The sequence below is a fragment of the Sceloporus occidentalis genome, unplaced genomic scaffold (assembly GCF_023333645.1).
Source record: "Sceloporus occidentalis isolate IW3139 unplaced genomic scaffold, rSceOcc1.0.p SCAF_81, whole genome shotgun sequence".
NCBI classification, from domain to species: Eukaryota; Metazoa; Chordata; class Lepidosauria; order Squamata; family Phrynosomatidae; genus Sceloporus; species Sceloporus occidentalis.
The window spans coordinates 171,697-232,644 of NW_028317061.1; the positions used below are offsets into that span (position 1 = coordinate 171,697).

The 60,948-nt window shown below is 39.5% G+C and overlaps 2 protein-coding genes across 2 annotated transcripts; one reads left to right on the plus strand and one right to left on the minus strand.

Moving 5' to 3' along the window:
• The first annotated feature begins 25,285 nt into the window (after positions 1–25,285).
• On the plus strand, positions 25,286–28,737 carry LOC149285290 (uncharacterized). The gene is made up of 2 exons (XM_089495510.1): positions 25,286–25,300; positions 26,824–28,737. Exons 1-2 carry the CDS (start codon positions 25,286–25,288, stop codon positions 28,735–28,737), a joined length of 1,929 nt encoding a protein of 642 aa, XP_089351636.1.
• Positions 28,738–34,573: 5,836 nt separating this feature from the next.
• Positions 34,574–55,370, minus strand: LOC149285291 (type 2 lactosamine alpha-2,3-sialyltransferase-like). The gene is made up of 9 exons (XM_089495519.1): positions 55,282–55,370; positions 54,930–54,995; positions 50,306–50,406; positions 41,609–41,672; positions 41,141–41,236; positions 38,390–38,576; positions 37,558–37,695; positions 34,991–35,143; positions 34,574–34,654 (listed from the first exon to the last, which is right to left on the minus strand). Exons 1-9 carry the CDS (start codon positions 55,368–55,370, stop codon positions 34,574–34,576), a joined length of 975 nt encoding a protein of 324 aa, XP_089351645.1.
• Positions 55,371–60,948: the final 5,578 nt, after the last annotated feature.

Genomic DNA, 60,948 nt, shown 5'->3' on the forward strand with positions numbered 1-60,948 from the left:
ATAACACAATTTTTTTTGGTTGAGTTTTTGCCAAATTGAAAGTTGGATTACGGGAAAGGCAAACCATTTATTAAAAATATAGAGATGACACATTATAGATAACTGCAAGCATGATTAATCCACAAATTTGATTACAAGATTACACAGTGCAGTATCTGATGAAAGAACCCATTTCAAAAGTGTATATTGGTTGAAATCATTATTTATCCTCTAGAGTTATATTTTAGGAGATCACCATTGCTGTTTTTGGATTTTTGGACTGGCTGTTTTTTTATTTTATTTTCTAGACCGGTACATTACATTTCTAAAGCCACGAAGGGGCAAGTAAATTAGGTCATTTAAAGGACCCTGATTGTTGCAGGGCTTTTATCACATGAAGGGTTAATGACATTTTTAGTTGTGGCATACATATATGTTCTCGACTCTCCATGATGTTTACTGTATTAGTGTGTCTGAGAACAACCCATGTTGATGTACATTCAAGCGACCCCAAAATTTTGTTCTGGGTATTACTGTTGTCCTGGAAAGGGGACACGATGGACATGGGATATCTAGTAAAATTACCAGCTTTTTTGAACTTTTTTAAAAGTAGGGAGTATTTTTACCTTTTTTATAATTTTTTTAAATACATAATGTTAGTATTAAATGATTTTACAAACAACCTAATCATATATTGAATTTCAGATTCTTGCATTTGCAGAAACAATGTAATATTTCATATAAATGCTGTGTGTTTCCCATTTTAAATTAAGTGGGGTTTTTTTTTATTTCTGATGTTTTATTATCAATATTTTATGCCAGCTTATATATTTGTACACATGTATTGGCAGTCTGGGAAAATATGGTAAATTGAGGATTGTTTGAATTTCCCAGGCTCTTAGTTGCATTCGCACTTCAGCTTTTGGAACTGAGACTTCACTAAAATATGTTTTAATCTATTTTAAGATTTTTATTGCAAATATAACTCTACATTTCTCATGCATAGATATTGTCCCGCTGCACTTTCTTTTCTTCATCTGGCACACGCTTGGCAATCCAGAAAAGCTTCATTTGGTGAGTTGGAGGCAAATAGATTTAATATATTTTTGGTACACTATGGAAAAGTAAGGTTCATAATATTTGTATTATTATAACAAATTGACCAGAATATGGCTATTTGTTGAAAGTGATAGCTTTTATGCGGCCAGGGACAGAGGTACTCACTGAAGGCAGTGGTGGGGGATAAGAGGGGGACTTGATGATGTCACCAATGGGAGCTCAAATTTTATCAATGTTTTCCAATTTTGATGCAGCTGGGATACTAACTTGAGTCTATGCTAGGGTTACCTAAGTACACTACTGACTTCACTATCCCTGGCTTTAGGCAAACTGACCACTATGTCAAGGGGGTGGCTGGGGGGTATAAGTACACAACTGTATGATTGGGGCATCACATAAATCAATACACAAAGGGGGGTGGGTGGCTGGGGGCACAAATGCACATGGGGCAATACACAAGAGTATGGGGGGAATATATTAAAACCAAAGGGGGGGCCTGGCTGGGGCATCACACAAAAAACAAACGAGTGTGGAAGGCATTTTTTATGCTTTGTGTAGATTAACCCATACTGATGCGGGTGTCGGTGGGGCAGAGTCCGTCCTGGTGTGTGTTTGGGTGTCAGTGTGACAGAGCCTGTCCTGGTGTGTGTTTGGGTGTCGGAATGGCAGAGCCTGTCATGGTGTGTGTGTGTGTGTGTGTCGGCGTAGCAGAGCTTGTCCTGGTGTGTGTGTTTGGGTGTTGGTGTGACAGAGCCTGTTCTGGTGTGTGTTTGGTGTGTCGGTGTTGCAGAGCCTGTCCTGGTGTGTGTGTTTGTTGCGTCAGTGTTGCAGAGCCTGTCCTGGTGCGTGTGTTTGGTGTGTTGGTGTTGCAGAGCCTGTCCTGTTGTGTGTGTTTGGCTGTCGGTGTGGTAGAGCCTGTCCTGGTGTGTATTTGGCCATCTGTTTCCTGGCACTTTAATTTCTGTAGGAATAAATTGAACAAATTAATTTTTTAGTTATCCCGAGATAAAACCTCCTCCTAAATTTGTAGTCACTTCAGAGGACAAAACTTTCCAAGCCCAGAAATCAGTGAGAGGAAAAGTTAAGGTTTTGTGTTATTTACTCTATTTCAATCTGCATATTTTATTAAAAAGGATTAGTGGGACTAAATTGTGGCTTCAGGCGTCCCTTGTATGATTTTTTTTTTTTTTTGTGTACTGATGTACGCCCAATACCATCACATTACATCAATATGCGTTAGAAAATTGGGAAAAGATGGGCATGGATGGTGTGTTGATTCGGTGGCGCAACGGGCCACTTGACTAGACTTGCCCCCCAGGCCTTAGACTGGCAGCCCTCCCTTGCTAGTTCACGAATGTTCACCTTTAATCCCTGGTAGACCAACACTTTTGGTCCTTTTGCATGCAGCTGGTGGCACCTAGGTCATTTAGTGGCCAAGGCCTTTTTCCATCCCCAACTAGTCAACGTTTGCATCCCCGATCCTTGAGAAAATGTCACTAGACAAAGCCATCATGCCTATGCACTTGAAGTTTTAAATGACTGTAAGTGTAAGTAGATTTTGTTGAAATCCTAACAGGGAAAAGACTCAAACATTTAATAATAACGGAGGGAAAAATGTCAAAAATTCTTTATTTCCTCCTACATTTGTGTTTTCTGAAAGTTAGGTATTGTCAGTGGAATGCTAGCTGCTTGCAGGAACAATGTTTCTTTCTTATTTTGGCAGTTCATCAGGTCTAGATTTGTTTTCATGAGGAAAATAATACTAAGGGGATTTTGTAGAGTTTTTTCTGGCATGCATTCAGTGAGATGCCTCTGTCCCCATACAAGAGCAGACAAGTGCTACCATAGAGCTACGCAGCATATCTTCTCTAGCACAGGTCCCTACCAACCACAAGGACCCACATCTCCTTGTGTCTAATATATATTTTCTGCCACTAATGTGTACTAGAGGATCCAAAATATACTACCTCAGAACAAATATTATTGTTCAGTATCTTTGTGGGCCTGGTTGATGGTTTCCCAGACCCACATGTGGTCCCACTGGCATAAACTCCAAGTTACATTGGCTTTGCTGGAGAGATTTATAGTTGTTTTTTTGGTGGGTTGCAGGGGAGCCCTGGGTGAGTTATAGGGAGGCTGGAAAGAGAATGGTGTATTAGATTATAGGCATTCTCCAAGGGGGTAAGGAGATTGAGACTGAGCCAATTTGGGCTTGAGACCTACCAGCTCATTGAACTTGCATGGTTGGCTTAACCAGTGCATCACACATGTAGTATCTTAAACACTAGCAAGTATGCATATTGTACTAGTGAGGTAGCTTGTGTGAAAATCGTACATCTATGGTATTTCAAGGTAATTTATGACTTCACAAGCAGTAAGTAGTGTCACAAAGTTTGCCTTGTATGTGCTGTCCTCGAGTGCATATATGTCTGCTTCCTATCGGCTCATGTTGTTACTTTTACAAGTGAGTAGAATAAACATTGCACTGTTTGAAGGAAAAGTGACTCTAAAGAATACATATTTTTTTAGAAAAACAATCAAACTAATTTTACCTATAAGTTTTCTTTAAATATTCATTTTCTCATGATATGGAAAATATACCCTGTTTTTGAAATACTTTATAGATGTTGGAATACATTAAATGCTTATCTGAGTTAATGCTCCGTTCCCAATTAAAAAAAGTTGCCATAATAAAAGTTGTATTTTAACTATTGGCATATTGTCTTTTGAAATCTGTTTCCAGGTACGTTCGTTGGCCAATTCCTATAATTCATTTTTGCTTCACAGTATACCATAAAGATTTATTGCCACATTACTGTCAATATGTTTCACTGTTGGATGCCTATACACAATTTTTTTTTTCCAGAAATATTTTAGTAATCCCAATTACTCCATTTCATGGACCTTAATCTCATCTAATCCTCCAATTAAGTGTTCTGGGTTCCCTTACTTTCATAAAATTTGGAACAAGGAAAGGGACTGGGAATACAGCATCTATATTCCAACCTCATGTTGGACAGGAAAGTTGAAAACCCAATACCACCCAAATTTGAATATATATTTTAAAGAAAATCTAGACGTTGGAATATCCTATTTAAATAATTTATAATACAGACTGTAGTGTCTTTATATAAAACAGAATTTTCCTACTTACTGTCTGGCCTCAAGAACTCTCCTACATTTAAGGTTCTTTGATCTTCATACATAAGCACAAGAAGGACTCATCTGAGGTCATTGGAAAGCCTTCAGGATTACTCGGTACTGAGGCTATGAAACTTTGCTTAACAGATGCACCATAAATATTTCTTAGTTGGTTATCACATATTTTAAATGTGGAGGTTTTAATATTTAAACAGATTTTTAACATTGGTTTTACATTTTGACACTATTTGGCCATATATCTTCTATTGCCTTGGTATGAGCACCGGTCCTAAACTGCACTCTGCGACCTACATTAATAACTAGTATTAGAGCAAGGGCTCTGCCCAAAGTGTGCTCTAAGTAGAAAGTCATTAGCCATTCATCCTGCCCTGTTGAAAGATTAAATGTCTAGATGACACTCACTGGTTTTAAGTACACTTACTAACTGCCACTAGACAGTCTCACAATTCACCATAATGGTTTACTTAATATCAGGCTTGAAAACAGAACACCATTATGTGTGGCATAGAATTGTTTTGTAATTATATAAGTTTAATGGAGAATAAAAGATTTATTAAAAAAATGTAAACTGCAAATAAAATCTAAAAATAATTATTTCAGTAGTAGAAAACGCTTAAAAAAGTGTTGTTGTTTCGTCTCCAGGTATGTCTTTGATGTATACACGTCTTTTGGGACACCCTACAACTCTTATTGTTATACAAGTGGTCCAGAACCTAGTAGTTATATGTCATCGCTGCATCCCCAACAAGTGTTAGTTTAACACCACAGGGGAAGAAAATAGGGAAGCCACCCAGTATTAGGATATAAAAGATTCCAGAGAGGAAAAATCACATTTTCCTTCTTTGTAGTGGTGCTACTGTATTTCTCTGTATGTTTCTGCGTTTAAAAAATTTTTTTTTACTATTTAGCAGTTTGGAGAAAATATATGTCCAAACCAAAACTGAATGAACCAATTATCCTTATATTTAAAAGTATTACAAACACCTTTTGTACGTCAAGTATTAATGTAAAGGATTAAACATTCCTAATATACTTGTAACAGTTATGGTATTGTGCCTTAAATAGTTTTTACAAAGCTTTCATCGTCCTTTATTTTGTGATCTTCTGAGATGTTTGTTTTACTGTACATATTATAAAAAGTACAATATAAGTTATTGGTGTTATGTAAACAAATGATGGTAATGTTATATTAACATTTTTTGCAATAATCTCATATTATGTCCAGTAAGAGAGTAGAGAAAGTAAGGGGCATATCAGAGGCTGAGATTAGTTTTTATAGCTGGTGTACCTTTGAGTTCATGACGAGGTTTCTTTGTTTCGGTAATATAAAAAGTTATTAATTGCATGCAAGAGTTTGTTTGCTTCTGATAATCCTTCCTGAAGCTCAAATGTTCCATGTTGTTGAGTACCTGGACTGCAGGTGAATGGTCTTTATTTGTAATGTCAAACCTGATTCAGCACATTGAAGGTGCAATAATTGGGTTGAAGTTGGCCTGTTATGTTACAGGATCTGGTATAAAAAGGTAAAGCGCTGGTGAAATATAAAATGTTATTCTTACCAGATGATTTTTCCTATTCTTGCCATAAGGGCTGCATATGTACATAGTGCCGTGTCTCTTGTAACATATCTCCACGCTCATGCTTGTTTGAAAGTACAGGTAGCATTGGGGGAATCCACAGTACACCTGACAGCCATATTTGCTGTTTCTGTAACAGGGACAAGCTGGAAAGTAGCCAGAGCATTGGGCTCCTCTCTAGACATTATTGTGTAATGTGTATTGTCGCTCTATCTGTATACAACAGACATATTTGGAAAACTCTGTAGTGTTGATATACATGATTTAATGTGGCTTTATACATTTTCTTGATGCATTATCTTAAAATGTGAAATACTTTATTGTCAGTTGGTACAGTTCTGTACCAAATTCCATTTCTTTTACTTATTTCATTTTATTTATTAATGGTTTCCAAAATGCAATTTCATATAAAATTAAAATATTAATATTTTTATATATAATTAATAAAATATAAAAATATAAAGATGAAAAGATATGATTATGGTTGTGTTTTTTTCACGACTATTCAGTAAAAGAAAAAAAAAACAAGCATTATCATTATGAATTCAATTATTTGAAAATAATGGCAGAAGTAAAAACCCCTATTTTGCTTTCGTGGCCACTGTGTGGTACCTTTAACCTTGGGGTAGTTATGATGAAGCCAGGGTGGTAAATGAGTGCTTGATATCATAACAAAATAATATTTGTAAAGCGATTACTTATAGGAAAAAATACATAGTGGTATTCAGAAATGTGTTTATCTTAGGTACTGCCTTAGGCCTGACCCATGGCAGCGCACACAGCCGCCTCTTCCATGGCCACTGTCCTTATTGCAGAGCACAGGGGCATGACATCATATTCCGACGCCATGTGTCTTAAAGATGCAAGGTGGCTGGCACAGCCTCTATAATGTAAATGGACCATTTGGGGAGATCTCCTCTATAACTGGCCCATTACCTAGCAGGACAACAAAGGGGCAGATCGCCTAAGAGAGTGACCTCTCCCCCCATGGACCTGCTGCCCTAGACCTAGTCGGCCTAGGCCAAAACAGGTTGCTGGTGATACTTGAGAAAAAGGGTTGAGAAATGTTTTTCAAGAGGGACTTGGTTTGAAGCTATTTAATCAACTCCATATTATAAAAGCTTTCCGTCATAGAGAATGATTTCCTTGTCACAGTTCAGTAAATCTACATTTCTTTAATTAGGTTCTGTTTACACGTGATGTAACTTATTACATGTGTATTCCAAGGAGGCACAAAAATTTTTGGTTTCTGAATGAGTTAAACATAGAATTTGATGGCAGATAAGAACCATTTAGATACTCTGGTATGCCCATTTTTCCTGATATAAAGACTCAGACTCAGTCTTGATCTTAGATTTAGGTTAGCTTTATACTTATCCCATGAATGTTTAAATGTGCTCGCTTCTTACATTACATCTAAGCCTCTGACCCTCTAGTTTTAGATTATGTCCTTTTGTTCTAACATTTTCTCCTCCTTTGAAATAAACTTCATATTTAAATATTCCTATCACATATCTTCTCTCTCTTCTTTCCTCTCCCTTAGTTTTTCCTGATTCTTTTCATCCTGTAGGCCATTCACCGGCCATTTTGTAGCCCTCCATTGAACTTTTTCCAAAATATCAATATCCTTCTGGAGATGAGTTCTGAAGTAAACAATACTCTAGATGAGGTATGACCAGAGATTTGTAAAGCGGCAGAACCGCCATACAACCCAGCGCCCTGCTTGCTTTTTCTGATGTTTCATTGCATTACCCGCTTACAGTTATGTCCCCAGAAGTAATTACTCCCAAAGTCCCCCTTTTTTGCTGTTGCTGACAGAACGCTGCCCCCAAAGTTATATTGTGCATTGAGATTTTTACGTCTCAAGGCCTTCTGTTCCATATGCAGCATTAACTGAAAGCTTCTGTGTCCCGTCACTCATCCAATGCATTATCCATTCAACTATTTTAACATCCAAACACAACAGTTTATTTCTGATTATTCTATGAAGAGCTGTATAAAATGCCTTACTGAAATCTAGATATATATATATCTACTGCTCATTTCTGCCAGGGCCAGACTGGGAATAATAAGGTGGCCGTGGCTGACTAATAACATCCGCCCGGCCGACAGCTGGATATGACAGGCCGCACGTTATGTTTTTATGCTCTTATCCAGGCCTCTGTCCAGGTGAAGCAGCAGTTCAAGTGTGCTTTTGAGGCATGTTCCCGGTGTGCCAGATGGCCAGACCGGGCCTGCTCCCTGGTCTATTATTGTCGTTTCCCATTAACACAATATATAGATTATGTTAGTTTGGCAAGATCTCCCTACAATAAACCCATTCTGTATCTGATCACAAAACTATTTCTTGAAGCATAACACCTGGATTACCACGTAGGAAACACTTGTGAAATATATTGGCTTGTGAATTGCCCTGGGTAAGCGTCGATGAATTTGATGAAGGTTAAGTCTCATCATTAGCCTGGTGTTTTGCATCTTGAAGAAGGTCTTTACAAAATATGGTCTTGTTTTAAAGACATGTTTTTCCCATCTTTAACATGCTTCACAGGCAAAGAGACTACATCATTACTGTTAACATCTATGTTTATTTTACAAAGCCTAAAATTGTTAGTCTCTTATCCCAACACTTTAATCCCATTTTTGACATCCACTTCAAACTTTGTTTACGACCATGTACAAACTATACAGTCATAACAACTGAGATTTGGATTAATTATACAAGCAGACTCAAGAGAGAATCTAGCCAGGATAATTAAACTCAGAATGTACTTGGCCCCTGAAATTTGTCATTGATTAGCACAACTTCCATGTGGTTTTAAGACATCTGGGGATCTTTATGCACATCTGTAAACATGATGTCAGCTTTGTATTGATGAGCCAGTCGGGTATACTTGATTGATAAATGGTTAAATGACTCACTTGTTCATTTTCTTGCTTTCTAAAACATTCTTGCGATCTGGAGAAAATAAAAATGTTTGTTGCGTCTGGAAATCCACCATGTACACAAGTGTTCAGACAATTGAGAGAACAGTTTGCTCTTCCAAACATTCCTACCTTGAAATATTAATATATAAACATTACTTCAGATTTTTCTAGATCATCGATGTATCCTCTTGTGTTGTATGAGTTGGGGTAAAGTAATCCTGAAGCGCAGCCATCCGTCAGTGAATTTTAAGAAAGTACGAATATCCTCTAGTACCTAACGGAAAAGAGTCAAATTGTTTTTAGGGTGACAGGTTACTTGCCAGTGCAATGATCTCCCATGTGTTTAATACATTTAATAGAAAATAAAACAGTGTACTGGATCTACGGATGAGCGTCTGGACAGTTGTTCGTCCAAATTAAACTATATATAGGTATTATTATTATTATCTTTTATTTATATAGCGCAAATAATTTACACAGAGCTTCATAAAATATATATATTCAAGGGGTATGAGAAGACTAGAATTGACAGAATAAGACAAACCGATACATTAGATGAAGAGAGCCCTGCTCGCAAGCTTATATCGTTTTATTAAATATGATATTAATGCATATCACTCCCCCGCAAAATTAAAACCCCTTTAAATTAACCGATGAGTAAAGCTCCGTGAGCAATGAATTCCGCTGCTTTCTTTCCTAAAACATGTGGAATATTGAATAGATTAATTTTGTATGTACCTTTGAATGAAGATTGTAGACAGTAGTTACATTGTTCCCATTAAGCAAAGTTTAAATATTAATATTAAATGTACATTAAAACTGTCTTAGAAAGTTTTTTTAATCACCACTTGCACTGTTGGTGATGTTAGTGAGAGCAGACTATTACGAAACTATACAGGGATGATTTGGATTGTCACACTATTTACAAAGGTCAAGATACCCTACCCACTGTGGTTTTATTCATTTTAGTTCAGCCACGAGTTTGAGACAAATTTGTGTTTGAGAAATTGCATTATTAATATGGGACTGAGTTTTAACTTAAACTTAAATTATTATAAACAAGCTAGTTTGCATTGGCAGTATAAGATTGAAAGTATATTTTGTGAATATTTACTAAAATTGTATTTTAGATTTTTTTATAATCAAAGCGTATTAATACACCTCGCCAAAAACGTGAAGGTCACTGTGAGCTTCCAGTGTCTGGACATTTTAGGCTCATGCACAGGTAGAGCTGGGCAATATGTTCAACCACCTCTACATACGGATTCCCAGTAGAGCTGATGGACGGATATAAGGAGCCAGTTACTAGTAAACAAGGAGCGAAACATGGCTTCTGCTGCAGGAACACAGGACCGGTAGAGCAAGCTATGTTTGGTTCACTGATTCCTGAACAAATAAAAAAAATAAAAAATTTGTGTTATGTCACTTTTGATTTTTATGTTTTACAGTCAAAATGGTTATTACCTTTTTTCCAGACGCTAATTATTCTACACATTGGGGCTGGTGTTAATTTTGCTGTCATTGCCTCAGTTTGGGCACCATCACCATCACATTATCAATTTTTTTTGCTTGGTTTTCGTTTGACTTCACGAAAATAAGAAAGAAAATTAAACATGATTTTTTTTTATCTAAAAATCTCTGTATTCGGTGCTAGAAAGTCGGGTATTGACACTCAAGAAATTTCAGCTTTTGAGACCATTTTAAAAATAGAAAAAGATAAAAAAGATAATATCTGTGAGGAACTGTATTTACCAACACTAACATACTGCCAGAGTGTGCATTATTGCGCTACATTCCTGCATATATCTTATGAGCTTATCAGAAGGATCCTGACCCTAGATCTCCTTCTTAGATCACTGTGCATGGTAGAACAAGAATGTGTGCCTAATGTACTGTACATACCTTGGACGTCTCGGGGTTTTTACACCAGTTTTAAGGTATCTAGCTGGAAGAGCCAATGTGAGGATCGTTATTGGAATCTGGCTCCTTTGGTTCCTACAGTCATTTGATTAATTGGAGTTTACCAGCCTGTATTTTTTGTTACTTGTATACCAGAAATGAACACCCCTGCCTAAATACGGGTTAGAGCCCGACATCTTGATCCTGACAAATATTAAAAAGTTCTAAAGTATGCATAAGTATGTGTGCATATCTTGTTTGATTCATTTACATATACGTTTACATCTTAATTTAGGTTTCCAGTATACCAAACCAAACTCAACTTTTTAAATGAGCAGATCCTGTTCTAATATTAAATCTTTAATAATCCATCACAAAGATTAATGATTTTGATATCAATAAAACAGAGTAGTATGCAAGGAATCAGAGCTCCTGACCGTGTGACCCCGAAAATCTGCTGAACCCAGAGACCTGTGATTTGCATAAAAAAATCCCATGGTCAAACCCTGAAAGTTCTTAGATCACAAGTGATTTTAGATTAGATCACATAGATATCCAACACGAATCTTTACGAAATATGCAGATGTCAGCTGATGAAATCTACAAAAATGACTCAGTGGGAATGGAATATCCAGTGTTTAAGGTACCATTGGGATAAAAAAAAGTGTTACCCATAATTTGTTTTAGTAGCAAAACTCAATATAAATGCTACCTGTGAAATCCCAAATTAAGTTCTAATACCTAAAAGAATCATTTTTCTTTTGGGTTCTGCAGAACATTACATGACCCTCTTAGTTAGACAAATATACCATAACAGTTTAATTATTTTATTAACATTAGCTATGGATAATTATGTCCATGGTGCAGCCAATCCTGTTTATCCGCACCGTGACACTAACAGCAATGTCTTTTACGTTTAAACACAATAAGGAGATCATGACCATTTCAAGGGAGGTCCCAACAAAAAGGGAAGAAGGGGTGGAAAGCTAGCCAGGAAGGGTTGCCTGCCATCCCCTCGTCATGTGTCCCCTCTGTCCAAGTAGGGATACATTTGGGACTAATTACTTGAGCACCACAGCATTAACTTTCACAAGAAGGTATATTTTATACAAATATAGAATTTCATGCTAGATAAGAACCATTAGTTTAGTTCTGTTATCACTTCAGCTTGAGTGACACAATAGCAGTTCGGTCATCTCCGACCACGGCTTTACGTTTGTCTGCCCCTTATACACTTAGTGCCCCAAAAGTGTTTGATTAAAAGTTGTCTTTTCATCAAATCATGTAATCGACAAAAAAACGGTGTGGTAGGCGACTCTGCTTCTTCATTTCAGAAATCTCAGACATATTTACAGTGGATTTTGCACAACCTGTCAGATTTAACTGCTGTGCCAGACTGCTGAAATAAATTGTTACCTAATTCCTCCTCAAATAATAGGTTTTATTGTTTTATAAGCAGCTACTGTGGTAGATTTGCAGATATTTTAAGAGCATTAGTTGATCTGGAACTGGATTTTAGACAAGGGGGATAGATACAGAAATGCAAACAAAAAGGACGAAAGTCTACCCCATTTCACTTGGCGTAATCATGTGATAACTTCACATTACCGACAATAAATCTTTCTAATAAGGTACAAATTAGAAGCCGTTGTTTATGCATGAAAAAGTTAGACTTGGTATCGCCTTCAGTGGACAACAACCGCCCTGAGCAGGAGAACCGATGGAGTTCTGGTATCCCTGTTGTATTGCTTTCATGAATACATAAAAATACAAAGCAGTTGGAATCATGATTTGCACTATTACAGATATTCTAGATAAATATAAACACCGTGAGTTTGTATTAAATAGAAATTCATTAAAATATTTTAATTTTCCTCAAGATGGAATGATGGATAATATTTCATCTTCATAAACAATAGGCAGAGATTTTCGCTCTTCGAAAGATGCTTCTGTGTTTGTATTCCCTGCGTTATGCAGAGCAGATGGCCTGGCTGTCCTGGACTGATGGGGCTAAAAACATGTCAAGTTAGGCATAAAAAAAAACGTTTTGTGTGTCTTTTTGTCCTTATTTTGCTTGCTGTGTATAGTGGAGGGTTAACCGCTGTTCAAGATTCACTTCCATAAGCCAGAGTAGTTCTTATTCTTTAATAATGAGGTCTAACAAGAGCGAAATAGTTCTATGTAATGTAAGTGATACTTACCGGCTCATGACTTTTCGACACAAGCCATCCTGTAAAGCAGTACGTAAAGTGTAAATATTGTATTTATCGTATAACAGAAAATGATCTTATTTTCTACAGGGTTGTTGATGGCGCTCTTCTGAATGACTGTGCATTGCTGGCATGTATTGTAAGGACATCTTCACCTTCTAGATGAAGTTATCCTGTCCTTTCTAACCTGGATCGCTTTTGGAAATAACATACTGTCCGCCATATGATGGTTACTTCTGAATTGCATGGGAAGCAAAACAAGAGGTACATATTATTATTTAATATTAGTAGTAAATCAATGAATTAAATAGACGATCATTCTGGATCTCGCAGCTCCTGCACACCACATGCATATATTTGTGTTTTGTTACAGGTGGTGAACTCAGGCGGAAACATTTCTTCATAGCTTCAGACCCCTTTGAAATGTATGTATCAGGAGCGTGTACTTCTTCATCAGCAAGCTTTAATGTAAGCGACCTTACTGTAAGAATTGTGTAGCAATCTGTTATACTTTAAAGACATTGTAAAGATACTTTCTTTTTTTTAAAGTCCTCAAGTATTTCCCTGCGGCTTGTCGGAAACACCATGCAGAGTGTCTTTACTGTTATCATCAGCTTAACCTGTTTCTTGGGCTGCGGGGTTCAATGGTGGTGGAATATTTATGTGTGCTTCCAGCACGGCCAGCCTTACAATATTAAGCAAGCAAGACATAAAACTCATCTACATTACAAATGAAAGTGCTCCTAAATGAAGTGGGTCATTTCACACTTTTCCAGTGACTGACACTCATATGACAGATAGTTCCTGTCATCAGATAATTAACAAACTATAATATATATTTATTAAATTAAAATAATCCAGTTACTTAAATATATATATATATATAGGGGTATTAGAAGCATTATTAAACACTCATCTACAGACACCAGACGAGCCAGAAGGCTTGTTTTTCCCTCAGAAATCTCATGGTGCTGCCACAACCACAAGGGATTCTGGGTAGGTGCATGCAAATAAGGTCAACAATAATCACCTTTGCCTCTATATCCACTTTATACATGGATCCCTTGAAAGTAATTGCCCCCTGTACAAGACAGCCTTTAGACAAAACTCAGGGAAGAGGTGCAATAGCCAGATCACCACTCATGGACAGCTGTTTCGTCCTTAATGGGACTCGTCAGCATGAGGTCGTGATACAGGCTTAACAGTTGAGGCTTGGGGTAGCCAAGAACTATATATATATATATATATATATATATATATATATATATATATATGCTGCATTCCAAAATCTTGAACCCTATTCCATAGTTTATAGCTGTATATCTAGTGGGATATTTTCCAGTAAGAAAAAGCTGTGTGTCTTTAGTAGGGCTGCAACTAACGATTATTTTAATAATCGATTAGTTGGCCGATTATTTTTTCGATTAATCGATTAATCGGATAAAAAAAACAATATGCAAATTTTTTGTTTATTTAAAATAATTTAATGAACTGGATGTTAAAAAACAACTTAAAATTTACATTAACATTCTTATTTTGTTATGATGTAATAAAAAAAACAATATTTTCAAAGTACAAAAACCCAAACACAATATTTATGAAACAAAATAACCCCAAACATTCTGAAAAGAGGTGGACTATTACTGTTCAAGAAACTTTGCACCCGGCACTTTGCACCCGGCACTTTGCACCCAGCCCTGGCACTTTGCACCCAGCACTTTGCCCCACCCCTGGCACTTTGCACCCAGCACTTTGCACCCGGCACTTTGCACCCAGCCCTGGCACTTTGCACCCAGCACTTTGCCCCAGCCCTGGCACTTTGCACCCAGCACTTTGCACCCAGCCCTGGCACTTTGCACCCGGCACTTTGCACCCGGCACTTTGCACCCAGCCCTGGCACTTTGCACCCAGCCCTGGCACTTTGCACCCAGCACTCAGCACTTTGCCCCAGCCCTGGCACTTTGCACCCAGCACTTTGCACCCAGCCCTGGCACTTTGCACCCAGCCCTGGCACTGTGCCCCTGCACCCAGTCTCCAACTCTGCCCTGCACCCCCACCCCCACTCTGCCCTGCACCCAGTCTCCTGCCCTGCATCCCCACCCCCTGCCCTGCATCCCCACCCCCACTCTGCCCTGCACTCAGTCTCCTACCCTGGCCTGCCCCCCCACCCCCACTCTGCCCTGCATCCCCTGAAACCCCACCCCCACCCCCGCGAATCGCTCTGTGCCAGTGGCTCCGTTCGCACAGAGCAGTTCGCTCTGTGCGAGTGGCTCCGTTCGCACAGAGCGGTTCGCTCTGTGCGAATGGAGCCACTCGCACAGAGCGAACCGCTCTGTGCGAAAGGAGCCACTCGCACAGAGCGAACCGCTCTGTGCGAACGGAGCCACTCGCACAGAGCGAACTGCTCTGTGCGAACGGAGCCACTCGCACAGAGCGAACTGCTCTGTGCGAACGGAGCCACTCGCACAGAGCGAACCGCTCTGTGCGAACGAAGCCACTCGCAACTAGAAGAAGGCGGAGAGTGCAGCGCGTGTAGCGGAAGCGGGGAACGCTCGCGGAGGTAAGTAAAAGGAGCCGAGTGCTCCAACAACGAATCGATCACTCGATTAATCGATAACGGAAATCGTCGACAACGATTTCCGTTATCGATTATTATCGATTTTATCGATTCGTTGTTTCAGCCCTAGTCTTTAGTGCCACATGGGGCGAAGAGAGTACACCGTAGCTACATACATTGCTGTAACAAAACTACAGGCTCTGCACTATGAGACACGTCATAGCCAGCCACCTCCTCGATCTGCACATTTGTTCATCGACCGCCTGCCACAGGTGAATTGAAACATAAAATCATAGAATTTGACGGCGGATAAGAGCCATTCGTGTCATCTACTCTGCCCATTTCTCTGCTGTAAAAACCTCAACCCTTATTAAGACTATGATCTTGCCCTATGTTTATGCCTATTCCATGAACTGTGTAAGATATATCTTTTAACTGGGCAAGCATATAGAACATTTACAATGCAGGCTTCATTAAAATCAGTGCTTCCTTCTCAGTTTATATACATGTCCCATGTTCTGGATTAGATGAGAAATCTGCCCACCCTGTTATGGTTCTACCGAGGTATGACTTCACTGGTCCCTTCTGCTAGACCAATATCATGGGGCAGGGTGGTGGGGCTGTTCTACCAGCCTTAGAACCTTGAAGTCTGTTCTGTAACATGTTGACGGTACATGAGGAGAAAGCTAGACTGATTCCCAGATAAATAAAAAAGAAATCTCTCCAAGTCAGGGGCGTACCTAGAGTATTTGGCACCTGGGGCGGATCCTGAATGTGGCACCCTCCCACACACACTTTAAAACTGCATAGCTTCTATTGTTACATACTGGCACAGACACTGAAGGTGGTACAGCATTACTGTTATCATTATATACTGAGGCAGACATTGACGGGGGTACAGCATAACACCTATCACTATATACTGAGGCAGACATTGACTGGGGTACAGCATTACACCTATCACTATATACTGAGGCAGACATTGACGAGGGTACAGCATAACACCTACCACTATATACTGAGGCAGACAATGATGGTGGTACAGCATAACACCTATCACTATATACAGAGGCAGACATTGATAGTGGTACAGCATAATCCTTATCACTATACATTGAGCCAGACATTGACAATAGTGCAGCATAACTCCTATCACTATATACTAAGCCAAACATTGATGTGGTGTAGGCCTACCACTTCATTGTCTGGCTTAGTAGTAGGGATGCACCGAAATTAATTCTGGACTTAAACTGAAAATCTCACACTTTTTTTAAAGTAAGTAACATACCATATGATTGTTAACAGCAATCACACTCCTATCATGCCCAGGCATACCCAGATTCCAGCATGTACTAGCTGACTTGGCATGATAGGAGTATGATTGCTAACATTAATGCATTCTCACAAACTCTTTAATTATATCCCTCATTCAGACAATTCATCCATTCTCTCACTCATTCTCACAATGCATCCACACATTCATTTATTCTCTCACTCATTCTCACTGTTTATTTATTCCAATATACTTTCTACCCCTGTCACTGAATGCTTTCCTACCTTTGCTGTCACTTTTCTCCTTACAGCAGTCACCTCCTTTTCCAGAGGGCACGGACGGCGGTGGGCGCGGCTTCGGTGTTGTGCTCCGGCAGGGGAGGGCTTGCAGCCTAAGGCCTGGGGGGCAAGTCTAGTCAAGTGGCCCATTGCGCCACCAAAGCGGCTGCAAACGACATTGAAAGCGGCCGTCATGCGGCAGTCACTCCACGTGCACGCACCACGCCGCCCAATGGCTGTGCCTCAACTCTTCATCCCACCCCTTTTAAGACGTGGGACGAAGAGCTGAGGCATGGCCGCACAACGCAGGGGCATACCTAGAGCATTTGGCACCTGTGGCAGATCCTGTATGTGGCACCCCTCCCCACACACACACTTTAAAACTGCATAGTTTATATGGTTAGGCAAACATTGACAGGGGTACAGCATAATTGTTTTCATTATAGACTGAGGCACACATTGACGGTGGTACAGCATAACTGCTATCATTATTTACTTAGGGATTACGCTGTACCACCGTCAATGTGTGCCTATACATTGAGCCAGACAATACTGCAGTACAACCCCTATCACTATATACTAAGCCAAACACTGATGTGGTGTAGGCCTACCACAATATTAATATATATATATATGTATATATATATATATATATATATATATATATACATACACACACACACATATATATATATAATTAACAGCAATCACAATCCTATTATGCCCAGGTTCTAGCATGTGCTGGCTGACTTGGCACGATAGGAGTGTGATTGCTGTTATATATTATATATATATTAATAGTGTTATTGAATTTTTCTGTCCATTTTTGGTGTGTAATTTACTTTTAATAAAAGTGTTGTTAACACATCAAAGTTGGCCAAAAAAACATAACTGATAACAGCAATCACACTCCTATCATGCCTAGGCAGCCAGTACATGATGGAATATGGGCATGATAAGAATGTGATTACAGCCTCCTTATACCATGCTACCCCCCCACATTTACACATCCATGCTATCTGAAACCCTCATTCACAAACATTCAGCATAACACCCATCACTCTCACAGACTTAATAATCCTCTATTTTCCTACCTTTCCTCTGTCACTGTCACTTTTCCTCCTCCTCCTCTTCATTCTTCCTCATCTTCTTCTTCTTCTGTGTCCTGTCCTTCCGGTGCGCGGAAGACGGTGGGCGTGGCTTCAGTGTTTTGCGCCGGTATTTGACATCAAGTCCCGGCGCACAGACACAGTTGCCGCGGCATCTCCACGTGCCGGCACCCCTCAGTGAGCGGCACCCCGGCGGACCATCCCCCGCCAGGTACGCTACCCTGCCCAGCCCGCCCCTGTTGACAACAAACCCCGGCGCACAGCAGCAGTTGAGCGCGCATTGCAAGGGAGCGGCTCCCTTGAGTGATTTTAAGCCGGTTAAAGGGAGATCCGTGATCTCCCCAACCGAGCCTGCTCCTCCAGCGGCGGACATAACTGTCCGTCTATGGAGGGGTGCCCGGTGCCGGCAAGCTGGCACCCCCTGATGAGCGGCACCCGGTGCGGACCGCCCCCCTGCCCCCCGCTAGGTACGCTACTGCTCCAAGTTATTATGTTTCAATAGCTCTCTAAGGAGTTTTTGTGGTTTCTGACCACATTAGGCAAGATATCAAAAAGACCTTCTCAAATACTGCACCAAGCATTAAATGTATTACATTTTGTATTTTGTCACCATAAATTATATTCCTTTAGTATGGTTCAGTATATCAATCCCACTTCCTAGCATGTGTTAGCCATTCCTAGAAACACTCCTAATTTCACAGAACATAATTTTATTGGATTTCTACAACTTCAGAGTTTACTAAAATATTTTCTTACAAAAAGTCATTAAATTGTGATTACAGAATTACAAGTTCTATACTTTTCTATAATATTATTGTTATTTTTTTTACATTCCTATGCTGGCTTTATTCCGTGAAGGAAACCACATGTGTCACTTTTTTCTTGTATTTTACAAGGAATTTGATATGCTTAAAACAAGAGTGTAAGAATAAGGATTATATTACTGAACTTGGCGTATTCTGTGTTCCTCACTCTTTTAAGTAACAATTTTCTGGATCTAATTGTCCCGTTTCTCTCTGTGTTGGAATATCAGATACTGATGCAGTGAAATCACTGTTAAGAATTAATTTATTATCCACAAAGTGTCAACAAGTTCAGCAGCAGTGGCGTTACCTACAAATTTGTATTCTCATTACATTATAAAGGAACAATAAATATAAAAAATATATTTAAAACGTTATTAAAGTAAAAAAAGGGTTGTGTGATTGGGTAATAATCTATTAACTCTCTCGGAGAGGAATTCATTTTACATCATAAATATCTTTATATATAATGTCCTAAATGTCCAAGAGTTTGAAACTGATCTACAAAGTCAGTGTATACCAAGCTTCTATCATAGTTGGGATTTTGGCCGGGGATGGCTGCGGGTGTTTAGGTCCCTAAAACAAATGTATTCAGTTGGGTCCTGTCTTAAGTGATGTAAAAATTATTATTACTTAAGAAAACAAACATAAATCTCTCTCTCTCTCTCTTTCCATGTCCTCTTGGGGGCCTTAACCAATACTTAATCTGTTTTCATGGTGGTAATATATCTCCCCAGATATTTCCTAAAGAAGATATACGGATAATATCAGTGCATTTAGGAATTTGACCTTCTAATAGAGAAAATGGGGCTGATTTCCTAGACTCTCTTACCCTTAATGTCACAGACATGCGTCTTCTCTTCATTGTTAGAGGGACTCAAATCTATAGGTAACACATTATATGGTAGCACCACCAGTGCTGTCCTCTGAAAATAATGCAGTAAATAACTTTCTCCTCTCTTTGTCGAACAAACTGCACAGATGTGATAGAAACGGCAGGTGGGTGATACATCTCACAAACCATTTTCTCATTTGACTGTAAGCCCAGGAGTATTCACTGACCTGCCTGTCGTTTCACATATGCTAACCGTGTTCCTCACATGAGTGAAAAGTTTGATTTGTTGGCCAAAGGAAAGCACTACTGACTTCTGTAAGAAAACAGACGCATTGTTAGGAGTTTTTTTGGATCAGATGCTTAAAATAACATTCCAAATCCAATATTTGGTTTAGCGTCTCACTGACCCAGAGATACGGCTCACATTGTTCTGCAGGGTGAGGGACGTCTCTCTGGCCCACAGGACTATAATTCTGATGCTTATACACTATTTATAAATATCCACTGTTACCATTCTGAATTCTGCAGTTTGTTTTTTTTATGTTAGAGAATTAAGAATTCAACACAGAATGAATAAGCCAAATTCTAAAAAGGTCAGCAGTAGCATTATGTTGGTTGCTATGGAGATTGCATCCAATTTACCACCAGAAGGGTGGGTATTCAGAATAGAAAGGCTTAGTTGTTGTACTGATGGAAAATCTCTGGGTCCCCAAGGAACTGGGAATTCTGCATCAGAGAAAGTATATTGCGTGGGCTGATGTAAAGTAAAGTTTGTGTTGCACAGGGAATAGTAAGATAGGTCAAACTTTGTCAGACATATGGATAATGTGTCTATCATCTAGAAGAGAAAATGTAGTTGCCCCATGTACATTTGGCCATCTTGCCGTGGTGCCCCCAACTGGTATGCAAAGATTGGTGTTCTGGACTCTGAGATGATAAAATTGGTTTCCACCATGTCAATTTACATAGAATCCAAGGCTCAACACTGCCATCTAGAGGCTTGTTAGGTAGGTACAGCAAAAAATGCTTTGCCATGTCTTCATTTTCTCATGAACTACCGTATATAAAATTTCTTCCAGTAAGATAGTTTTATGCAGGATAGATTAAAAATTGATGCAGTAGGGTGGATAATGCCCATGTGGCTAAGGATGTATTACATTTGAGAAGAAAACTTTTCAGAAATGAAAACATTAAAATTTTGTTTTTAATTTTTAATAATTATTTAATTAATTTAAAATAGGCTCATACACTTAGACATTGATACTAGGGTATCAAAATTGTGTAGTGGTATTTAAATACTACCACTTCCTGGAAATTTAGAAACAGTAGTAAAGTTTATCTTACGACAGAAGACCATTTTATTTTTCAACGTTTACTGTAGTGGAATTCACAGGAATTTATCTTGTTTTTATAACTAATATGCGGATGGAATGTTTTTTAGCCTTAAATTACAAAATATAACTCGATTAAAAATGTAACAAAATTGGTGAGAAATACTGTATTAGAATATTATTAAGTGTCTCTTTATGCTGATGGAACCCCATTGCCTTCCCATCCAGGTATATGTTGTTGTCCTTTAAAGTTGGGTACATAGAATGTGGAAAAATCTTGTATTAACCCCTTAAGGACAATGGAAACAATGCATTTTGAGCCTGTACATGTACAGGCTTTGTTATTAAGGGGTTAATATGGGACATACTTCATACAACATCCTTCATACAACACTCTGTGGGTTTGTATCATGGGACATTGGTGTTTTTTCCCCCCAGAAGAATGTAGACTTGAAATGTAAACGCTCAGTAAAGTAGTCACCAACTGTTTAAGTTAAACAAATGTACCATTTCTGACTTTAAGCTTCACAATGTATTGTCTACGTGGTTCGGCAAATATGATCTGATGCATCTGCGTTTGAATTTCTATGTTGCGGGAAGCAATATAAACTTCTGAGCTAGTTTCAGCGTTTGGATTCTGCGTAGTAACAAAATATACCACTGTGTAGTGTAAAGCTAATTTAACCCTTTATGACTGGATGTTTTTCACACACTAGCGATTATAGCTTTTTTTTTGCCATTGTTCAGTCACAATTCCCTTTTTTTAGTTTTGTGTACCCACATTCTGCAATATGTTTGGGTTTTTGGAGAGCAAAAGTTTGTTTTTATTATTTTAAATGTTTGAGTTGGGGCAACAAAGGTTTTTAGTGTTATATTTTCAGAGGATGAGCTATGAAGTGTTTGGATGCCTTTCTTAATTTTTTTTTGTTACATATATATATATATATATATGTATTACTGGAGATCACTTTGGGGTCTTTATAGACCTCAGGGATCTCTTTTATGATGTCAAAATGACATCACTATATACTACAGTATATTTACTTTCTTTTTTTCCTTTTACTTTAATGTATTTTTTTTTATTCTGTTTCATGTTCTTCTCAGTTTGATTTCCACTGCAGCTGATCACAGAGTGATTAAGAAGCAAGGCTCTATAGTTACTGTGTTAGCCAGCAGGGAAGTGATTGGAGATGAGGGTTCAACACTTCCAATGGGACTGACTAATGGCTAATGGGAGATACTCCAGTCTATCTTAAGATCTCCTGATCTCCCATATATTATCAAGGAAGTGTGCCTTTCTGTACAAAATACTATTGTCTTCTTAAGTAATTTGGGCTGCTTCACGTATTATGTAAAAGTACGTCCTATGAGTATTAAGGGGTTAACGTTACTAGCATTTTATTATTCCTTAAATCTAGAATGAATTTTATAATTTGGGTTGTTGAGAATACATAATAGTTTACTCTGTGAAAATTGCTTTGTAATTCCTTTTTCTCATTATTTACATTACAATGAGGTTGTTGTTTATGATGTTTCTGCTGTTGAAGATAGATCTGTCTTGTTTAATTTACAATAAATGCATAAAATAGTGAGAGCTATCCTGTAAAGAGGACTAAGCGCATGCCAAGCTATACAGAATGTGATGTCACAGAAGGAGCATTGAAATCCAAGGGGTTTATTTACTAAAGAGGATATATTTTCTTAGAGTTGGAATTTCAACTTACCAACTGTCCTATATGTTGTGAAGGACAATTTATGGCAATTTTTTTCCAGCAAGAATGGCCAAGTATGAATAAGTGCAGGGCCTTCTCTTCCTAAGGGGTTGGTTCTTCATACTGTACAGTGAAACTGCAGCCCTCCTGCAAGCTCTTATTATAGTAAATAAACCCTATGGCCTGTTACCTCTGTTATCTCTAGTGCCAAGGGAGGAAATTGGGGATGGGTTAAATTTAGTCTTCCAAATTTTGACCATACTCAAAATTTTTGACCAGCTTCACCTGTGTCCTGGTGGCTTTTTTAGTACCTTTTTTTTTTTTTTTTAACCAAACATTGCGTACCGGAGGGCACACGTTTTGCACCTGGGATGTGGGTTATGAATTATGACCGGGAGGATTAGAAGTACATATCTCTGGTTGCAAGATGACAACATATAAATACACTATACCCTTCATTTTTGAGCATAGTGCAGTGATCCAACATTTTATCCAACGTATTGTAATGCTTCAGAACCATGAGATGTGTTCACAGCATGGTAGAAATATAATCTGTAGCCTGAGTGCACGTTTTCTTTATTTTTACCAAGGAAGAATCTAAAAGCAACCAAACATGATACAAAATACTATTCTTGCTTCTTAGCTTACTGTAGAGTTCTCTAAGGTTCTCTAAGATTCTGTGTTCTCTAACATTCTGGTTATGTCATGCCTTTCAAACTATTAATTGCTGTGTGAATATTTCTAATACCTTTTACTGCTTACCTTCCAGTTTCTTTTTCTTGGAAGAACTCACTTGGACCCAAGTTCTCATATTTTTTGTTTTAAATGGCCTGAGAAATAAAAACAATAAAATAGTTTTTTGATTTAGGGGTATGTTACAATAAGAGTGTTAGTTGAGTTTTGGATATAAATGTTCCTAAAAGAAAAAGTATTTTGTTGTTACTGGAGTCGAAGAAGGAATTCATCAAGAAAAAATAAACTTGACTCATTGGGGAATCAAGTTCCCCAACTTAAGCGCCAGCCAACTAAACCAAAAAAAAGTTCTAGTTCTCATTTTGTAGATCCACTAAGGAGCGCTTACTCTTCTCAAAATTCAAATCTTTACTTTCGCGGTCTAGGAATATATTGCACATAAGATGAAATGTGCAAAAAAATGCATTAGGAAGTAGACAGTGCTTGAAGCTGCAAATATATCCAGAGTTCCTTCTAAGGTTCTTCTGATAAAGTGCTTGGAATGATGCTTCAATAAAGTGCAGTAACCGTCAGATATGTGATCGCCAATTCCAGAATTCTCTCTCTTTGGATGGACCCCAATTCATTTTACTGCAGGCATTCTTTAGTTATCAATATGTATGCTAGGAAAACATAGAATGAGAACATTTACAACAAGCAAACTGCAGTGTGCTCCTTGCTCTCAGTAGAGGTGCTGGGGGGATTAAATATGAATTTAACATGAAAACAGATCTGGAGTTCTGATTTAACTGACCGACAGGCAGGGCCGGCCCGACAATGGAGCCGAGTGGGGCAACCGCTCCAGGCGGCACTTTTGAAGGGGCGGCACTTTGCCTTGGGCCGGCCCTGCCGACAGGCTAAAACACTGACATGCACTCAACTTGGCTGACGGACATGAAGACAAACCTTACTTCAGCTGAGCTCAATTGAGATTGAGACAACCTGAAGTCACCAGCAACTATACTTCACATTTCCAACATTATTCTTATTGATGAAAATTGATTTGTTTAGCAGCAAAACAGAGGACACTTTTTGTGAATAGAATCCTTATTTTTTTGCCAACTACCTTCATAGTTAGAAGTGAGTGCTTGCTAATAATGTACTTGCTGTCTTTCTGGCCTCTACTCACTAAACCAGAGTTTGCAGGTGAGCAGAACTTACAAATTCCCAGCTTCACAACGTATCAAGCTAGAAAACATTCTCCTGAAATAGGAGATCCGGTGTTCCTTACATGTATGAGACAAATTCCAAGAACTCTGATCACATATGAACTCTGCATTATAAGAACAAAAGAATGCATGCAGTAAAGTGTTTTGGAGACCAAGCAATGTTATTTCCTATGCTAAAGTATATATTGCAACAGTTTCCTGACACTTTATGCCCACTTGTCCATTCTATTTCAGGTGATGGATCTTAAAAGAAATATCCTAGCATTATCCGTGCTGCTCCTCGGTCTGGTCAAGTCATCTGAAGGTGGGGCGTACTATGGGATGAAACAGATGCCCCCACAGATGCCTCAGTATCAACCGATGGGGCAAGGTCCACCAATGGGACATCTTGGAAAAGAAAAAGCGCATATGCCTTACTATGGGAAGGAAATGCCACACATGCCGATGTTTGGAAAAGACCTAATTCCAAGAAAAGATGGCAAAGGTGAATGTACTACATACTGTTAATACACTGTTCCATTATCACAGTGTTATACTTAGACTAGACATATCTCCCCATTTTTCAAAAGACCAAAGAAGGGCATTGGCTTTGGCCGTGTGATTAGTGTCATGGTCAGGGTTAGGCCAGACCCGCCATCTGGCACACTGGGCAGATGTCCAGTGGGATTGTGCCCGATGCCACCTCCACATGCTTTTATTTTGTGGGCTACACAGCCACGTGTACCCAGCAGGTGGTCACATCAGATGCTGATCAGCAAGTGCTTGTTGTTTGCCTTACTTGGAATATGTTGGAAATGCTTTCCTACATGTCTGCAGTTAACAGCACTTAACAAACATAATGTATAGCTCTATTGATAAAACCATCTGGTTCTTATTCTATTGCATTATAAATGCCATTCCCTGCCTCCCAATCATTACTGATTTATTGATATATGGTGGATAAACTGCCCTTTCTATCTTCCATAGAGCTTCTTCCTGCTGTTGTAGTAAATTCCCAATATGCCTTTTTATTGAACGTTACTTTCCTGAATACACAGTTCTATTTTATGAGCCATGTAGAATAATACATTAAACCAGCCTGCACAGGGAGTGTTGAAATAAGGGCAGTTGAGCGTAACGTTCTGTAAAATACTGTGGTCCCTGGGATTTTTATCCCCTTTTTCTGTATATATTCCTGGTTCACTTGAGTTTCACACCTTACTACAAATCGTCTAGAAAATGGTAGTGTGAAGCATTAAATATTGAGTCTGGGTGTATACACAAGACCTGCAAAATGGGCAGAAAAAAACCCATAAATGTATAAATTAACACAAATAAGCTTCTGTACTCTATATATCACACCTGTAGCAGTATTGCAAAAACTTTAAATATCTTCTCGCTGACTCCACAACATTTTAAAGCATCAAGACACACGTCATCACCACATTGGATTTTCAACTATTTCTACATTAATGGCAAACATTTTTCCGAACTCGATATAGTAACTTAGTGTTAGTGGGAAATGAAAACTTCAAATCTTGCCATGGCTTTATTTTAAGATATAGAATTCAGATTTGTTAAAGGACATGTAAGATCAGTCATGTGGACTTCTTTCAGACTTTGCAGTTGATGTCCAGCATATAAGTACCCACTGAGTTGTCACCTTCATTCAGTTCATGTCGTGAGATATTCCCCAGCTGTGTTGTATAAAATGCTCCTTCAATAGAAAATATGACCCTCTGCCATTGTTCCATTTGTTCAAAGGCCACATTTTTGCAAAATTGTACTAAATTGCAGAGGAACCTGCATGCTCTTTTAAAGAATGCAATCACCATATCCAGTAAAAGACAATGTATTCTATTGGTGTTTATTCACTAAACCTTGAATTGACTTTGTATTATGCACAGTATACTCTCAGTTAATATCTTATAGTGCAGATAATACTTCATTGGCCACACATGCATGCACCCTCAATGTGGTCACTAATGCAACACATTAATAAATCTACCATACTGGTCATGTTTGCAGCATTTTGACTATAATTAGCACTGTGAGTCTCACTTCATCACTTCAAGACTCTAATTGATATTCCCGTGATGAAATGTTTTTTCAAGCACCTGTGTACTTTGTGTTAACAGTATAGTTTGAATTCTATTGATATCAGATATCAAGATCTCAACAATATATGTTTATATTCAAATAATTTGTGTCTGTGATTTGTTTTTTTAACAGAGCTTCCATTATCTGCTATGCGAGGCGATCAAGGGCCTCCCGGCGAACCTGGACCAAGAGGACCACCAGGCCCTCAAGGACCACCTGGACAAGGACTACTGGGGCCCAAAGGAAACCAGGGCCCACCAGGCCCACCTGGTTTTCCAGGACTTGGCAAACCAGGAATGCCAGGAATGCCAGGAAAGCCTGGTGGTGTTGGAATGCCAGGAACAAAGGGAGATCAAGGACCCAAGGGTGAGATGGGACACAAAGGATTGCCTGGACCACAAGGACCCCCTGGATCTCAAGGATTGCCTGGTGTCGGCAAGCCAGGTGATCAGGGTTTCCCAGGAAAGCAAGGCCCAAAAGGTGAACCAGGGTTAAAAGGGCCACCAGGATTTCCAGGAGTCATGGGCATAAAGGGAGAAAAGGGAGTAGGAGTGCCGGGTTTACCAGGTCTCAAAGGTCCACCTGGAATACAGGGACCTCCAGGCCCTATTGGTCTGCCAGGTATAGGTAAGCCTGGCATCAATGGTTTTCCAGGACCAAAAGGACATCCTGGTAATCCAGGGTTACAAGGGGAACCAGGGCCAGCTGGTCCTGTTGGACCACCAGGACTACAAGGCCCACCTGGAATCCCTGGTGTTGGAAAACCTGGCAAAGATGGACTTCCTGGTGGAATTGGGTTGCCAGGTGTCAAAGGTGATCAAGGACTGCCAGGTTTACCAGGAGCCCCTGGCCTTCCTGGAATAGGTAAACCTGGACTTCCGGGTCCTAAAGGTGACCACGGTCTTGGTGGTTTACCAGGTCCGATTGGCCCTAAAGGTGAAAAAGGCCATATTGGGGAGCCTGGAATAGGAGGCCAGCCAGGTGACCCCGGTCCTCCAGGTATACCTGGACCCATTGGACCTCCAGGTGTTTCAGGAATTCCTGGTCCTAAAGGGGAACAGGGTAATGTAGGACCTAATGGTCCTTTGGGACCTAAAGGTGAGCCAGGTTTACCAGGCCTACCAGGTAAACAAGGATTTCCGGGTGAATTGGGGCCACAAGGCCTCAGGGGTTTACCAGGACCTGTTGGGCCAAAGGGAGATGCTGGGCACAAAGGTTTAGAAGGTCCACCTGGTGCACCTGGATTGCCTGGACCTAAAGGAGAACCAGGAATTCCTGGAGAGCAAGGGATTCAAGGGCCAACTGGAATTCCTGGCCTTGCAGGACCAAGTGGTCCAATTGGTTCTCCTGGACTTCCAGGGGTAAAGGGTGACCAGGGTCCACCTGGTGTACCTGGACTTCCAGGCATTGGAAAAGATGGCTTGACAGGACCACAAGGTCCAATGGGACCACCTGGAGGACTGGGTCCACCTGGGCAGCGTGGTTTACCAGGACCTCCTGGCCCACCAGGTCCACCTGGTCTTCCTGCAGAAATTCCTCCTACACCACCAGGAATGGGACAGTATTTGCCTGAAATGGGACCTGCTATTGATGGAATAAAAACCTCTCAAGGTTACTATGGAAAGAAAGGACACAATTCAGCCATGATTCATGAGATGCCAGCGTTCACAGCTGAACTGACCACTCCCTTCCCACCTGTAGGAGAACCTATAAAGTTTGAAAAGTTGTTATATAATGGCAGACAAGGCTACAACCCACATAGTGGCATATTTACATGTGAAATCCCTGGAATTTACTATTTTTCATACCATGTCCATTGTAAAGGTGCAAATGTATGGGTGGCTTTATATAAGAACAGTGAACCATTAATGTACACTTATGATGAATATAAAAAGGGCTATCTAGACCAAGCCTCTGGGAGTGCAGTGGTCCCTCTGATGCATGGAGATAAAGTATATATTCAGATGCCTTCAGAGCAAGCAGCTGGACTCTATGCTGGGCAGTATGTCCACTCATCATTCTCTGGATATTTATTGTATCCGATGTGAAGAGCAGTAGTAACATGAACTCTAAATACAATTTTGCTTCCGTATTTTATATCAGATATAACTGCCTTAAAACCTTTACCAGCGGCATGCAAGGTGCTATTGGGCGATATCTTCCTTGCTTGGGTAGAAGCAAGAAGTTAGCTGCCAGTTGGATCATCCTTCTTACAGTTAAATCTTTTGTTGTATGTATGCACAGTAAATACAAACTTAGAGTGAAAATATAATTTGCATTACAATGCCCTGTCTTTATCATTATTGGAAAAAGTTTAGCAAAAATATATATTTTCTCCCTGAAAAAAATGCTTACAGTCTAAATATATTGGAAAATACTATTTTATCTGCAAGCTTAACTTTTTAGTGTCTTCTGCTTTGGTCAGAAAGTAAATGGTACAAAAGTATGTACTCCCCCCCCCACACACACACACACTGAAAACTAGTACATATAGAGTTTATAATGTTTTGTCATTACATGAAAAGGTTTATTACCTATATTTTGTACTGTTAAAGTATTTTGATATGGGAGAGATCTGTATTTTACATATAATAATCTTTAAAGGGCACATATGGTAAATATGAACTCTTTCTTTATCTGAGCTCAGAAACTAATTCCTTAAAGAGTTTTAATTATTTTTATAGTATGAATACCAGGCAATCTTTAATAACAATGACAAATTTTTTTACATTGTGAAGTTTAAATCATGTGGGTACTGCCTAAATTACACTTCTGCATTAAAGGTAAATTCATGCCATTTTTATTTTTAATGCTTCATTCAATTAATGAAGTCATGACCTACACATTGATATTTTGTGTTGAGATGTGAGCTAAGAGGGAAGAAAGCATTTGAAGCAAGCAAACATGTCTGTCTCTACCCAATGCCAGTTCACCTTAATGTATAGGAGGCAGGCAGCAGCAGCAGATCATAATACGGCTCACAAGGTGCGAAAACAGGGATCAGTGAAGCCAAGCATAGTTTGCTTCACTGATCTCAGAAAAATCCAGGCAATACTTCCAATTTATATGAAACATTTACAGTAATTAGGAATGAAATGCCCCATCTCTTGTTAAAAGGGAGGATGGGGAAGAGGTGCTTGGCCATACCCATTCCCAGCTACTCCATGCCCACTTCCGACCCCTTTGAAAGCCTAACAGTGGCAAGCACTGGGCAGCCAGCTAGCCAGACATAGGAACTTCTTTGATCTACATATGGCTACTTAAGTCAGTAACAAAAACTGTATAAGCTTAGAATCATCGTAACACCAAATGACATGAAATGACATGAGATCCATTTTTTAGACTTATTAGTTTTTTTTTTTCTTTTTTTGCTGTAGACCAGCAAAAACACCAGTCACCAATAATTGTCCAGTAGAACTTTTCACTGAACATCGTGGCTATGTGTAACCCAAGCCAATGCATTTTAATAATATCCGCTCACACCTATTTGCAGCCAGTGGCGTAATTTAGATTTTCTTTTTGATATGTTAACGTGCACTGCTCAGGAGTTCAGCCAAGTCATTACTTTCAAACTGAATTCAGGATTTTCGTTTTGTATTATTTACACTGTCTATGCTGCATATATTATTGCCAAGATGATTATAATATGAAATTTAGAGATTTGCAATAGAAATGCTGCTGTCCGTACCTGTCTATAAAGAAAAATGAACGTTTTACCAGGTTTATTCGCTACTGCATCCAACAATATACGCAATAAAAATTATTTAATACAGTTTCCATACTCACTTATATCTATAGCTTACGTGAATCTGCTCTGAAATATACTTGTAACATACTAGGTTTTTACATGAAGCAAAACTATTTGATGCAAATCTTTATACTTAACGCTTTAATATATACAAAAAAAAAATGGTGGGTATATTAAGATTTTGAATTTTTACAACAGTACCGTACTGACTGCAACAAAATAGGATAATTCATAGGTATTGCAGGGCAGTTTGTCTTCATAGTTCTCTATCAAATGAAGTATCAGTAATTTATTTTTGATTTAATGGAAGAAAAAAAAAAGCCTCCTCTTCTTTTTTTTTTTCCCCCTAAGAAATTGTGCAGATCTACAACTCAATATTGTATTTTTGCAATGGTGCTAAACATATAAAAAGAATGATGTTTAATATAAAAGAAATGTAAAATAAAAAGAAATGGCTAAATTTTGTTTGTTTTGTCCAAGTAAAATAAAATGTAACAATATGTTGTGTATCCCATAACAGAATGAGTACTCGCACACGGATATAACTGGCAAAGCTGTTATTTTTAATATATATTATCCCAGATACTGTTATGAATGTAGCAGAGACGTATTCTGTCAAAAGCTGGTGAACCGTGAATGTTTTTTTTTCCATACACTGGCCATTTGAGGTGATGATTTTCCAGAAGAAAAACAGCAAATACATTTGTATTTAATTTTTGTACGGATTTGGAAAATAACGAAATAAATGTTAAAAAAAATGCACTCTTCTTCATTTCATTTATTTGGTTGTGTTTGTTTTATGTAATAATAATTGAGAAAAGAAAAGTTAAATTCATAATCCCGCCATGCATTATAAGTGCTGCACCGGCTCTGTATACTGAATAGATAGAAACAGAAACATGGAATCTGGCGACAGATAAACGTTCTGCCCATATTTCCCTGCTGTAAAGGCTCAGACATTAATCAGACCTTGGTCTCTTCTTACATTCATTATAGCCATATGCCTATTTCATGTGTTAAAAAGTCTTTGCTGTGTTTGTTACAGGGGTAATTTGTCCCCTTGATTTGCAGGACACAGTTTTCATGAAAAAGGACATGAATGCTACAGATAGAAGCTTTCAAGGGGACAATTAGGCATCATTTAAAAAAAATGTCACATCTGAGCAGAGGTGCAGTAGCGGAGCTTGAATATGTCAATACGCTCCATGAAGTGTTCTGTTTGGAGAAGTGATAGCTCACAATGAAATCAGTGAAATATACTAATGGATCAACAATGCAGGGAAATGTTTCATGTGTGATGCCCCCAAATCTTCCTCTTAATACAGGTTCTAGGAGAGAGGAGCCATGTCAGTTACAGTTGTGGAGGGGAAAGGGGAGGGGCCTCGCAGAAAGTGGGTGGGACACACATGGAGTCATGGGAGCTAAAACTGATTTTCCCCCAAAAGACCAGAAATCGGTTGCAACATCTAGAGCGGATATTTCCCGTGCTTACTGATCTTTCTATCTTAAACAGTGAAATACACATGAAATCATTAGAAAAAGCTATTGATATAATACGGGCATGAATTAATGCTCCTATATTAAGTTTTGCAGCTTCCTTAGGAGGGCCGCTTCCATGTGTCTCTTAAATCTTTGTGACATCAGAGATTTCTTTGTTGTGATTCCTCTATCACCTTTGAGGTCTTAAAAGCTTATGCAACTCCACATCTTTTTTCTATGCGGGTCCAATGAAAGGTCAGAATCAACTTCAGATAAAGACCGCATCTTCTGGGCCAAACACATATATATCAATTTATATAATTAAGCTATTCTGTGCAAAGTTTAAAAAGTATCATCACAACATTAAACTAAACCATCCAATCAGTAGCAATAGTCCACTTGCTGCTTTCGCAATAAGTCTATTTGAAATATAAAAGAATCACTAACGCTCAGGATTGAATTACCCACGAAAAATCCACACGCCATGACACCAGATTTAAGTCAAACAATGGTTCTGGTTTTAGTCAATGACTTTTGTTTGTCCTTGAAGATTATGTCTAAGTGATTCAACATTATGAATAATACTCTTTAGAGCTTGTTTTGTATTAATGTTTTGTAAATTACCATGGCAAATATTAACATCCAAACTTTTTTCTCTTACTATTTGGTTTCTAAAACTTAAATATGCAACTGTGCCTATGAACTTTCCACTTAAGTATTAACATTACAGTTTTGAGAATTGTGAATGTCCTGAAAACATCCCAATTTAGAATACAGTCATAGCGCCACCATGCTATTAGAATTTTTTAATTTACATTTTTTGGCAACAAGACAAAAACACCTTTAAGATATAACAAATATATTTAAAAGATGTATGAATCTTGTATAGAGGACAAACCTTGGTCCTGTTTACAACAGAATCATTTTTAAAAAGATCAGAAATGAGATCACTGTATATTATAGAAGCAATGGAATCAACTCAAGAAAGCACACATCTATTTCCCAAAGACAACCTGTGGATATGACACTGAGCACGTGCACTCAACTTCTTTGGTTGACCATGGCGAAGCCTGCTCTGAGTGGAAGCTGTCTTGTGAAACCACTGTATGGTCTTGCCCACCGTGCTGCACCTTAGTTTCAGGATCTTGGCAATCTTCTTATAGCCTCGGCCATCTTTATGCAGAGCAACAATTCTTTTTTCCGATGTGTTCTTTGCCATGAGGTGCCATGTTGAACTTCCAGTGATCAGTATGAGAGAGTGTGAGAGCGATAACACCAAATTTAACACACCTGAGACCTTGTAACGCTAATGAGTCACATGACACCAGGGAGGGGAATTGGCTAATTGGGGTGTACTCACTTTTGTTGCCGAGGTTTAGCCATTAATAGCTGTGTGAAGTTATTTTTAAGGGAACAGCAAATTTACACTGTGATACAGGCTGTACACTCACTACTTTACATTGTAGCAGTGTCATTTCTTCAGTGTTGTCACATGAAAAAATATAAAAATATTTACAAAAATGTGAGAGGTGTACTCACTTTTGGGAGATACTGTATCTGTTCATCTCTGTTTGTTTAATAAATATATGGTAGTTATTTTACAGATTTACAGTTAATTGATTGCATGCCACTGAATTTTGTTGCAATATCTGACGTAAACATGGGATTCTTGTCTCTTCGTAGCAGGTAGCAGGATTTTCCCTAGAGAGAGATGCTATCAGAGAGTAAGGGAGTGAGCGTGCGCGTCCCAAATACACAACTGAGGGAGAAAAAGCAGAGATGCCCAAAAAACCCACAAAAGACACATTTACAGCATTTCATCAGAATTCGCGGGCAACAGCTTTTATGCCCTCCAAAAGAGCCATTGCCACTTCCAATACCCATGTATAAATTGACCCCCATGCAGCTGCTTGGTGTCCTATCTGCGGAGCAGCGTTCATACAAACAGATCCATCACTTGCAGCGGCTCTTCTTCCTCTGCTTTCAGTGCCGTTGAGCTGTGAGCTAGCAGGACACAAGCAATGCCTGCAAGGCTTCTTTTTCCCAGATTATTTATATGTTTTTTGTCGGTGGACGGTGGATTCACGTGGTGTCTAATAATTAAACTTCCCTGGAACGTCGCCTTGTGGCACTTGCGTTGCATTTGTTGTTGTGACCTCAACAATCAACTACCAAGGGGCAGTTACACAATGACACTACATACACTCACTGAAATGAACAGAATCCATACTTTTCTTTTAATATATTAACCCTAAGTAAATCAATAACAAAACTAATTACAAAATTAACAAAAAACAGGCCAAATATTCTACATTTCTTACAAAGAAAAAAATATTCATGTACAAAACCGCTTTCTAGTCTCTTTGCATCATACTGTGAAGTCCATACATAAAGAAGTCGTTTGCGTTTGCTAGAGACCAGCGGTCACGTTATGCAGTACAGGTCATCCCGTTGCGCTCCACCGATATCTCCGCAACAAAGATAAAAATGCGTAACGTAGCGCAGAATCAGTATAAAGACGTAAAAAAGGCAAAGGGGTTTGGATTTTTTTCTCTCTATTGCTGCCTCATGCAATAGTTCTTCAAAAAATACTTTTTTATGGTAAAATAAAATACATATTTACAAGAATCTTAAGAAATGGTCCTTTTTCCTATTGTTTACGTTAAATTGGTGATTTCTCTGCGTTGAACAAGGCCATTGAGGAATATCTGTTCTGCTGATATATTGTGATATTCATTCTGGAAGAGAAATAAAATGAAATGAGAATAATTGTCGCAATATCAGATGAGCACATTTCATGGCAGTAAAGCTGGTGGTTTCCATTCTGCTTTTAAGTGTCTTTCTGGTAAATATGGAGGTCCCCCCCAATGAGAAATTATCCTTACGACCGCTCGACTCCCACCCCTTCCATGATCTGGGAAGCTGGCCCTCAGCATGTAAGACATGGTGTTGATTACATCGGGCAGCTGTTATAATCTACGGCCAAGACTATCACAGGAGTGAGGTCCGCGAGTATCACTGTGGCACCGCTTTGCAAGATATACCCCACGTATTTTATGAAATTGGTGCTTTACCTGAGCCATCACTGACATGGTTTCGTTCCCATAGTAGTGAAGGGAGCTATTCAGGGACGTCAAGTTATATTTAAAGCCAGCGACGTGGACTTCATTGCATATATGAAATGCTAGGGTGATCGCAATAATTCCGGTTGTTGGATGCTTTGGTTTCTATAAAAAAAAAAAAAAAAAGGGAAAGAAGGGATTTCTTGAGATCATATTATTTTGATCATTTCTAATATACTATACGAAATTATAAAATATGGTGAATTTCTTTTTAAAAAAGCACTTTTTCTTACTTTTATTTGAAAAATATTTTATGCATTTACAAAAGCTAATGAAGAAACCTGCTAAATAGATTCTACTATTTGTCCTGAGTTTAGAAATACCCAATGCTTTCACGTTGTTTAGGGTTTGGGGTTTTTTTTGCAAGTTATGGGGCAATAAGTACAAGTAGCGTTTTGCTATTTCAAAACGGATTATTCTGCCCCATATGCCATTTGGGCCATTTTTTAAGCCGGTCAGTTAAAGTTAATTCAAACCATATATGTTTGAAAACGAGACACCCCAGGGTATTTCAAATGCTGATATTTTAACTCTTTCTATGCACACAGTTTATCACCAGCCTTTGTCAAAGTTTGCAGTAGTATTTTTGTGTGTATTTTTATTCACACATTTTAATGTAGGTATGAATTTACAGCTCCTGGTATATGTCGCTGTCACACAACACCCCACTATGTGTTCCGCAACATCTCCTGAGTACAGTGATACCCCCATGCATAGGTTTTTACGGGGTCCCTAAATTTTTTGGTGTTGCCATCTTGTTAGAGGCAGCATGTCTCTAACAGGAGGCCGTCTGAAACACTCCTAGGAGCGATCGAACAGGTCCCTAACTTTTTTTATTTGTGTTGCTGGATGCCTGGCACGTCAATTGTGATTAAGGGGATGCATTTTCGTGACATGCCTGGCACGTCAATTGTCGTCAAGGGGATAAAGACTCAGTTTCTCCACCTCCAGTACTCACAGGCTGCAATCCTGTCAGAGTTCTAGAAGTCTTCTAAATAACACTGAATACCGTAAATAACACCGCGATTCTCCCTCGTGCTGCATTAACCATCGTTGCATTACAGCTACTGACAGCAGATGGCGCCGTTAACAAACATTTAAGTATTCGAGAGCACAGAAGTTTAATCCTTGGCGGGACCATCATCTTCAAACATTTTTAAAGCATCGCTTTACACCTACACTTCTACTCAAAGGTTTAGGGTCACTTAGCTGTAATAAAATTATAAAAAGGGTTTTCTAATGATCAATTATTTTAAAGTTAAAATTGGATTCGCGAACACAGGAGTGATGGGAGTGATAAAGGACCTCTGTGCGCCTATGAAGATAAGATATATCAGCCGTTTCCAGCTACAATAGACATTTACAAGATTAACCCCGTCTGTGCTGTATTTCTCATCCATTTCATGTTATTTTAAAGATATTCTTTCTCAAACACAAGTGATCTTAATCTTTTGAACAGTGGTGTATATTTCAGATTAAAGGCTAATGCACTTCTAGAGAACACTGACAGAGCGCAGGGAAGATTCTACAGCCTGAGTCACAAGAGGAATAATGTTAAGGGTGCTCGGCCATTTAGACAAACATTGTTTATGACAATCAAGCAAATACACCTAAGCAGACTTGTCAGTTTATTCTTTCCTCTGAAAGATGGATTATCTTTTATACTAATATATTAAAGTGCAGGCTTTTAAATAATCTACATCCCTATCTAATGCATTTAACTAAACAAGTGCTCCTAAACAGAAAGGTACTTCACAAAGCGGGTGGATGCTATACTATTCTGAGAAGACCAGTTAGTTCTTTGTATCTAATCACACAAAGGATGTGCAATAAAATCCAAAAATCATCATCGGTAACTGTGGTAGCCGCTTGCGTACAAGAAAGCGATGAAGTGTGTTTGATAAGCGGAGACACTAACGCAGTGGCCATCATTTTCCGGATATCCCAGCTTCAGCGCAGGGCCCTTCAATGCCTCCTCTCCAAGTTCTCCTGCCCCTCAGGGTGATGGAGGTCTGCACAGCCGCTAGCACTGTCCCCTCCGCTAGCAGCTCCTCTTTGCTGTTTGTGTATTTATCATTTTCACAGGGCGCCATGGCAACAGGGGCGCCTGCCCGGGACTTAAACTAAAGCATCGTTTTTTTGTTTTGTTCTTTTTTTAACTTTATTTAACATCCTCCATATTAAATAGTTGTTTTAACTTTATTTATCATGGAGGCTCGTGAAGTTTTCAGCAACCGCTCGCCGCCCCTCACTCTCCGTGACTCCATTGCAGTGCCGGCGTTTCATGCTGACCGACGGAATTATTCCGGCGCTCAGCTGTGAAGCGCGCACCGCGGGAGATCGAGAAGACGGACGTCTCCTGCTCCCACCGCAGGACTCCGGCAACGAGGTAAGCAAGGATAGGGAGAAGGGGCGGGGGGGGGGCAGTGAGAAGGGGCAGGGGGGGGGCACCAGAGGAGTAGTCCGCACATGGCGCCAGAACACTTAAGGCCGGCTCTGTATATATCACACACACTTACTTCTGTCTTTGGAAAGTTTTTTGGAAAATTCAGTATATTTTGAGACACTTGTTGAAGAATGAATGGATTGAGTACTCTTAGCTGGTGAGTCTGGTAGATCAGATTCATGGCCGGCTTCCTCCAAAATCCATAAGTGCTCTGTAATTAACAGTTAAAAGGTTATTTAAATATAAATGCCTTGCAGCAGTCATCAGATTAGTGGTCTTTTAGGTTTCAAGAGGAACTAAACATAAAGGAGAATAAGTGGTGAAAATAAAGCCGATTTATTGAGAAGTTTTCAAGATTGTTTTTGGAATCACTAAACTAATAGTTGGGTAACCAGAATTTTCAGGAACTACTTTCTTCTTTTATTTGTGGCTTCGCTGTTTTTGTGTAAATGCCTAGACTGGGCTCTAATCAGCTTTAACTCTTTGGCGACATTGAGATAGTCCGAGAGGCCTGACCAAACACCCAATGCCACATTGCATATATAATTATTGCTATTTGAGCGGCAGATCCTGTCTCTTGGTGCGTGCCGTCAACGGCTGCATATAAAAGAGGGTAGTGTGAAGCCGCACAAACGTCACTTTTTTGGCAACATAGTCTACAGAGCTAGACTGTAACACCTCTTCTGGAACGCAGCAGATAACCGGTCTGTAACAATGAATTCAAGCACAAAATATAAGTTGCCATCGATGGAAGATAACACTACTTTATGTGCGTAAAACCTGAAGGAGCCATAGCTGCATCTTGGAGCTACCTAGCCCTGTTCAATGCACTATTTACTTGGATCTACAACAAAACGTGAAATATATTTGATAAAGCTGGCACAATAGTACAGCTCTACACTCACCACTCTCTTGCGCGTTATTAACTCCGACAACCACTTTACATCATGTGGCTTAAACATCATAAGGACCACTGTAGTATTGGGATCATAGTGCGATCTGTCTGAGAAGATAGACTCTGGATAGCACAACCTAAATGTGGTCTTTTGGCCAACGTCTTCTTCATAGCCAAGGACGGGGCCATCATTCATTCTGTAGAGGGATGCAAGAACAAATCATTACAAGGAAAAGATCTCTACTTCCTAATCTTCCATGAAATTGATCTCCTTTTGCTTTACTACAGGAGAAGATATATCAACCTTACTTAATACATATTTGTGTCTGTATTGGCTTTATAATGTTAGAGAGCTTTAATGATTGGGTTAAATGACACAAGATAAAGGTCATGCCACAACTGGCTATTACAGACATCTGTCTCCTCTGTTTTATTCTTTTTAGCAGTACATTGCATGGGTAAAAACGTCATGTATGCCTAAACACTACCGTAATCGGCCAGTGTTGGTTTCTGCCAAGTAGTAAGTTATCATGTGCCGTTAAATCTCATTCCATTTCTTGGAAAACTATCCACTCTCCGTTCCATTTCCAAAGAGAAAGATTTGGGGTCCAGGGCTTATTCCTTTTAAATGCCTAATATGTATTTTAGCCTACTGGTCCAAAAGTTTTGTTAGTTTCCCTTTGGATAGGTCACTGTCTTGTACGTTCCTAAAAGGAGCTTTTTGGGAGCGGTATGGGTACAGAGATTCTTATATGTTTAAAGACAGTTTTCCATGACCTCTGTAGTGATCATCAGCTCCAGAAGCAACTGCGTATGTCTGTATTTTCTAGTTGGCACTTTGGGTGTCAGCTTGACGTTATCCACATATTGTGTAATTTTTGGCACAATTTATGTCCCGTGTAAGAGCCTGTAGACTGTATTGTGAAGAAAGGTTGAAGATGGGGTTTTCAGGAATCTTGTGAAATATTTCAATAACTTTTAAAAGTCTAAAGTTAAGCAATATATGCGATTGCATGAGGATTTCTCATGCATGTCAGGAAACATGGTCATTTCTTGCATCCTGGGTTAAATAAGTCTAATATTCATGTCTATTTTCCTCCCAAATGTAAGATCTGGGGTCAGGATCTACATGCTGAAAGTCTGGATTTTCTGTGAATGGTAGAACACAGAGAAGCGATAGTTTGTATAAAAGGTATGGCATTTGGGGGGGGGGGGGGTCAACACAAAAAAACATACCGCTTCTGATTTACAGAGGTTTTTTTTTTTTTTGTTGTTGTTGTTTTTTTTTTAAAGACTAATATATTCCTTAAGGAGTCCAAGATGAGTGGGAGTGTATTTTCAGGATGACACATTATCATCTCCAAATATTATAATTCTTGGTTGCGGACTGAATTTATTTTTTTCTTTTGTTAAGAAAGGGGTCTAGGATGATACTGAAAACCACCGGAGATCGTGTTCAAGACATGGACCTAGTGCAACGTAGCGGGCTTCTTTATGTTATCTGCAAATAAAGTTTGCTTCTGAGCTTTCTCTTTACAGATTATGTCTGGTTAGTCTATGTTACCAGATATCTTCCTCTACCATAGAAAGTAATATTTTCATTTTAATATGTACTAATATTAACTTTTAGTTACATAGCGCCAACAATTTACGCAACACTTCTTGTAATATATATATTCAAAGAGTATAACAAAACTAAGGACAGACTAAGACAGACACATTAGATAAAGATGGCCCGGCTGACAAGCTTAAAATCTTATAACATAGCGAGTCGTAGTCACAAAATAGGTTTTATAGGAAAAGATATAAACTTCTGTTAATCGGGTGCACCGGTCTTAGATTTAGATAGCGGAGATGTTTTGAGTTCTACATTTGCTAGTAAGACCGGTGAACACACTGACCAATCTCGGCCACTCACTACATTACTATGTTAAGAAAGCGGGGGGAAGGTACGAGTGATTGTGAATAAATAATATTTATCAAATCAATACTCCCACAGCTGCAACCCTAAAACAACACTCTTCGGATGTTGAAAGCCAAAAATATATATCCACTTAGGGGCGCTCGCGGCAAGACCAGAAAGAGAGAAAAAAAGATAAAAACAAAACAACAATAGTGTAGTATAAAAAAACAAATGTATAGTTATGTGGTGGTTATCACACTAGGTTTCTTTCAATAAACTGGTGAACACGCTAAATTGCGTGTTAGTACGCCGTGATTTATACATTTATTATGGGACATGCCCTCAAATATTTATCAAAAAACGAAATCCATAAATAAATAAATGTTTTAGCACTTGCACCAGAATTGGCACTAGTGCTTTATTGGAGAGTATTTTTATTTGTGGATTCTGTCACTGAATCCCGTCAACAAATAACATTATTTGAAGATCACCCGGTCTCCTTCGGATTGTCAGGAAGCCGCAGAGGTTGTTTGACTCACAGCGCACTAACACGCAATCTAGCGTGCTCACCAGTTTATTGAAAGAAACCTAGAGGAGCTTGAAAATCACAGACATATTGTGAGTGTGATAACCACCACATAACTATACATTTGTTTTTGTTTTTTACTACACTATTGTTTTTGTCTCTCTCTTTCTGCTCTTGCCACGAGCGCCCCCAAGCGGATATATACTCACTACATTACTGACAGACAAAATACGCACGTAAATGATCTTTGTTACGTTGCTACTGGAAAGGGCACGGATGCTGTCAAATGTCTTAATTACAGCTCAGGTCTGATAACAATTGAAACAACGTACCTTATTACCACATCATAGGAATCTATTTTCTTCCCCAACGTGCTGTTTCGAAGAACTCCGCCGTTGCCTACCACAACACATTTCTTGCAGGAAATGCTGGGAATAAAAAAATAAATAAATAAAGATATGCAAAGTGTTTAATGTGCAATTCCCAACATAACCCCCCAAATGTCCATTAATGTATGGGAATTAGCAGAGTGCTTAAACACAATATATGGTGTATTCATTAACTCGGGAGTCCTTTTATGCATAATAAAAAGTCAATCCGTGTGCTTCTGCTGCAAGAAGAACCGACTACGGCATATGGTATAGCGACATCAGGGAGGTGAAATGTTCAACTCTACCCACTTCTTGCTACCCAAAGAGAAGAGAACTTGTCTGTTCAAGTCTCACCCCCCATGCCTCCTTTACGGCCCGATATAAAACTGCCCCAGTTCTGCTGCCGTGGTGAACGATATGAATACTTACTTCCTGATTTCATCCGGAAGGCTACAATGTGGGAGGTTTTTAAGGGCCAGATCAAAATATCTTTCTGTTGAAGACAAGACAACATTAAGGGTATTTTCGTGCGCTAAGCAGACAAAAGCATTACAAGATATTATTATATCGTTACTAAAGAAAGCGCTGCCACGCAACCAGCAATGACTTCTACAACACAAAGCCTCGGGCTTCACAAGAAATGTACATAAAACATGTCAGAGGAATAAAAGATGGGATACGAGCAAATCCAAATAACACTTAAAGTACCAGTTATAGACAACAATTCTTACTCCACTGGTTATTATTTACATAGCGCCATCATATTCCACAGCGCTGTACAATGGAAAGATTTACATACGGCTGCCCGTTTGAAATGATTGCTTATTGCGGGCCGGTGAAAACAAGCAGATCATTTTCCCATCATTCACCCTCCAAAGCACAGGGCACGGCAGATAAAAAGCTGAAGCATTCAATACCCATGATAATACAAATTAGTCATTAAAATAAACAATGTGTGTCAATGCAATCTATTCTCTCAATTGGCAGATCCGATTTGTGTTCCTTGGCCATAAACAGGATTTTATCCACAATGGTTTGATTACTTGTTTTCAATTAGTCGAGTCACTAAGTGTTCTGTTGTTGGAGTTCAGCACAATTGCGATGTCAGACGTATCACACATACACAATAAAACTTTGTATTTCTGGAAGAACTTAACAAAACGGGGCTGTGGCGATGAACCCTGCAATGTACCGGTCGCAACCACCATAAAATCCAAAAGCAAACATTTAAGAGAAATAAATGCAAACCCCTCCCAAACAGATAATTCTGATGGAATCCCTATTAAATCCTACCGAAGAAGCAAACATACATGGGATGGTGCCACTGCCTGCCCAACTTCAGAGATCGTTTACATATACATGTATGTTACAGACAAATATTTTGGGGAGAACTTGGTCACTCAGGCCAAGCAGAGCCTTTCCCACCACTGTAAACCTATGGTGTCCCCAAATTTATGTATAAAACAGCAGCCATATGCAAATAAACGAGCCTACGTGACCACGGGTAAGGAATTGAAACGTGGCGTACTCGCGTCTTTGTGTATGGCGATCAGCATACGTGTATTTTATTTTGCCAATTCCTTAAGCATTACAGAGATACAGTATCCATATGCTGTAACATTGTATAGACGGACACTTATTCCACGGCGCATGGGTAGATGGCATTGATTTCCGGAGATTGTATGCAGCTTATTTTATGAAATAAGTAAGGGATTAAGAAAAAAATTTAAAGTTTATTTACACTATTCTATGATCACATTTTCTTTTAGAGCTTTAAAACGCTGCAGCACAGTCATACTTACCAACTATTCTGGAACGCCTAGACAGAGTGTTTTTGGGTCTCAGAAAGGGTCAGACCTTCATAGAGACAAACACTTTGAAAATAGCGATTTCTGACACTTTTTAGTGGCTCTTCTTTTACATGTAAAACTGATATATATATTTTTTATTAAAAAGTTAATTAAAAGTTTTTAATAAAATGTTTTAATTTTATTATTTCTGGGATGCCACTATCCCTCCGCTCCTCACTGTTGGACATACGGAGGAACAAGCTGCCATAACACATAGCAGCAGGGAATTGCAAGATTCCACATATCCCTTTTTTTTTCCCCATTTCTCTATATTTTAATATGTTACACTATGCTGCATTTTTATCTTTTTTTTGTGTCTTCTGAGGGCAACACCCAGTATTAAAGAATTTAAACAGGTTGATGAGTCTGATGAAAATGATACGTTTTTATGGATGATTCATCCTAAGGAAAGTATTTCCATTATTCGCTAAACAATGGTACACTTGGGAGGTACTTGGATCAGAAGCTCCCGGAATGATGCGATGCCAGGTAAAAACCAATACAAAAGGCAGTAAAACGGGCTAACAGTGCAGGCATTGCTCATCGACAGATTGTGAAAAGCGCCTTGTGCAATATGCTGTGTGCAATGTGTTTTGTGTAACCCATAATGCTATTGCGCAATAAGTTTTCTCATTTAATATGTACTTTAGAAAAAGAAATTACAAAGCCCATTGTGAAAAGCAATTTTTTTTAATATGTGTTGGAAGTGAGAACACGAAGAGACCAATCACGTGAATCACTTGTATCCACATCTCTTTACGACAATGAACCGCTGTTTCTATTTCGGCGCTTTTCAAACACAATAAAAATGTATTAAAATATATTATTATATATAACAGGAGGGCAAAGTCATTCAGTAGAGAGAACAGCGGCCGTATGTTCATTTGATTTATTCAATTTATTGGTTAGTCACGCGAGCAACAAACGGTAATTTTGGATGATGGAAGGCAACCAGTTACCCAATTTCCAAACTTTTTTAAAACGCGCTCTGTTGCTGCCCTACAGTATTGAGAGTCTGGGTTTGGTTACTATTATACTATTATTTGCGCCGGAATGTGTGTACAGGATTACATTCGGGGACTCTGTATAAGAGAATGAATTGAAGGTTGATGTATTTAATGCACATATAAAGTGTATTTGTTTTATTAAACCTGGGCAGAGGAGAAAGGTTTGCGTTAGTCCAGGTGGCGGCCATTTTTATCTACACAGATGGTTCCAGTTTGGTCTGATTTGCTAAGTGTTTAGGATTATTACCTTATCCCTGAGAGCGATGCATGTTTCTTCATCTAATCATTGCACGGAAGAAAGGAGCGCCATGCGTCACACCTTAAACGATATCAAGCGATTCTCCAGATAGAGGGCCGGGTGGGGACTTGCTCTCCCAGTAACCCCATGTAATACGAGGTAGCACGCTGCTCACGTGAGAACTTCTGTTAGCTAACGGATTAAGGTTCCAAGCGCGCCTCTAATTACATTATTTGCACTTGAACGAGCTGTAAGCACTGAGTCAATATCATTTAGTGAGCAGCTGCATCAATGACCACTTCGGTACTTAAGTTTTATTATTCCGCTGTTCCCATTAGCATTTGAAAGTCAGAGGTTACAATTCTTTAGGTAAAGATCAATTTACAGAACAAACTGTGAACCTTAAGGATTAGCCTGGAAAGGTTTCAATTAAAGGCCATGTTGAAATAATAATATAAATACCTGAATAGAACATAATAGGTTGCGTATCCGATACGTTTTAATTGTTTGGTTCTATTAATATCCTTTATCTCCTAAAGCACGTAGGCACGTCTTCGGACCTAGTGTTTAAAACACCTGCTTTCCGCTTTTAGAGCCCAATGCCAATGGCCAAAACCCTTTTGAGAAAATGATTTCATCTCCATGCTCCGTAGCAAAGCACAAAGCTTCTTAAACGCTTCTGTGTTATTTTCACATGGCCAAAAACAAAGGGAAGAATGCAAGTACATATCTGATAAGGTATATTTTCTTATTATGTTTCTTGCAAGCTTTAATCAATACAAATACTGGATATTTTCCTCCACATTGTAAAATGTAAGAATTATCCTTTTTTGACAACGAAAACTAGTTGGGGGAAATTACTCCCAGAAAATGGCGCTAAAATGGTTAAAAAGTGGAAAATAGCAATCAAGTCACGACATTAGAAGAATGCGAGTACAGAGAGAAGGTAGAAAGTTTGGGAAGTTGCCCATATGTTAGGGGACATCCATTTGTAAGGTTTGGAAACTACCTTGAAAAAGACTATTATCGCACAAATTCCAACAAAAATTAGCACATACAGCACGATTCCTCAAGTGAAATACAGCACGTTGAGGAAATCTTCACTAAACCTGTAATTAAAGATTTGACTGTTGTAGCAAACAGGGGCATACAGCACACGTACATTAAAGCAGCACACATCATCAACTGTGGTCAAGCATTATATATTTAAGACATTTCAAGAGTAGGGCCAAGTATCTGGTGCAAAAATAAGCAAGTCCTAGGAAAGGTGTACCCAACAGGGAACTCTCCAGCTTCATCCATCCTACTGAGCCAACATTCTAACAAAAACGGATTGTCTACGTTAAAGCATGGGATCATGGGAGTTGTAGTTCTCCAAATGCCAGAGATCTTTCAGTTGGCTACCTTATAGCTATTATCCTGCCTGGGCAGTTCAAGACATAAAACAGGACAGAGAATCAGTGAACACCAAATAAATGCTACTTAAAACACCTATTTTCTAGGAGAACAATAACCAAAAAACACAGACCTGATTCAGTTAACTCAAATCTTGCCTATTGCTGAAAATTTTCATAAGATATACTGCCTTGTTCCCTCTGCGCATGTGCAGTGCGTCTCCATGACATCTAATCTTTGGGTGTATGTCTTTTTTTATGGCCTGGTAGTTATGTTTAGAAATTTAACAGTCTACGTACCTGGCTGTACCGCTAATCAGTAGTTTTCCACTGATTCTAATAACTTCAAGCCTATAGATACAGTTTCCAAGACACAGATGCATGTTACTAATATAAAAAACACGTTTACACGGTACTGTCATTAAACAACATGTCGTCTAAGGTGTAATTATTTTGATATAGTTGCTGAACTTGTCCATTGCTGCCTAGGGTTATAGTTACAGTTTCACTCTCCTATAATACCGCTCTTCTCATAGTTACTCTTACAAATTCAGTATGTTGATTTTTTTAAAATAAATTTGTAGCTTTTTTCCTTTCGTAATCAAGTCTTATCTTACAAAGTGTATCAATTCACATGGCCTACATGGTGTTACATAACGTAAAAATTAGGAAATTAAAAGAGGTCTGAATGATGCCTGTGTTACTCGGAATTTCTTTTCATGCATCCCATCTTCCTAACCTCTTCTAGAATCCTACCAGCGTCTTCAATCAGAATAGGTTGCGCGGCTTAATGAAGATCATCTCTTCTCCTCAACAGGGATTAAAAAGCCGAATGTATATGAAACACTGAAAGTGATTGAGGTTATATTATTAAGACACAAAACAAAGACCGTAGCCTTTAAATTGTCGGTGATCTGTAGAGCAATGAATATCACGCCTCACATGTCTAATACACGTCAGACTCCAGAACACGGTTTTTACTTCCAAACTGACAGGTAAGCCGTCTCATACCTCGTAGTGGACATGTCACCTTCCTGGACCCACACATTATAGGTCATCTATCTAGACCTCACCTACATAATTATCCCTACGTGTATATATATTTATTCCAACACTCTGGTAGATCCAATTACCGTATTGGCTCGATTATAGGCCGCACCCGAGTATAGGCTGCACCCTAAAAGTTAGGTGCTTTTTTAAAGAAAAATTGTAATTTAAAGTATAATAGGCATGCTGCCACTCTGCCCCCCCCCGAGATATGCTGCCACTTTGTCTCCTCCCCCCCCCCCTCGAGACATGTTGCCACTCTGTGTGTCCCCCCCGAGACGTGCCCCCCTCTCCTAGACTTACCAGTGCAGACTCCCGGAGTCCAAGGTGTCTTGCGGCGCCAGCGGGGGACATCTATTCTACGCAGAACGTGTATACAACTTCCAGTGCTGGCACTTCTGCGGTGGGAATTCCCGGCAAGGGAGATTGTTAAAGCACATCGAGCAGACGTGCCGGCAGAGTATCGGAGAGTAGGATGCGGGTCCCCTGCACCGCTGCGGGGTATATGTATCCTAACCCCGCTGCCTGCCCGGCGCCTGGAACTGCATGTCCCGGGCGTCGGGCGCTAGACCCCGAATATAGGCCGCACCCCCACTTTAAAGACTTAAAGTAGGGGGGGAAAAGTGCGGCCTACACTCGAGCCAATACTGAACATTTAAGAAAGGAAACAAGCGTTCCTTGCGCTACTTGTTGCTAAACAAGTTGAATATGCTTAACAATTTCGAAATGCAAGTATAAAATATAATATCTCAAAACTCAGCATGGTTACCAATCTATAACACATGCATAAGATGAACCCCTGCAACGTCTCTCAAGATGTTTGGTAAATACGCATAATACTGGAGTTTTACTGAAGTGTGATCCTTGTACAGAACTGCGATAAGGAAGTTTCTCTTATCTCCTGCGTACAGAAGTGAATGACAAGCGACACTCAACCTTCGCGAAGAAAATGTAACACACTTGAATAGAATAACCGGATAGGACCTGTAAACACGGATGGTTTGAATGCAGCAAGACACCCGGCATTCTCAGCTGAAGGTGGGATCTGATTACTGTAAAGAGTGAGAAAAGCTACGCAGCTTTTTGAAACACGAGGTCTGTCACCGACACCAACTCTTTAAATATACAGCTTAGCAGACCCTTAGTACGCAGGGTGTGTATTAAAACCCTTAACCACAAAGACCACATAGAATCCTAGTATCTAGTAACAAAGAAGAAATGTTACTAGTTCTTGTTTCTGTCACACCGCTGATATTGGGAGTTTGTTACCAGGGTGGGATTCCTTCTCTTACATGCAAAGAGCCACTGATTGTCTCATGTAAAGGGACACTCCGGCCATAATATGCACTTCAGCGGCGTATGATGTCTGAGAGGTCCGTGTTGTCCCTTTTGTAAATGTAAAGGAGAGTTCTGCAGACGACTCCGATATGCATTTAACCCTTTCTCCACCCCAGCTATTTGCTGTGCAGGTGATGTGTTTGGCCAAACACAACTCCTCACACGTAATGGACTTACCACCAAGGTTAAAAGTGAACGCTCCAGGTGGGGGTCTAATGCATGGAAAGCACCCCCACTAATTTTACTTCAATCGGGGCGGGGTCCTCTTAATAACACAAACAGATTCAACCACCTACTTTTTGCTGCATTATTTAAAAAACGAAACTGGTGTTTACGAGGAAAGTTAAGACCTAACCTAACCTTTTTTCACTTTGGCACTGCATGGGTTAATGCAGAAGAATGCAATAAATCGGCTTATGGATATCACAGATTAGCACCAAACTGCAAGTTCACATAACTGAAACATTATTGTTGGGAGTTTTTATATTCTTTACTTCCACATTTCTTTTTCAAGTAGCTTTGTCTCCTTATTATATTATATTATATATTACATAAAATTTGGCTGCCAAAAAGCATAAAAGTAAATAAAAACTCAAAACATAGAAAAGAGGTGGAAAAAACAAAGCACACAATACATAAATCAGCACAGTGTTGCATTAGTATAATATTTGTTCCGTAACACAGCATGCAGATATAATAATAAATAATAATAAAAAAAGGGTAAAAAGATGATGGGGCTGCTGTCCCGTGCCTTTACTTTTAGGAGACGCTGCAGTGGAGGGAAAGCCAATCACTGGAGGGAAAGGGCTCCCTTTAACATCAATGGGAATTATTTCTTATTAAGACTCTCTGGAGCTGGCTGATGGTGAGGGGATGTGTTAAGTCCATCACATCTACTGTCAGCTAATGGGGCGGTGAGCGCTGCGTAAATTATTGGTGCTATATAAATTAAAGATAATAATAATAATAATAATAAAGAAAACGCATGGAAGGGACCCCCTCCATATATCTGCAAGTGGGGGAAAAAACTAAATGGGACACCCAACTATCACGCACATAAGAGCATTTAATGGATCAAATGCCCCTCTAAAAAAATGCTTGCGGTAAATTATTGGATTTCGTTTACATTTGGCAACACCAGGCTGTTCCCGGTAGTAGTATGATCCACGGGACAGCCTAATTGTCTGTTTCTGAAGCTGAGGCATCTGGTGGAACAGGGCAAAGACCAGGGAAATGATGAAGGCTAAATAAATGACAGCGGTACATGTCTGATGGTGAGAAGAATTCAATGGAGTGAGCAAAGGCAGACCAACAATAGTGCCTGCAGTTCCACATCATGGAATAACAAACAAAATCTCTGTTTTCTACCCCTAAAACTACTGCGTAAAATATTTTACCACGCCGTAAAACATTGGCGATATTGGCAGCAATAGATTTCATCTCGTCTTTGGATGAAATATTTGGGCACCTCCATAGCAAGCACTAGATAAGGCTTTTGGTACCGCGGACACAGTGGAAGGGATGATAATTCTTACGTCAGAAATCTGGTTTTAAACAACATTTGGCGTGTATTTTACTGAGCGAGCGTATGGATTCACTTGGGCTGCCTTTTGTCTTGGACAAAATACAGGTCGAGACAATATATTCCAACCTTACTTAAAGTCTGACCCTGTTTATGCTCACTGCAAAAAACCTCCTGGAAATGGCCCTCATTTCAAAATGGATGGATAATCAACGATATCAATGTTATTGTAAACAGAAGTGTCGCCGGCCACAGGTCCCCCACCTCTCACACAAACGTACACATTCATGCTAACACGCACACACTTATACGTACACTCTCACAAGTCTTCGAGACGCCTCACTTTTACCGGGGGTCATGTAACACTGTGCTATGTGACCCTGCTGCGTTCCTGCCTTTCCAAGATGATTCAAAACTCTACACAAACGACCGGCCATTTCTGAAGATTCTTGGACCGAGCAATTGCCCGGAAGGTCAGGTGCATGCAGTAAAACATCATTGTTTGCACAGGGGTTAAAATTTTTTATCTTTTATACAATAAATGCCAAGTTTTTTTAGGGGACAGTGCAACTAATTTACTAGGTATGCCCCCCCCCCCCATGGAAACAAGCCCAAAGTCTGAAACCTGCAAATAAGTCCACTGAAATGTCATCTGAAAGATAATGACATCATTTAATAATACACTGTGGAATATGTTGTGGAAAAAGATGAGAACACATATAGAACTTACCTCCTTTTCTTATCCCGTATGGAAGATCGAATCTGTTGGTACCAAGAGCCACCGACTGCTTCCGAAAATCCCCACACATAAAGGGTTCTATTTCAGACGCGCTATACAGGACAGAGACAGCAGACATGTTATAAGTAAAGGTGTACGCAGGATATTCATATAAGAAAATCTTCAGATATCTTTGGTAGTAAAAGGTCCGTGGTTGAAATAACCCACCACTGCGCGACTGATATCCGGCTACAATCCCATGAAGATCACCGAAGTGCATCCCTGGCAGAGGGTAATAACACAACAACAAGCCTTCCAACAGTTACAAGCACCTTGTTGGACTTGCCTTGCTGTCCGATTTCATATAAAATGCATTTATATTAAGACATTACTGATATCTAAGAAATCCCTCTAAAAGGAATTAATATCACATTTGCACAATAATAATTATAATAACCGTTGACAATGTAATCAGAGACGGTTTTACACTAATTACAAAGACATGCTATCGAGCATAAGATAATTTCATGTACAAAACAAAAAAATGCGTGGTATTCAATGGTCCATTATGGAACAACAACAAAGTTATTACTGTCAAGCCAAAATAGCTAAACACAAGCTGGTGGTACCTCAATAGCTAAAACTCACAGTCCATCCCTTCTCCCTCTGCACCACAATGAAGTGCATTCCATCTGAAGAAGAGACTCCGGAGTTCAGATGTGTTTACATTGCCAGGATAAAGTACGTGAACCCTTTGACATTACATGGAGTCTAACTCCATTGAGCTGCTGTGGAATGACCCCAAGAGACCGATCCATGTTAGATATCCCAGGAATATCGCTGAACCGAAAGCTGAGTTTTGTAAAGAAGAACAGTCCAGAACTCCTCCCCACCATTGGACAAATACAGGAAACATTTGCACCATGTGTTCAATAAAGACATGCAAACGTATAATTATTTGTCTGTAATAAGTAAACTCTGTTTGTCTGTTGTTGTGGCCTCATTCAAGGTCAGATCAAATTTAATGACCAATATATGCAGAACTCCAGATACTTCCAAAGGGTTCACTGCGTATGGGGCTACATCTTTTCTCCAGGCAGAATCTGACGGCAGATAAGAACCATTCGGCCATCTAGTCTTGCCCTCGTCTTAGATTCAGGATAGCTTTGTCTATCCCATGAATGTTTAAATTGCCTCATGGTGTTGGTCTCTACCTCTAGGCTGTTCCACTCAACTAGCACCCTCCCGGCACAGTAAAACTTTCTTACCTGCCCTGTTAAAGCAACCGATGAGGTGGGATCACATACCAGCACTGGCTTCCTTTTTAAAGCCTGTGTTCTGTCCATGTTACCATCTCCTCTTTATTGGGACTTTAGGCACTGGTTTTAAACCAGTATATCACTTCACTGCTCTCAAATACGTTAAACGTTTTTATGTAAAATGTAACATTTTAAGGAATGACAAGGCTTTTGAAAAATGTACAAATCTAAATCAGATGTACTATCCATATCATGTAGACGTTAATTACTCATTTAACCCAGTAAAGGGCCCTACAATCCAGAGTGGATCGAACTGCATTGATTGTGGAGTATCCAGCTTTCAGCTCAATAACGTGCCGATGAAGCCAGTGACTCCAGGCTATTTAAATGGGTGTAAGGGTCACTGGATACGTAATACATGAGTCAGACAAATCAATCGCATTTCTCTGAAATGGACAAACCTGGTACCATGGAAAATAATCAATAACTAACAGCGGGGTGAACGACACTTAAGTGGAAATACTCCAGCTGATTTTATTATATTTACTGTGTACTAGCAGAGGATAAAAAGCTTCACTACCACCCGCGGGAGCAAAAGGAGTCCACCGTCGGTAAACAATTGACTGTAAAATGATATTAAGAAGTGCTGAACCAGTTTATTTAAATGGACAGAATCACGAGGAGTTAAAAAAACAGTATGATGATTTGTGCAAACATAAGTAGAAGAGTAATTTGGGTTTTGTTGATATTATACCACTCTGCTTTAGCCCGTCAACAAGTCATGTGACCTGAGCTAACAAGTCATGTGATCCGTGCTTGGTTCTGGCTCTACAAAAAACCTACGCTCAGGTCTACCTTCATAACTTTTAGGAGTTTTTTGTTTTTTTTTTTAAAAAGGGCAATAACAGAAAGTGATATTATGTCCCCTTCATCTAACGCACATAGGTAAGAAGAAAGTGGGGCACAATCACAGCTTATTCACAGTTAATTATTACTTCCATGTACAGAACAAGAGAAGTCTTCTAGATTGTAAGCGTGTTCTAGCAGTGCCCTTCTTACCTCTTGTTCTATAAGTCAAATTGTTATGTTATGGACTACTTCATACAGCGCTGCAGCATATGATGGAGCTATATAAAACAATACTAATAATAATAACCTAAAAAGTACTTATTCAACACACAGCCTGAAAGAGAATCGTGAATTAATTATGATGGAGCCGATGGTTATATTTAGGAAGGAATAATTATATACAGAGGTGCGGACACAGACTAATGTACGATACAACCAATGCATCAAACAGGTTTTGCCGATTGGAAGTATCCTTAAGGCAAGAAACACCATGATAAACAAGCAATAAGTACTTCTTATAAGAGAGCTTTCATACCTATCCAAAAAATGACAATACGTTGAGACTTAGACGTTCTCCCAGCAGATTACCTGCCAGTGTCTGGGTCCACGCTGCCCATGAAGGCGGCGTGGAGCCAATTTAGACAAGCCCAGGTGATTTAGGCTCTCTGCATAGTGTACTTACAGATAAAAGGACTGTTTAGCCCAGCTGAAGAGGGGTACTTTAACCCTTTCAGGACAGGAGATTTTTAATACAAAAACCTGGAGTTTTTGGAGAGATTTTTTTTTTACCATATGTTTGTTAACTATGATTTGATGTACCCACACAAATTATCAGGACAAGTAAGGCTTTCTTTTAAAAGCACAGAAACACATAACATAATAATTATTAGTGACAGCTATACTCAAATAGAGGGAAAACAAAATTTTGTTTTGCAATTTTGCTTCAAATTCCTTCTAAACAGTAAGTCCCATGGCTGAGCAATGACCCAATTTATGTTCAGTTCATACATCACTGCGTTCCCTATTTTTTCCCCCATTTGGATTTCCTTTTTTTCCCCCTCAAAAAAAAAATATCCCCCTCATTTTCTTGGAAGCTGAAGAAACTTTCTCCCTCTCCTCCCCCTGATCTTTCTATACTGATTACACTAATCAACAAGTATGGCTCCATGGGCAATGTGCGTAATCAGCCAGCAGGGGGAGCAATCAGATATCGCTGCACTCTCCTGCAGGGACCTTCTGGTGGGTGTCAACACCGAGACCCACCGGAAGGGAAAGCCGATAGCATTTCTTATGCAATGGTGCACCGGCGCTGCTACGCACAAGCAGTCATCAGGAAGCCAGCAATGCTTGCTTTTCCCGACAGGGTAGAGTCCAGACTGCCAATGGACAGCCGATGTACCTGCCGCTGCCATAATTCAAGATGTACAGGTACATGCCAAGGGTCATCGTTCTTTTTTTTTTGTAGACATAACTGTACAGCAGTAGGGGTGTTAAGGGCTAAATCTTTATTCTTTAGGAAGGAAACGTCCAATTAGTTGAAGGAAAGCGGCTCCACTGAAATTGATGGGACTGCTTTCAGAGGTGACTGAAGGTAAGTAAATCACACGCATGGAGGTGTGATCGGCCGAGTACATCTCACACACAGAAAATAGCTGGGGGTGGGGAAAAGGATAAAATGCGAATAGGGGATTCAGCAGACAACTCCCCTATTCATTTAAAGAGTTAAAATAAAAGCATTTCAAATACCCAAGGGTCTCTACAAAAAAAAACAAAAAAATACAAAAAAAAAACCCAAAAAGGAATGATTTGATGGGGTAAATTGAAGTGGCCAGGTACAAAGCATAGGCACAAAATGGGGGGGGGGGGGGAATGCGCACTTCCCAAATGTGGCCTTTAGCCCCCAAACATTGGATTTGAAATAGCAAAACACTACTTGTACTTATTGTCCAATAACTTGCAAAAAAAGCAAGAAAACATTGGATATTTCTAAACTTTCTAAACTCAGGACAAATAGTAGAATCTATTTAGCAGGTTTTTCCATTAGATTTTTTTTAGATGAGTAAATAAAAGTGAGAAGGTGGGGTTTCTTTCAAATTTTTATCAGATTTTACTTGTTTATTTTAATAGGAAATTAGATGATATGATCAAAAAAATGTATCAGAAGAAAGGCCTTGTCCTGAAAAAACAATATGAGTAAATAACCACTAAACACGGGCACCGCAAAAGCGTAAAAAACAAACAAACCCCAAAAAACAGCCTGTTCCTTAAGGGGTTAAATATATGCATGGTATATTCAATTCATTTAACAAACATCATTAAAAATATAAAAAGTTACATATTACAGTAGTGTCCATATAAGCGATATTGGCTTTTGCTTTTAACTGAAAGGTGATTTATTATAACGCTGTCATGGGCAGCTTGCACCCCCTGCAGTGAAAAGTACTTTGTGTATATTTATAAAGGATTGTTTGCTGCCCACACAAAGCCTCAAAGATAGCTCAGTCCCATTAATCAAAAGGATTACTTACTTTAAGATGAATCTAAAGTTTTCATTGTAGCAAGTCTTGAACTCTTTCATGGAGTCCGTTGGTATTCTGAAAGAGGGGCAACGAGATGAGTTGTTAAGAGAACAAACTACATGTCTACTGACGTAGGATGTCATACGAAGATTCAGAAGATTAATGGGTGTATTTCCCACTTCCTAAATAACCATATTACCTAAAAGGGGACACTCAGATATTATGGCAGAAAAGGGATACTATTTGGGAAGGGAAAAAAAAAAAAACTAGGTCTCAATCTATTGCTTAGAATCGCCTACATTATTCAGCGCATAATCTTTACATTAACAAGTTACCGCAGACATTGTATAGAAACACTCACATGGCAACGGTCCACTTCTGGATTAAGAAATGTAGCAGAAAATGAAGCACGGCAGCAACAACTATACCAATTAAAAGGAACTTTCGCATGACTATAAAACCTAAAAGACAAAAGTAAAGAATGACAGTCAACACCCACGTGTGCATGTAACAATCATACAATCTTCTTTTATATATAGTGCTGTGAAAAAAGTTACCGCTCTCTTTTTGATTTCTTCTATTTTTGCTAATTTGTCGCATTTTAATGTTTCAGATGCCCATAGAAATACTGATTCGCAGCACTATACATACACACATACAAAACCGTAAATTGGTGTATTTTGAACTAAAACAAACTGCACTATAGTGTGATTCAGTTGCATGGAGATCATTTTAGGAACATTTGTTTAAAAGCAAAAACAAACAAAATAGTGTATTTGATCCCAACAATAAGTTAATTTGATTTAAATCATGCACTTGGGGGGCATCAAACTTAAGTAGTTATTAATAATGCAATTCCCTGCATTATGGTTCTGCATGAATGAACGATGCACCCAAACCTCCAAAGCCCTACTTAATATTAGACCCGACGAGTCAGTGCAAGGAGCAGCCATGACAGGGCAAATGCCTCTAAAGCACAAAGTACATATGCAGCAAAAAAAAATCAATAGACTCCATAGGATAATCCTGGCTTTCTACCCAATGCTCATAGCAGAAGTGATTTTAAAGGACATCAGCACAAGACAATCGCCCATCTTCTGCAGAGAACCCTCTCAGTCCTGCGCTACCTGCGTCTTCCTACCACCCGGAGCGACTAATCTGGAAGCAATGCTACCGGTCGTCATTCATTAGATACCAAAACATTAAAGGGACAATCCAGCCATCATGTATACATTTTAATGCATAGGATAGCTGTGTTGTCCCACAATCATCTGCACCCATCCCACCACCAGCACCTAAACGCAGTGCAGGAGATGTGCTTGGTTCAGGAGAAGCTCCAGCGCTGGTTCAGAGAAAAGAAGAGGGCAGCTGCTGCAGCAGGGCAGCCTCTTCTGTGTCAGGTAAGTGCTTTATAATTGGTTTCAAAGAATGTATATTAAAGTACTCACAGAGGGTTAGGGTACTTTAATATGCATTATTCCATGGTGGGGAGTCAGGGTCATTAAGCTGTCCTTTAAAGAGAAAGTCACCATCACACCTTTTAGCATAATGCAATATTGTTTTTTTAAATTGCCCTATAATGTATACTTTTTAGTGTCCAATCGGTGCCACTGGCATGGGGGGGGGGGGGCAAATTTCCATAAATCTCAATAACAGGAAGCTAAGAAAGGAACAGGAAAGCTAACAGGAAGCTCCAGTGGTGAGATGAGTTACCGACATATCAGTGAAATTTAATATTTTTGAAAAGGGACTGATCTGCTCCAAGGATGCACAATGCATGAGTTTCAAGTCTCGATGACCTCATCGAAGGCTTTTTCACAATCAAGGCAGCGTGCGCCGCACAATACGATCACAGGATGTGACACGTTTCTACATACATACTCATGAGATCACTTCGAGGACTTAAGAACTTTCCCAATCCCATTTCCAGATAACCCACCTGGTAGGTTTCATAAAGATGTGTTTATACAGGTGTGTCATTTTCTCGAATAAAGTCGGGAAACTAGTAGGGCTGCCCGTCTGCGATGTACAGTAATAAAACTGAAGAGATAGAATGTATTGTCTAGGATTTAGCAACTGCTAAAAACCTCCGTACAAGACAGAGTCTGCTTCTTAAGAGTTTTGTTTTTATCTGTGATAGAAGATGGTGATGTATATTCATATACATAAAAGTGGATATTACTGTGCCGTGACGCAAACAGGATAGTGTGACAGGACGCAGGGCATGGTGGTAGATGGCTTCTATATTCGATGGAACATATCGCAGTGCCATGTGTTTGATAACCCCAGGGAGAATGTTTCGTTAGTCACAACAAAATACTTTCTGTAATTTAGTTTGGGTCCCTGAGTGGAGCGTTTTGAAGAGAAGGGAGGGCCAGTGCTCCACTCCACAGTTTACTTGCAGCAGGTAGGGAGTCCAGTCCGGGTGTTCTGGATCTCCCAGGTGGGTCATCACCTGTTTGGCAATGAGCAGCAGGAGGCAGGTACAAAGTTCCCAAAGTACAAAGCAGTGAGTAAAGTGCATTTCTCTCCACAAGAGTCTACAGGAATAGCCCTAAAGAAGAAAAAGCTCTGTGCTACATTTTTGTTTCGTTGGCAGCGGGTGAGCCGTCCAACTATAGTCAGCTTCAACTGTTAGTTAGCGCTCAGAGAACTAGGCTTTTCTTTTGTTTGTTTTAAATTTATGTTTTGTTTGCCGGACCTTTTAATAAAAAGGACTATGATTCTTAAAGTAATACAACCGTGTGTGGTATTTCTATCCCTAAGGCTGTGTGGTTATTCGATCCACGCTCACAATAGTTAGAAAAAGTTACAATTAATTTAAAACTATATTGGCTGTATTAGCCCATGAGATAGTCTTTAGTTGAAGTCATTATCTTTTATTGACGCTGCAGGGGGGTCTCTTCTTCATGTTATGGAGACCTCCAAGGTCCCAAATCTTCTATGCTGACCCAATTAAAGATATCAACTTCAACTATGCAGAACAAAGTCACTGCATGGAAGCTTCTTACGCGAGCCATATACTGGCTGTGACATGTCTCTTCCTTTCATGATAGAATCGGGGACAATGTATAAGTCAGATACAAGTCTAATATGAAGAAATACACATGTGAGGACTAGGTATTTAATGGTATTTCAAGCCGCTATGCTTTTCCCATATCATTCATTTACACACAATAGAAATGTCAGTTATATTTGGATGAAAAAGTGTGTCAGGTTGATGGAATAATAATATCTCCACTATTCCAGACTCAACAAACTAGGTAAATAAAATTAAACCAAATTATGGGGGTTTTTTTGGGGGGGGTGACAGTTTAGCTTTTTAACATATTAAATGGGGAAGGGTAGACATTTGATAATTATTAGAAGTTGATAAACTATGTAACACCCAGGGTATACCCCCCCGCCCTTGCTGTATAATCTATTTAATATTTAGAATAAAAACTCAATTGTTTGCAAATCAAAAATGGTAGGAATCAATAAGAAATGTCCCAATATTAAACAAGCTAAATAATGCATTACCTTAGGAAATCCCACCGGTTTACCTGAAGTCTTCTAACAGACAAAAGGCTTCTGGAATTACGTAGCACAATAAGAAATGTGTTCCTCTGCAGACATAATGCGTTTCCCAATGCAACGGTATAACCAGGCACACAAAACACATCAGGATCCGAAATGTTTGCCGCGGGGCAGTTTGTAAGGAACGCTTGAGACTTAATGCAAGAGGCAGGAATGGATTTGTAAGCCCCGCTCCATTAGATGAGACGGAGAACGCTGCCAACTGAATATGCTGGCTGAGAAGCTCTTCCAACCTCTCTCTCTCTCTCTCTCTCTCTCTCTCTCTCTCTCTCTTTTCTGCACCACTATCGAAGTTCCACCTTCTATCTTCCCCAAGAAATTACCCGTGAGAACGCAACGATTCCTTAGGATTTCTGCCAACGTCTCTGCTGTTCTGTTGCTTTCTGGTTGCAGAGTGGGTTTTATCTTTACCCAGCCCATGAGCCACGTGATATAGACTATTACTACATATTAGTCACTGCTAATGACACTTTATAATGAAGCTAAGACAAGTATATGTTTTCCAGCACACATGACTTATGTTTTATTAAAGTTATTTAGGTTTAAAGGAAAAATACACCTTGAGGGAATTGCTAAAAAAACCAAACATAAAACACTTGGAAAAAGTTTCACGCTGCATGTTGCACAATAGTGACGCTTTTCAGATACAATCAAGATGTCAGCAACAAATAATAGGACGATGTTTGCTAGCGTTTTGGCAGAACATGCTAGAATTCAGATTAAAAAAAAAGGAAACTGATATAATGGATACTTTGTGTGCCGATTACTCACAGAAGAGCAGGTGGCGGTTTCACATTTTCAATTAAGGAGGTGATGAAATCCTGCTCTGTTAACGGGACGCTCCAGTGTCCCAAGCGGATTCACCGACAAAGAAAGTCTATGTCAGTACTTGCATTCTCCAACCTTTACAAAAAGGAACTTGGCTTTAGGAGAAGGTGCAGCTCCAGAGCTCCTGTTTCTGCACAACTAAATGGCTGCTTCAAGTAGCCAAGCGGTGGCATTGAAGCACTCCCATGGCTGGCAGCGAGTATATAGGCAGAAGGGGATGTGTTCAGCTGAACACATCTCGTGCAAGCCGAGTACCTGCTGGGGGGGGGTGCAATGCGGGGACCACACGGAAATGCAAAAATCACAGCTGGAGCGTCACTTAAGCGGGGAATTGACATTACCTGAGAACCTGCTGACGTACTGTCTGTTCCGCTTCACCGAAGAGCATGTTGGAATAGCTTCTGATGTAAGACATACTTATATAGCTGTCTATGCCACCTGAAGCAACAGAGTATCTTCCCAAAATTATCAGGGGAAAAGTAAATAACGTCCTATTCTGTTCGCCTGGGCCTGCCAATGTTTGCCGCAGCAGTGAAACAGCCCTGAAATCTTTGTGAGTTTTAAAGCGTGGAGGCAGCCGCTGCCAACTGGCATAAAATTGGACGCTGGCGGATGTTTTTAAATGAAGGGCGCATGCACGAGCAGGGGACGTCACAACACAAACACATCTCACGACTGTGACCCCATGCTGTGCAGCTTTAACCATTTAACTGATGATGTAATACAGTGAGCTCACACCAGCCCTTGTGGTTTCATTCTGGCACCGACAGAAGTAAAAAGTGAATCTGATACACGGTGGTCACCATAGCAACCAATGCAATATTTCTGTTGATTGCTACAGCGATAACACTGCTTTTCAAACTTTGAACAAAAAAAATTACTTTTTAAACATAACCCCTCATGTGCAGCAAAATACAAAAGACAGAATTCTACTAAAACCACAAAAACTAGCATAACCCACGCATCGAGTACCTGTATAAAATCACTAATTACCAGCTTACGGTTGCAGTGTTTTTCCTTCTATGGAGAGGAATTTATGGCAGTTCAATCCAGGTGACGTTACATAATGTCTTGTCAGACAAAGCATTAAATCATTGTCATGAGTCCTGTCGTCTCGTAATAGGAAAAAACAAAAAAGGTTTCATTCGCACCTCTTGCTTCCATGAATAGCGATCTCACGTCCACATAAACGTTCTAAGAAGTCTCCAATTCTAGATGTTTCTTTATCTAATTTTTGATGTTTTTTGTGGCCCTGGAACTTGTCAGGACCGCTGAGCATGAAGGTGGTTAGCCTAACTCTTAAGGAAATGACTCCAGCCCATAATAGAAAGAGCGGCTATAAAATCTTGCGTTTGGCAGCTGCGGCTGCCTTAGATATTTAGATGATGACAAATGTCTCGAAAGGTTCGCCCCAGCCATCATTCAGCTACACAGGATAGCTACAGGATCCCTTTATAATGTTCGTGTTTTCCTTTTTGCATACTCACGGGGGATCGTGCACAATCCACTCATATGCATTTTGCCCCCATCCCCCGGCTAATTGCCCTGTGGGAGATGTGCTCGGCCGAGCAAGAATAGTCGGCCACGGAGGAGGCGGTCATTGCGATCGGTGTTTTGTGTT

What these genes read in the sequence shown, in the direction of transcription:
- LOC149285291 (XM_089495519.1), bottom strand. Translation starts at nt 55,370, where the DNA reads ATGCGAAAGTTCCTTTTAATTGGTATAGTTGTTGCTGCCGTGCTTCAT. An exon ending in ATACGGGATAAGAAAAGGAG is followed by an intron (nt 41,673 to 50,305) that starts GTAAGTTCTATA and finishes TGTCTTCAACAG; the next exon opens with AAAGATATTTTGATCTGGCC. An exon ending in AAAACTTTCCAAAGACAGAA is followed by an intron (nt 35,144 to 37,557) that starts GTAAGTGTGTGT and finishes TTTTTTTTATAG; the next exon opens with AAACCAAAGCATCCAACAAC.